Source organism: Lissotriton vulgaris, chromosome 7 (assembly GCF_964263255.1).
Source record: "Lissotriton vulgaris chromosome 7, aLisVul1.2, whole genome shotgun sequence".
In the NCBI taxonomy this organism is placed as follows: Eukaryota; Metazoa; Chordata; class Amphibia; order Caudata; family Salamandridae; genus Lissotriton; species Lissotriton vulgaris.
In genome coordinates, this window is record NC_141695.1 from 294,273,261 (window position 1) to 294,345,011 (window position 71,751).

At 46.8% G+C, this 71,751-nt stretch overlaps 1 long non-coding RNA gene across 1 annotated transcript; it reads right to left on the bottom strand.

The window, feature by feature from the left end:
* Positions 1-26,838: 26,838 nt before the first annotated feature.
* LOC147701420 (uncharacterized) lies at positions 26,839-38,725 on the bottom strand. The gene is made up of 5 exons (XR_015297467.1): positions 38,630-38,725; positions 32,319-32,379; positions 30,052-30,241; positions 28,910-28,994; positions 26,839-27,318 (listed from the first exon to the last, which is right to left on the bottom strand). It is a non-coding gene; the product is annotated as an uncharacterized LOC147701420 (long non-coding RNA).
* Positions 38,726-71,751: the final 33,026 nt, after the last annotated feature.

Consider the following 71,751-nt stretch of genomic DNA (forward strand, 5'->3'; position numbering starts at 1 on the left):
GAGAGAGTGTTGGACTTGGCCCTTCTGACAGGTTCACCCCTAATCTTTTTGCTTTAGATCTGTGATATGTGTGGATGATTTTCTGGTCTGTGCGCACTTTTTCCCTGTGTCCCAGAGTAAAGTGCGTGCATGTAGTTAGGCTGGCCTGCTCTCCCATAGGAATGCATGGGGAATGTCTGTGTCCCTGGTAGTTCCTGATGCGTGGGGAGTGCATGCTCGAATTTGGTATGTGCGAGCTCGTGAGAATGAATGCTTCGCAATGGTGCATGTGGCATGTGTGTGTCATGTGTAGAAATGCCACTTCTAGGACTTGGCATATTAATGTAAAATATGCCTGGCGTGTGATTGGCTGGAGCTGGCTGGTGAGCCTGGCTCCAGGAAGGCTGAATGGGTCTGCCTGGCGGTGAGTGTGAGATTAGCATGTTGATGGCTGGGGAGGAGTGCACCAGGTCCCTGATGGGGCTGGACTTTCCCCACACAATGCTGGCTTCACCCCCTGTAGTGCGACTGATGACCCTAGCCCTGCCAGTGAATGAAATGGGTGGTTGAGCTATCAAGGGTACTTCAAAACCAGCTGCGACTGGTTTCCCCCCACCCTGCACCTACAGACAAAGGGTTTTACAGTATAAGAAGGGGCTGTGTCCTCATACATGGGGGTTCTCTTCCAGGATCTTGCCAGAGGGGGCTGCTGCTGTTGCTGGGGCCAGGAGGACCGCCACTTGGACTGTCTCCCTACCTGGAGACCCAGTGTGCTGGCTCTGGGCCCGGCCCAGCCTTGCCCCCCTGCCTGCCTAAGAGACTTTGTGTATGGACTTTGTGCTTGAGGAGCGCTTTCCCTTGTCCCCAGCGCTGGGAGCGCTTTGTTTCTGCCCTTTAGCGCTGTGAGCGCTTTTCCCTGCCTGAATAGCGCTGAGCACGCTTCTCTTTGTCCTGAAGTGCTTGGGAGCGCTTTGCCCGGCCGAGCGAGTGCCCACCTCGCCTTATATTTAATTTGGAAGCCGCTGCCCACTCGGCATTGCCCCATTCTTGGATTTTAATTTATCACGAGGGAGCCCACTCCTCGGATACTGAGACCCCGCCTGCCTGCCCAAAACGAACTGCCGTTCTGCCCGCGGCGACCCGGAAGTGACTGGTTGCCCAGCCAATCGCTGCGCGGCCCCCTCAATGCCAACCGGAAGTCCCGCCCCACAGCCAAGCAACGAGGAGAGGAGCGACGGAGGGTGCAGGCAGGGCTCCGTGGTCAGGAGCAGAGCCCCGCCGCCCCAAGGAGAAGTGCCGATGCCTGCCTGGCTCCCCGAGTGCCAGGAGAGCCGCCCCAAGACCCGGTGAGTGCACAGTGGGGCCGGGAGAGCGAGAGAAGGGAGAAGGGCGTTGGGGCACATTGCCGGTGCCCGCCCCTCCCCTCCAGTGTGCGGGCCGGGCCTGAGAGAGGCCCAGTGGTGTTCGAGTCCCGTGAGGCTCTGAGGGCATGTTGTGGTTGTTCCTGAGTCCCCCGTGAGAGACTCCTACGAGAGGGGCATTACATTATTAGAGCCGCGAAGGCTCCATGGGAGCATTGATAATTAGGAGCTCCAAGGCCCCATTGTTGTTGCAGAGCCCCGAGAGGCTCTAAGGTGCCATTTCTGATCACGAGCCCACGAGGCTCCCAGCCCATCTTTGATTAGAGCCCCTGAGAGGCTCTTGGGGGGCCCAGTGAGTTGGTTAGAGCCCCGTGGCTCCCACGCTGTGTTTGGTGCCCTCACCCTTGTTCTTGAGCCCACGAGGCTCCAACGCTGGCATCATCTGATTCACACCTGTCCAGCACTTAGTGGACAGTTGCTACGTTTAGGCTTGTGTTCTGTGCTGCCTGCGCATCCTTCCCTGACAATTTGGACTCAGGGCATTTCAGCCCTTGCGAGGCCAGTTGGCCTGAGGGACAGTTCTAGTGTTGTGCTATGTGCACCCTGCGCATTGTGAGTTACTTGTTTATTTTGATTCCTGCGCAAATGTTCCACCTGCACCTCTGTATATGTTTTAATGCCTCATGTGCAATGTGTTGATGTTATTACCTTTGCTAAAAGTGACCTGCTTAGGTATTTTATGTTTTATCCCCTTTGCTAAGAGTGACCTGCTTAGAGGATTGTTTATATTCCATTACCTTTGCTAAAAGTGACCTGCTTAGGTATTTTATGTTTTATCCCCTTTGCTAAGAGTGACCTGCTTAGAGGATTGTTTATGTTCCCTTACCTTTGCTAAAATTGTCCTACTCAGGTATTCTATGTTTTATCCCCTTTGCTAAAAGTGACCTGCTTAGAGGATTCTATGATTTATCCCCTTTGCTAAGAGTGACCTGCTTAGGTGATTGTTTAGGTTTCCTTCCCTTTGCTAAAAGTGACCTGCTTAGGTGATGGTTTTCCTTCTATAGGTCCTGATGATAAGGTCCTAGTTCCCTGCGTGATTTTCCTACAGTGTTTAGGGTTGCGTAGGAGGTATTTACTCTTTACCAGTGATTACTGGTTGTGTGCTGCATTTTCTATTTTAGTACTACAGTCATTATATGTTTATGTGCTAAGTGTTATACCTACAAGTATTATTTCTAACAAGTGCCTACCCCTGACAGTGGTCCATGTGGCCCTGTCCTGTACATAATCCCTTGTAAATTCTGCCCGTGCCTGTTGGCACATTGTAAAGTTTGTGTGTTATCTAATGTGTTTTTACTATAATACAAAGGCTATTTTTATATAACCTTGTGTGGAGTTTCCTTTGTGGTGGGCCTTGGGTGTTGTTGCTGGGTGCGCGCGCAAACGATTTACACATCGCCTCCGAGATTAGCCTTGCTGCTCGCGTCACGTTACCTAGAGGGTGAGTAGGGGTTATTTTGGTGTGTAACTCCCTTGCCCTGACCTTGGACTTGGTGATCCCTGACTGACTTTGGCGTGAGCCTTGGCCAGCCCGGGGTCCCGGGTCTAACAGAGAGGTAGAGAGAGGTAGAGAGTGGTAGAGAGAGGTAGAGAAAGGGGTAGAGAGAGGGCGGTAGAGAGAGAAAGAGGTAGAGAGAGAGGGAGGTAGAGAGAGAGAGGTAGAGAGAGAGAGGTAGAGAGAGAAGAGGTAGAGAGAGGGGTGGAGAGAGGGGTAAAGAGAGAGGGGTAGAGCGACAGGGGTAGAGAGAGAGGCAGAGAGAGAGGGGTAGAGAGAGAGGTAGAGAGAAAGGTAGAGAGAGGGAGGTAGAAAGAGGGAGGTAGGGAGAGAGAGGTAGAGAGAGAGAGGTAGAGAGAGAGAGGTAGATAGAGAGGTACAGAGAGAGAGGTGTAGAGAGAGAGGTTTAGAGAGAGAGGTGTAGAAAGGAAGTGGTACAGAGAGATAGAGGTGGAGAGAGAGGTGGAGAGAGAGAGGGGTATAGAGAGAGGTAGAGAGAGAGGTGTAGAGAGAGAGAGGGAGAGAGAGGTAGAGAGAGAGAGGTAGAGAGGGAGAGAGAGGTAGAGAGAGAGGGGTAGAAAGAGAGAGGTAGAGAGAGAGAGGTAGAGAGAGAGGGAGGTAGAGAGAGGGAGGGGTAGAGAGAGAGGGGGTAGAGAGAAAGAGGTATGGAGAGAGAGGGAGGTAGAGAGAGAGGTAGAGAGAGGTAGAGAGAGGTAGAGAAAGAGGTAGCGAGAGAGAGGTAGAGAGAGAGAGGTAGAGAGTAGAGAGAGAGGTAGAGAGAGAGGGCGAGAGACAGAGGTAGAGAGAGAGAGAGGTAGAGAGAGAGGTAGAGAGAGGGGTAGAGAGAGAAAGAGAGGTAGAGGGAGAGAGGTAGGGAGAGAGGAGAGAGAGAGGTAGAGGGAGAGAGGTAGAGAGAGAGGGAGGTAGAGATAGAGGGAGGTAGAGATAGAGGAAGGTAGAGAGAGAGAGGTTGAGAGAGAGAGAGAGAGGTAGAGAGAGAGAGGTAGAGAGAAAGGTAGAGAGAGGTAGAGAGAGAGGGGTAAAAAGAGAGAGGTAGAGAGAGAGACAGAGAGAGAGAGTGAGGTAGAGAGAGAGGTAGAGAGAGGTATAGAGAGGTATAGAGAGAGGTAGAGAGAGAGGTAGAGAGAGAGGTATAGAGAGAGGTAGAAAGAGAGAGAGGTAGAGAGGTAGAGGTAGAGAGGGAGCGAGAGAGAGGTAGAGAGAGAGAGAGGTAGCGAGAGAGAGGTAGAGAGACAGAGGTAGTAGAGAGAGGTATAGAAAGAGGTAGAGAGAGAGGTAGAGAGAGAGAGGGGGTGTAGAGGGAAGGAGGGAGAGAGAGAGAGGTAGAGAGAGAGAGATAGAGAGAGAAGAGATAGAGTGAGGGGTAGAGAGAGAGGGGTAGGGAGGGAGGGGTAGAGAGAGAGAGGTAGAGAGAGAGAAGGTAGATAGAGAGAGGTATAGAGAGAGAGGTAGAGAGAGGGAGGTAGAGAGATGGAGGTAGAGAGAGAGGTAGAGACTGAGAGGTGGAGAGAGAGAGGTGTAGAGGGAGAGATAGAGAGAGAGGTAGGGAGAGAGGTAGTGAGAGGGGTAGAGAGACAGGTAGAGAGAGAGGTAGAGGGAGCGAGGTTGGGAGAGAGGTATAGAGAGAGGTAGAGAGAGAGAGAGATAGAGGGAGAGGTAGAAAGAGAGAGGTAGAGAGAGGGGGAGGTAGAGAGAGAGAGAGAGAGAGCGGTAGAGAGAGAGGTATAGAGAGAGGTAGAAAGATAGATGTAGAGAGAGAGAGAGAGAGAGAGGGAGGGAGGTAGAGAGAGAGGGGAAGAGAGTGGTATAGAGAGAGGTATAGAGGGAGGTATAGAGAGGTAGAGAGAGAGGTAGAGAGAGGTATAAAGAGAGCTAGAAAGATAAAGAGGTTGAGAGGGAGTGGTAGAGAGATAGCGAGAGAGAGGTAGCTAGAGAGAGGAAGCAAGAGAGAGGTAGCAGGAGAGAGGTAGAGAGAGAGTGGTAGAGGGGGAGAGGTAGAGAGAGAGGTATATAAAGAAGTAGAGAGAGAGGTAAAGAGAGAGGTAGAGAGTGGTAGAGAGAGGTAGAGAGAGAGAGAGGTAGAGAGAGAGAGGGAGGTAGAGAGAGAGAGAGAGAGAGAGAGAGGGGTAGAGAGAGAGGTAGAGAGAGAAGAGGTAGAGAGAGAGTGGTAGAGGGGGAGAGGTAGAGAGAGAGGTATATAAAGAGGTAGAGAAAGGGGTAAAGAGAGAGGGGTAGAGAGAGAGAGAGGTAGAGAGAGAGAGGTAGCGAGAGAGAGGTAGAGAGAGAGGTAGAGAGAGGGAGGTAGAGAGAGGGAGGTAGAAAGAGAGGTAGAGAGAGAGGCAGATAGAGAGAGGTGTAGAGAGAGAGGTGTAGAGAGAGGTGTAGAGAGAGAGGTGTAGAGAGAGTGTGGCTAGAGAGAGAGAGTAATATAGAGGTAGAGACAGAAGTAGAGAGAGGGTTAGAGAGAGAGGGGGAGAGAGAAGGAGGGGTAGAGAGAGAGGGGTAGAGAGGTAGAGAGAGAGGTACAGAGAGAAAGGTAAAGGGAGAGAGGTAGAGAGAGAGAGGCAGAGTGAGGGAGGTAGGGGAGAGAGAGGTAGATAGGGAGAGGTAGAGAGACAGAGGTAGAGAGAGAGATATAGAGAGAGAGGTGTAGAGAGAGAGGTTTTGAGAGAGAGAGGTAGAGAGAGAGAGGTAGAGATGGTATAGAGAGGTAGAGAGAGAGGTATAGAGAGGTATAGAGAGAGGTAGAGAAAGGTCGAGAGAGAGGTAGAGAGTGGTAGAGAGAGAGAGGTAGAGAGGTAGAGAGAGAGAGGTAGAGAGAGAGATAGCGAGAGAGAGGTAGAGAGAGAGAGGTAGAGAGAGAGGTAGTGAGAGAGGTAGAGAGAGAATGGTAGCGAGAGGTAAACAGAGAGGCGGAGAGAGAGGTGGAGAGAGGCGGAGAGAGAGGTGGAGAGAGGTGGAGAGAGAGAGGTAGAGGGAGAGAGGTAGAAAGAGAGGTAGAGAGAGAGGTAGAGAGAGAGAGGTAGAGAGAGATGTAGAGAGAGAGAGGGAGAGAGAGGTAGAGAGAGAGAGTTAGAGAGAGAGAGTTAGAGAGAGAGAGAGAGGGAGGTAGAGAGAGAGGGAGGTAGAGAGATAGAGGTAGAGAGAGAGAGGTAGAGATAGAGGTATAGCGAGAGAGGGAGGTAGAGATAGAGAAAGGTAGAGAGAGAGGTAGAGAGCAAGGTAGAGAGAGGTATTGAGGGGTAGAGATGTAGAGAGAGAGGTAGAGAGAGAGGTAGAGAGAGAGAGAGGTAGCGAAAGAGAGGTATAGAGAGAGAGGTAGAGAGAGGGAGGTAGAGAGAAAGAGGTAGAGAGAGAGGTAGAGAGAGAGGTAGAGAGAGAGAGGTACAGGGAGAAGAGGTAAAGAGAGGGGAAAAGAGAGAGGGGTAGGGAGAGAGGGGTAGAGAGAGAGGGGTAGAGAGAGAGAGAGGTATAGAGAGAGAGGTAACGAGAGGGAGGTAGAGAGAGGGAGGTGTAGAGAGAGAGAGGTAGAGAGAGAGAGGTAGAGAGAGAGAGGTAGAGAGAGGGGTAGAGAGAGAGGTAGAGAGAGAGGGAGAGGGAAAGAGGTAGGGAGAGAGGTATAGAGAGAGGTAGAGAGAGAGAGAGGTAGAGAGAGAGGGAGGTAGAGAGAGAGGGAGGTAGGGAGAGAGAAAGAGGTAGAGGGACAGAGGGGTAGAGAGAGGTATAGAGAGGTATAGAGAGGTAGAGAGAGAGGTAGAGAGAGGTATAGAGAGAGGTAGAAAGAGAGAGAGGTCGAGAGGGAGAGGTAGAAAGGTGGCGAGAGAGAGGTAGCTAGGGAGAGGAAGCGAGAGAGAGGTAGCGGGAGAGAGGTAGAGAGAGTGTTAGAGAAAAAGAGGTAGAGAGAGGGTATAGAAAGAGGTAGAGAGATAGGTAGAGAAAGCGGTAGTGAGTGGTAGAGAGAGGTAGAGAGAGATAGGGGTAGAGAGAGGGCGGTAGAGAGAGAAAGAGGTAGAGAGAGAGGGAGGTAGAGAGAGAGGCAGAGAGAGAAGAGGTAGAGAGAGGGGTGGAGAGAGGGGTAAAGAGAGAGGGGTAGATAGACAGGGGTAGATAGAGAGAGAGGCAGAGAGAGAGAAGTAGAGAGAGAGGTAGAGAGAAAGGTAGAGAGAGGGAGGTAGAGAGAGACGTAGAGAGAGAGAGGTAGAGCGAGAGGTAGATAGAGAGAGGTGTAGAGAGAGAGGTGTAGAGAGAGAGGTTTAGAGAGAGAGGTGGTAGAGAGAGGGGGGTAGAGAGAATGAGGGGTAGAGAGAGAGAGGTAGAGAGATAGAGGTAGAGAGAGAGAGGTAGAAAGAGAGGTAGAGAGAGAAAGGTAAAGGGAGAGAGGTAGAGAGAGGGAGGTAGAGTGAGGGATTTAGGAAGAGAGAGGTACATAGAGAGAGGTAGAGAGAGGTAGAGAGAGAGGTAGAGAGAGAGGTGTAGAGAGAGAGGTGTAGAGAGAGAGAGGTAGAGAGAGAGAGGTAGAGAGAGAGAGGTAGAGAGAGGGGTAGAGAGAGAGGTAGAGAGAGAGGGAGAGGGAGAGAGGTAGGGAGAGAGGTATAGAGAGAGGTAGAGAGAGAGAGAGGTAGAGAGAGAGGGAGGTAGAGAGAGAGGGAGGTAGAGAGAGAGAAAGAGGTAGAGGGAGAGAGGGGTAGAGAGAGGTATAGAGAGGTATAGAGAGGTAGAGAGAGAGGTAGAGAGAGGTATAGAGAGAGGTAGAAAGAGAGAGAGGTCGAGAGGGAGAGGTAGAAAGGTGGCGAGAGAGAGGTAGCTAGGGAGAGGAAGCGAGAGAGAGGTAGCGGGAGAGAGGTAGAGAGAGTGTTAGAGAAAAAGAGGTAGAGAGAGGGTATAGAAAGAGGTAGAGAGATAGGTAGAGAAAGCGGTAGTGAGTGGTAGAGAGAGGTAGAGAGAGATAGGGGTAGAGAGAGGGCGGTAGAGAGAGAAAGAGGTAGAGAGAGAGGGAGGTAGAGAGAGAGGTAGAGAGAGAGAGAGGCAGAGAGAGAAGAGGTAGAGAGAGGGGTGGAGAGAGGGATAAAGAGAGAGGGGTAGATAGACAGGGGTAGATAGAGAGAGAGGCAGAGAGAGAGAGGTAGAGAGAGAGGTAGAGAGAAAGGTAGAGAGAGGGAGGTAGAGAGAGACGTAGAGAGAGAGAGGTAGAGCGAGAGGTAGATAGAGAGAGGTGTAGAGAGAGAGGTGTAGAGAGAGAGGTTTAGAGAGAGAGGTGGTAGAGAGAGGGGGTAGAGAGAATGAGGGGTAGAGAGAGAGAGGTAGAGAGATAGAGGTAGAGAGAGAGAGGTAGAAAGAGAGGTAGAGAGAGAAAGGTAAAGGGAGAGAGGTAGAGAGAGGGAGGTAGAGTGAGGGATTTAGGGAGAGAGAGGTACATAGAGAGAGGTAGTGAGAGGTAGAGAGAGAGGTAGAGAGAGAGGTGTAGAGAGAGAGGTTTTGATAGAGAGAGGTAGAGAGAGAGAGGTAGAGAGAGGTAGAGAGAGGTATAGAGAGAAAGAGAGAGATGTAGAGAGAGAGGTAGAGAAAGGTCGAGAGAGAGTTAGAGAGAGAGAGGAAGAGAGAGAGGTAGAGAAAGAGAGAGGTCGAGAGGGAGAGGTAGAAAGGTGGCGAGAGAGAGGTAGCTAGGGAGAGGAAGCGAGAGAGAGGTAGCGGGAGAGAGGTAGAGAGAGTGTTAGAGAAAAAGAGGTAGAGAGAGGGTATAGAAAGAGGTAGAGAGATAGGTAGAGAAAGCGGTAGTGAGTGGTAGAGAGAGGTAGAGAGAGATAGGGGTAGAGAGAGGGCGGTAGAGAGAGAAAGAGGTAGAGAGAGAGGGATGTAGAGAGAGAGGTAGAGAGAGAGAGAGGCAGAGAGAGAAGAGGTAGAGAGAGGGGTGGAGAGAGGGGTAAAGAGAGAGGGGTAGATAGACAGGGGTAGATAGAGAGAGAGGCAGAGAGAGAGAGGTAGAGAGAGAGGTAGAGAGAAAGGTAGAGAGAGGGAGGTAGAGAGAGACGTAGAGAGAGAGAGGTAGAGCGAGAGGTAGATAGAGAGAGGTGTAGAGAGAGAGGTGTAGAGAGAGAGGTTTAGAGAGAGAGGTGGTAGAGAGAGAGGGGTAGAGAGAGAGAGAGGTAGAGACAGAAGTAGAGAGAGGGGTAGAGAGAGAGGGGTAGAGAGAATGAGGGGTAGAGAGAGAGAGGTAGAGAGATAGAGGTAGAGAGAGAGAGGTAGAAAGAGAGGTAGAGAGAGAAAGGTAAAGGGAGAGAGGTAGAGAGAGGGAGGTAGAGTGAGGGATTTAGGGAGAGAGAGGTACATAGAGAGAGGTAGAGAGAGGTAGAGAGAGAGGTAGAGAGAGAGGTGTAGAGAGAGAGGTTTTGATAGAGAGAGGTAGAGAGAGAGAGGTAGAGAGCGGTAGAGAGAGGTATAGAGAGAAAGAGAGAGATGTAGAGAGAGAGGTAGAGAAAGGTCGAGAGAGAGTTAGAGAGAGAGAGGAAGAGAGAGAGGTAGAGAAAGAGAGGTAGAGAGAGAGATAGCGAGAGAGAGGTAGAGAGAGAGAGGTAGAGAGAGAGGTAGAGAGAGATGTAGAGAGAGGTAGAGAGTGAGGTAGAGAGAGAGAGGTAGAGAGCGAGAGGGAGAGAGAGGTAGAGAGAGAGAGTTAGAGAGAGAGAGGGAGATAGAGAAAGAGGGCGGTATAGAGAGAGGGAGGTATAGAGATAGAGGTAGAGAGAGAGGGAGGCAGAGAGAGAGGTATAGAGAGAGAGGGAGGTAGAGAGAGAGAGGTAGAGAGCGAGGTAGAGAGAGGTATTGAGAGAGGTAGAGAGAGGTAGAGAGAGAGAGGATAGAGAGAGGTATTGAGAGAGAGAGGTAGAGAGAGAGAGGTAGAGAGAGAGGTAGAGATGGAGAGAGGTAGAGAGAGATAGAGAGAGAGAGGTAGCAAGAGAGTGGTAGAGAGAGAGAGGTAGAGAGAGAGGTAGGGAGAGAGAGAGAGAGAGAGAGAGAGGTAGAGAGAGTGAGAGGTAGGTAGAGAGAGAGGGAGGCAGTGAGAGAGAGGTAGAGAGAGAGGTATAGAGAGAGGTATAGAGAGGTAAAGAGAGAGGCAGAGAGAGAGGTAGAGAGGGAGGTAGAGAGAGAGAGGGAGGTAGAGAGGGAGAGGTAGAGAGGTATCGAGAGAGAGGTAGTGAGAGAGAGGTAGAGAGAGAGAGGTAGAGAGAGAGAGAGGTAGAGAGAGAGAGGTATAGAGAGAGGTAGAGAGAGGTAGAGAGAGACTGGTAGAGAGAGAGAGGTAGAGAGAGAGAGAGGGAGGTAGAGAGAGAGGGATGTAGAGAGAGAGGTTGAGAGAGAGTTAGAGAGAGAGAGAGACATAGAGAGAGAAGAGGTAGATAGAGGGGTAGAGAGATAGGGGTAGAGAGAGAGAGAGGTAGAGAGAGAGGGGTAGAGAGAGAGGTAGAGAGAGAGAGGTAGAGAGAGAGAGGTAGAAAGAGAGGTAGATAGAGGGAGTTAGAGAGAAGGAGGTAGAGAGAGAAAGATAGAGAGAGAGAAGGAGAGAGAGAAGTAGAAGGAGAGGTAGAGCGAGAGAGGTATAGAGAGAGAGGTGTGTAGAGAGAGAGGTGTAGAGAGAGAGGGCGGTAGAGAGAGAGAGGTAGAGAGAGAGAAATAGAGAGAGGTTGAGAGAGAGTAGGGTAGAGAGAGGGGTAGAGAGGGAGGGGTAGAGAGAGGTAGAGAGAGAGAGGTAGAGAGAGAGCGAGGTAGAGAGAGGGAGATAGAGAGAGGGAGGTAGAGAGAGAGGTAGAGAGAGAGGTAAAGAGAGAGGTGGAGAGAGAGAGGTGTAGAGAGAGAGAGGTAGAGAGAGAGAGATAGAGAGAGAGAGGTAGAGAGAGAGAGGTAGAGAGAGAGGGGTAGAGAGAGAGGGGTAGAGAGAGAGAGGTAGAGAGAGAGAGTTAAGGAGAGAGGTAGAGAGAGAGGTAGAGAGAGAGGTAGCGAGATAGAGGTAGAGAGAGAGAGGTATAGAGAGAGAGGTAGAGAGTGAGAGGTAGAGAGAGAGAGGTAGAGAGAGAGAGGTAGCGAGAGAGAGGTAGAGAGAGAGAGATAGAGAGAGCGAGGTAGAGAGAGAGAGGTAGAGAGAGAGAGAGGTGGAGAGAGTGAGGTAGCGAGATAGAGGTAGAGAGAGAGGTAGAGAGAGAGAGGTAGAGAGAGAGGGGTAGAGAGAGAGGTAGAGAGAGAGAGGTAGAGAGAGAGAGGTAGAAAGAGAGGTAGATAGAGGGAGTTAGAGAGAAGGAGGTAGAGAGAGAAAGATAGAGAGAGAGAAGGAGAGAGAGAAGTAGAAGGAGAGGTAGAGCGAGAGAGGTATAGAGAGAGAGGTGTGTAGAGAGAGAGGTGTAGAGAGAGAGGGCGGTAGAGAGAGAGAGGTAGAGAGAGAGAAATAGAGAGAGGTTGAGAGAGAGTAGGGTAGAGAGAGGGGTAGAGAGGGAGGGGTAGAGAGAGGTAGAGAGAGAGAGGTAGAGAGAGAGCGAGGTAGAGAGAGGGAGATAGAGAGAGGGAGGTAGAGAGAGAGGTAGAGAGAGAGGTAAAGAGAGAGGTGGAGAGAGAGAGGTGTAGAGAGAGAGAGGTAGAGAGAGAGAGATAGAGAGAGAGAGGTAGAGAGAGAGGGGTAGAGAGAGAGGGGTAGAGAGAGAGAGGTAGAGAGAGAGAGTTAAGGAGAGAGGTAGAGAGAGAGGTAGAGAGAGAGGTAGCGAGATAGAGGTAGAGAGAGAGAGGTATAGAGAGAGAGGTAGAGAGTGAGAGGTAGAGAGAGAGAGGTAGAGAGAGAGAGGTAGCGAGAGAGAGGTAGAGAGAGAGAGATAGAGAGAGCGAGGTAGAGAGAGAGAGGTAGAGAGAGAGAGAGGTGGAGAGAGTGAGGTAGCGAGATAGAGGTAGAGAGAGAGGTAGAGAGAGAGAGGTAGAGAGAGAGGAATTTAGAGACCAGCCATGTGCAGGAAGTTATAATGGTGCAAGCCAAACACAGGTAGTCACAGTGCACAAAGGCAATTCAGCCTTCCAGGAGTTAATTCATACACCTAAATGAAAAAGAATGAATGCCTCCACCGACTAATGAGGAAGGCTGCTCCCTGAAAGTGCTTCCTCCCCCGCGCCCCGGTGGGACGCTCCTGTGTCGTAGTGAACAGACAAGGCATGGAGTCAATAATGACGTAGTAGTGAGAGTACGTGTGGAGATTGCTCGCAGCAACGTCGAAGACATGGGGATTGCAACAACTGTCCAACCAACCGTAACCTGGAGACTCCAATTAATCTAAGTGAGTGTGAAGGCGGCCTGGAGACGCAGGGACCCTCTCCCCCGCTCACTCATAACTGCACACACTATCGACAGCTAATTGGTGCCAGTGGGCTGGGGCTAATTGTGCTGAAGCAGTCCTGCTGATGGGGGAATCATTTGAGAAATAGGCCGTCCGATGAAAGAAAGGGACTGTTTGGCCCAGAGTGGGGGAGAAAAGCAGCACGCAGCCCTCGTAAAAGTGAAATTGTGGGTAAGGGGGTGCGCTTTAATTTCTTTCTGTCGTGCATAATTGACCTAATGGGGGCCCACCTGGGAGCGGCAGCAGAGAGAGAGAGGCAGGGCCGCTACTGTGTCGATCTGCTACTTGCGGTTGGCTGCAGGAGCCTGCGGGGATTGGACCCCCTCGGTTGTTGTCGACGGGCTGCGCTTCTATTTAATTAATGGTGAATTTTTAATGCCCTGCTAACACTGATCAGTTTTCTCAGAGTTGCAGTGGATGGCGCTAGTTGCCTGGTTCCAGTCATTGCTTCGGAGAATTGCTGGCAGTAGTGGGTTGCAGCAGGTGTGTGACTTAGGTTGGGAGTATTGCAGCGCCTCCTCGGAGACAAGCAAGAGAAGAACGTGAGAGGTGGGGGACAAAAGAACAGCGGAAAGCAAGCTCTCGGCATTGTTGTGGCGGGAGTGGGCGGGGGAGCGGCAGCCTTTGAGTCTGATGCGAGGCACAGACAAATGGTGGTGTGCGATGTGCATGCGGGGGCGGGAGAGCGGCAGACTTTGAAGTGTCTGATGTGAGGCACAGACAAATGGTGGTGCGACGTGGCTGGCGAAGGCGTGCACATGCATCTCATATGAACTGTACGGGATCCGCAAGTTTGGTAGAGTTTTTGAACTGCCTACTATAATCTCGCCTATCTATCCCTGTGGGATATAATAGTCGAGACCTAAAAAGGTGGACAAGAAAGAATGAAATTAACAAAGAGATAAAGAAACAAAGAAAGAAAGCAGAAAACATGAATAACAGACAAAGGGAGGGAAAGATTGAAAAAAGGAAATACATTGGAAGAAAAAAGATAAAGTCAAGAAAGAAAACCTAAGAAGTAAAAAGTAGGGTTAAAAAGAAAAAGGAACAGAAAAGAGAATCGAAGGAAGAAAGATTAGAAAATGAAAATAGAGAGAAAGATATATAACAAGAAAGTGGAAAACCAAAAAGAAAATAAAAAGATGAGAAAAAAGAAAGGAAATAAACAAAAAAGGAATGAAGCAAAGAAATAAAGAGAGAGTAAGAAAGAAAGAAAGCAAAAAAGAAACAAAGAAATAAAAAATAGAAAGCAGAAAATATGAATAACAGACCAAGGAAGGGAAAACAGAAAGGATACAGAAGGATAGAAAATTCAAGGAAAGAAAAAAAAGTTATAAAATGAATGGGTATAAGGAAGCAGGCTTTTTCCAGGTTTCCTATCACTTTTTGGCTCCCATTTAGAGTACTATCTGCTGGTTGTTTTACTCTGAAAGTGCACTGAGGCTTGCTGACTAGATCTCAGTGTTAGTGTTCTTACTCATTACAAAGTGTATGTCAAATTGGCTGTCCCCAGTCGGCAGGTACTGAATTACTTGTAAGTCCCTGGCTACCAGGGGGTTGTAAAGCACAGTGTCCACTCACTCGGACACTAGCCCACAGACAGCTTTCTGCCCACTTGGGGAGTGGTGTGTACAGCTCCCAAAAATAGCAGCCCATTGCATGGAGAGGTGTAAACTCCCCCTTGTGGAAAGACACGTGGGGTGTTATCCCAAAAGGCAAGCTTCAAAATGGGAGCTGTTTTCCACTTTGGTGATATGACTCCTGAAGGGCTGCCCTTTGTTCATGCAGACAGGCTGGAGACAGGGCCAGACAGGAAAGACCAATGCAATGCCTAAACTGGTTTTCTGGTGGGTGTCTAGCCCTCAGGTAGCCACACCCCAAGGGTGGGCTACCAAGCTCCTCACAGTTGAGGGAAGGTTGAGGCATCTTCGGAGTGGGTGAAATAGTGCACTCTGAGATCGTCAGATGTCACACATTGCCGGACATTCATCACCAAGTAGAAGGAGACCTTGTAGCCCATTGGCTAGTTACCGCTTTGTCCCATTGGGCGCTTTCCCAGCATAAATATGGCACCCCTGCACCCTGAATGTTGATTCTCACTGGAATTGGAAAGAGGACCAAAGAAAGACGGCCCTGCTGCCCTTGGAACTGCACAAAGAGAGACTGCATTGCCTGTTGGACTGCACCTGCTGCACTTTGGTCTAGTGAAGTTTGGACTATACCTGTGGCTCCTAGCTCAGGGAAAAGTTGATCCTCAGCCAGAGAAGTGACTCAAAGGGACAATCTTCATGGACAAAAGAGCTGAAGAATGACAAATCGGCAGGTTGCTAGCCACCGTAGACGATTCACTGCTAGCTGATGCTGGGTGCCCCCAGAGATCGATACTTGATGGCCAAACGTTCCACCCAAGTCAGCTGGACCCGGGTGTGCCATCGTAGTCCAAATTGGTCACTCAAGAGGAACACTAGTCTGCACTAAAGGGTTTGTCTCCAAACGCTGTATCAGGAGATCAAAAGCCCAGCTTCCACTATCCTTCTACCCCCAGAAAGAAGTCTTTGTGGGACCCCGACCTCTGTGGACAAAGTCACCCCATATCACCATGGGCTGAGTAAACACCACAAAGCCACCCCTGTTGACCACATGGCAACCAGAACATCTTTGAGCATTTTTTCATCATGCATCCCCAGCAGGAGGACCAATCCAATAAAGTCTATGGCAGTCATGCTGTAAAGGCTGGAACTAGACTGAAAAATGCTCTAGTGACCAGGCAACTGTCTACATCTACACCATTGCCCCCCGCAGTACTTCATCCTGTCATATTTGATTGTCCAAGCTGAGCGAGAGTAGTCAAGGTAACTTTCACAAACTTTTGAAAAGTTTACAAACTTTTTGTTAATATATGCTTGTCTGCGGTTCAAAATAAAGTGATAAAATCATCCCTCTGGAACCGTCTGTTCGATTTTGCTAAAAAAATGCATAAAAATATACTTTCTTTTTTATAAATTGGTGTTGTGTTTCTTTTGTGTTGTGTGGTACTGTTAAATGCTTATTTGAATCTTATTATTATTTGGTACTGTTAAATGCGTTAACCTAAGTTCCCTGCTGCTCAAAAACCATAACTACCCAGGGTTCAACTAAGGTTGTTCAAAGGAGCCTGGCTGGCCTCAAGAAGGTTTTGCAAGTGTATTCCATGAGAAGGCTATCTAGCTATTTCATAAAATAAGCCCAGATCCTCACAATGGGATGTCAGGAATTTCATCTAAGGCCCACGAAAAATTGATTGCTGTCACCATAATCATGCACCCCAATCTCTCCATGTAAGAAATACTAGAGTGGATACAGGAGTACTTTATAGGTGGATATAACTGCAGAAGAGATTACACCATGAGCTGCTCATGCCACAACTTGGTGATATCAGCTTTGGATTAGGAAACCGTTTTGGGGGCCAGTGGAAAAAAACCTTTAAATTACAAGACACTCGTTTTTTTAGATTTGGCACATGCATATTATACGGTTGAGAGATTGCATCATGCATGACTGCATTGCTCTCTAAGGCAATCTATGCCACTAGGCTGCACAAATGAAAACCTGAATTTATTAGTGGAAAACTGATGGCAACTTGCTGAGGCAACCCAGATGACTATGGCAGACTTGTTGTATCCCACTATTTCACAATTCCCATTGAAGGTATATCAGAGTTTCTAGAGTGTAAAGTTCTCCAGGGCATGTGCCATACTATGCCAGATGGTACCCTTAACATAGGGCAAGGACGATTTAGCACATGGTGGGTAATGGGGCATTGAAGAAAAGGGCTGTAGACAGCAGGCCCCACCTAGTTCTCAATCATCCATACAGATTCATTAAGAGTTTCCACTACATTTGACAGTGATATCCATCCTGAAGACAACTTCTGCTAATCCACCTACAAGTGCGAATGCCCTGCCAAGTCTGCCCACATGTACATCAGCTTCAGGAGCTCACTGAGCATGCCTCGTCTGGAGAAACTACCAGTGGTATCCGGTTTTATCTCAAGAAGAGGGATCAACTATTGAGAGTGGCTTCCAGGCCTCCTTTACCTTCAGATATATGCAGCAGTGCAGCCAGAAATCATCAGTAGTAGCAAATGAGACCAAAATGCTCATACTGAGTCAACTTCAATCAGCCATTGTACCCTAATAGATCGTCTAGGAAGAGAGGATTGTACGACAAGATGCATCGGTGTCACAAATATTAGATGCAATATTCTACCACGTGAGTATGGAATTAACATCCACCATCAGGCCCAGTAGCCAGTATCACAGTCTCTAGGACCACTGCTCATCTCATTAGTTTCAAATCAGTAAGCAGGCCCTGTACCAGAAAAGAAGAAAACCAAGGAGCAGTAAAAGGTGCATAATATTGAACATGAGATCTTAAGCTCAACGTACAACCATAGTACAAGGTTGGCTGGGATGTATGTGAATCCACTGTTAGAAGCCAAGATCCAGCTATAAAACATCTTTGGTCTTGGAAACTCAGAAAAGTAAGGGTTGTGGTGTATCTTTGGGTAGAGGGTGAATATAATTTGTGTTCAGATTTTCCAAAATGCTATAAGAAGTTTTTTATGCTATGGTGTGCTTCTGGGATCCAATCATTCTTAGGTTCGAGAGCTTGTGTGGGGCTGCTTGGATCTCCATGGGAACTACGCTATTCCATTCTCTTTGGCCTCTCTCCAGGAACGTACGGGGAATAGCCACTGAAGCTGAACTGGATGCTTTGAAAGTCTACACATTACTTTAGGCTAGTTTGTTAAGCTAAAAAGTACTTTGTTTTGCAAGGCAAGCATGGGATTGGAAAAATTACCACATCAGAGAAGCGAATATCCACAGAAATGGGTAGGACACCCCCCTTCAAGACTTCCAGGAATCCTGCTGACATTTTCCAAAATCTGGGGAGACTGTCATTTCAGAGCTGTGGATTTATCTGCTTAGGACTACCACAAAATATTGAGAAGCTTGTCATTGTCTGCCAGGTATCATTGTTCTAAGGCAAACAATAGCAGCAGCTTTAAATTTAGCCTCCCAATCCACGGAAGCAGAAGGTATTGTTAGAACACCAAGAGCTCAGCCAGAGAGCTAGTCTAAAACACCTAGCAGACTGCAGCCAGAAAGAAGCACTGCAAGACTTGCGCATCTGCATCTGGTGAGCACCCACAAGAGGGGAAACTTGAAACTCAAGCCCGCCAATCACTCGATAAGCAATAAAAACCTTTGAAAATCCATTTCAGCTAAAAAATGTAATGAATGGTGACCACGAGCAACTCATGCAGCTAAACCGGGGAGACCCTGACACATCCATATACTACTGACTCCCCAGGTGATTTTCCTATCTAAGTATCATTTCAGAGATCTCTGTGGGCAACATTTAGACCCTGGTAGTTAGCCCACTGGATACAGATAGAAAAAGGCCCTTACTTTCGACCTTCTGGCAGAGGTCATCCTACCCTGTTTACACATCCCCATGTACCTGGAAATGATCACTTTAATAAAAGTGTACATACAGTGCTACAAATGATTTGATTTGATTGATTTGATTTGATTTCAGATTTGTAAAGCGCATAGCTACCCTGGGGCGTCCCAGCGCTGACAATCAACCTGCAGAATTCAGAGGGGAAAAGTTGTGGGGAGAGTATTATGGGAAGAGCCAAGTTTTTAGTCGCCTACGAAAGGCCAATAGGTTGGTTTCTCTTTGGATGGGGAGTGGGAGGGAATTCCACAGCTTTGGATTGTTATATGAGAACAGTCGCCCCCCTGAGCGGGCCTTTCTTATTCTGGGGACACTGGCCAGGGAGAGGGAGTCTGATCTAAGCTGTCTGTTGGAGTGATGTGGTTTGATGAGAGGTCTCAGAATAGGGGGGCCTCTGCCTTGAAGTATTTCATGGGAGTTGCAGAGGGTTTTAAAGGTGATCCTTTCCTGAATCGGGAGCCAGTGTAATGATCTGAGGGCCGGTTTGGCAGAGCATCTGGATTTGATCCCGGTCAGGAGTCTGGAAGCGGCGTTTTGGGCACATTGCAGTCTGTTGATGACCGATGAGGAAGCACCTAAATATAGGGCATTTCCGTAGTCCAGTCTAGAATTAACTAGCCCCTGCATTAGCAGTTTCCTGGACTGAAAGGGGGTTCATGGGAGAATTTTTCGAGCTATCTGTATGAGGCCAAAGCATGTGCCAGCGGTTTTTCTAGCCTGGACTTTAAAGTTGAGGTCCTGGTCCATCCAGATACCAAGGCTCTTAACTTCAGTCTTGGGGGTAGGGGGTGATCCCATGCAAGTTGGCCAGGTGAGGGAAGGGGGGAGTCTGCGTGGGTCCCCCAAAAGGAGGTTCTCAGATTTCTCTCCCTTAAGTTAAGAATCGCACATCCATTGAGAGATATTCTGGTGGCAAGATGACAAGTTGTCCAGACATTTGGTCGACTGGTTAATAGAGACGACCAGCTGGGTATCGTCGGCTTACATAACAGTTTTTATGCCGAATGGAGTTACGATGTCTTTGAGGGGAGACATTTATACGGTAAAAAGTGTGGGGCTCAGGGAGGAGCCCTGGGGGACCCCACACTGGAGGGGGAGAGCTCTGGAATTAACTGAGCCGTCCGTCACCTGGAAGGTTCTGCCTTCTAGGAAGGATTTGATCCAAGACAGGGCGGTACCGGAAATTCCTGCCATGCTAAGATGGTGGATAAGGATGGCGTGATCCACCGCGTCGAAGGCGGCGTCAAGTCCAGGAGGATCACTGCCACTGATCCTCCCGCATCTAGGATGGTTTTTGTCTCTTCGACCACAGCTAGGAGTGCGGTGTCCATTCCCTGTCCTGGTCTAAACCCTGTCTGGGATTGGCGGAGAAGGTTGTTAGATTCTAAGAAGAGGGAGAGTTGTTGATTGACAATTTTCTCGGCCACTTTGCTGATGGCCGGGAGGAGGGAGATAGGTCTGAAGTTAGACAAATCAGCGGGATCGAGGTGGGGCTTTTTGAAAAGTGCGCGGACTGTGGCTTCTTTCCAGTTGGTTGGACCGATGCCTTGAGCAAAAGAAGCATTGATGAGGTTGGTGAAGGGGGAGGAGACCGTGGAAGCGACCAGTTTTAATTTGCTCATGGGTGCTGGGTCTGTGGGAGCCCCACTCTTCACTGTATGAAGGGTGGTCAGAAACAGTTCTGTGTACACCTGGGAGAACGCCTCGAGACGTGGAGCCACCGGACAAGTGGGAGGAGTCGGGGTGTGGGGAGGTGCTGTGGGTGGGGAGGGTTTTTAGGATATTATTATTTTTGTTGAAATAAATTCAGCTAGCTGATTGCATCTAGTGCCAGATGGATCTGGTATGGGCAGTGGTTCCGGGGTTTTCGTCAGAAGACGAACAATACGGAAGGTTTCTTTGGCGGAGTTAGCTGCAGCTAGTATTTTTCCCTCGAAAAATGTTGCCTGGGGGTTTTTTATGCAGGTTTTGTACTCTTTCATGGCTGACCTGTATTCATTTTTACTTTCGTTAGCCCAGTCCTTTCTCCAAAGGCGCTCAAGCTTTTTACACCTTTTTCTAAGTTCACGTAGTTCTGGGGTGATCCAGGGGGATTTAAAAGTTCCCTTTTTACTGGGGAGGAGTTTGACGGGGAGGATTGCGTCAAAGGATTGTTCGATCCAGGAGCGGAGTTGGACTTCTGCTCGGGAGAGATCTGGGTCGAGCTCAGGTGTAGTGGAGGCTAGTTCGTGGGTCCAAACTGCCGTGTCCAGTTTTTGCCATGGGTCTGATCTGGTGCTTGGGGAGGTGGTCTATCCGGAGCTTCGTTTGAGAGTTGAAGCTTAAAAGGGATTAAGTGGTGGTCTGACCAAGGGATGGGAAGGGGTTTGTCCACTACTAGGCTCGGGAGGTTGGTGAATATGGGGTCCAGCAAGTGGCCCTTAGAGTGGGTGGGCTGATTGCATTTTAAGTGAATGTTAAGGGAGGCTAGGTCTTCCTTAAGGTCCTCCGCTATTTTGTTTGATGAGTCATCGAAATGGAGATTTAGGTCTCCTAAGACCGTAAAGTTGGGGGATAGACAGGCAAGAGAGGAGGTCGTTTCCACTAGGGATTTTCAAAAAAGACTTTTCTGTCCTGGAGGGCGATAGACGAGGATTCCCGAGAGGGTTTTTGACGACGAGGATAAGTGGATGGAGAAACTGCCATTTTCACAGTCCTGAATTGGGCTGATCTTGAAGTGGCAGGACAGGTTATTTCTGTAAATAATCGTGATTCCGCCCCCTATCCCGGAGAGTCTGTCCTGATGTTTAATTAGGTAACCGGGGGGAGTGTTTGAACTATGTCAGGGTCTGAAGTGGAATTGATCCATGTTTCAGTGAGAAAGAGAACCTCGAGTTCCAATTCCAGCAAAAGTAGATTGATTTCTGCTCGGTGTTTCGGGAGGGACCTGCAATTGAGTAAAGCCATCTTAATCCATCGTGTTTTCGGGGGGATTTGTGGCGTCAGCCTGTATGGGCAAATCGAGCAACAGGATTGTCCTTCCACTAAAGAGATAATGTGGCGGCAAGGAGTGGGAAAGATGTTCCCGAGTTGGAGGAGGGTTTCTTGGGTGTACCTCAATGGAGATAGTGTTAGAGTTGCAGAGGTCCCGGGCTCAGGGTGCGGTCTGGCGCGGATGGGCGCAGACGGGCTTGCCTTAGGCGCGCCTTCGGCGCGCCCGCTGCGCTCGTCCGCTGTGCTTCCTGGTGGGTGTGGCCATTTATAGTGGGGATTGGCGGGAGGGGCAAGCACTAGTCTGCCGACCCACTCCGCATCCAAGATGGCGTCCCCTCGCCGGACAGGAGCCCAAACTCGACTGCGGCAGTGAGGGAGGAGCGCAGGGCACGTACGAACCTGTGCAGCCTAAATCGCGGCAGCAGGTAAGGTGCGAGTGCGATGGTGAGATTAAAAACAGGAAATACGATTTTTAAAATACAGTTTTAAAATTTCTCAAAAAGCTTCCCCAGCTTCTGCCTCAGGGAATAGTTGCAAGTGAATGGCACGTGAGAGGGCTAACGCGGCTTTTATAGTGTGAATTGGCAGGAGGGGCGAGCACTAGTCTGCCGACCCACTCCTCATCCAAGATGGCGTCCCCTCGCCTGACAGGAGCCCAATCTCGGCTGCGGCAGTGAGGGAGGAGTGCAGGGCACGTACGAACCTGTTCAGCCTAAATCACGGCAGCAGGTAAGGTGCAAGTGCGAGTGGTAAGATTAAAAACAGGAAATCCGATTTTTAAAATACAGTTTTAAAATTTTTCAAAGAGCTTCCCCGGCTTCCGCCTCATGGAATAGTTGCAAGTGAATGGCGCGTGAGAGGGCTAATGCGGCTTTTATAGTGGGGATTGGCGGGAGGGGAGAGCACCAGTCTGCCGACCCACTCCTCGTGCAAGATGGCGTCCCCTCGCCTGACAGGAGCCCAAACTCGGCTGCGGCAGTGAGGGAGGAGCGCAGGGCACGTACAAACCTGTTCAGCCTAAATCGCGGCAGCAGGTAAGGTGCGAGAGCGAGTGGTGAGATTAAAAACAGGAAATACGATTTTTAAAATACAGTTTTAAAATTTCTCAAAGAGCTTCCCCGGCTTCCGCCTCAGGGAATAGTTGCAAGTGAATGGCGTGTGAGAGGGCTAACGCGGCTTTTATAGTGGGGATTGGCGGGAGGGGCGAGCACTAGTCTGCCGACCCAGCTGGTGGTCTCACTGGCGCAGGAGGCCAATATGCTTGCGTCAGGCGGTCTCAAAGAATGCCTAGAGAAGGTCAAGGGCTGGATGTCCTCTTCATTCCTCAAATTGAATGGGGACAAAACGGAGCTGATGCTCCTAGGTTCCCCTGATCCCTACTTCCCCAACACCCTGTGGCCCCCCTGTCTAGGCCTTCCTCCAACCCCAAAAAACAACATCAAGAGCCTTGGGGTTTGGCTGGATAGATCCTTATCATTTAGCACCCAGGCCACAAAACTCTCAGCCGCCTGTTTTGGACTCATGAGAATGTTAAATAAAATCTTTCCTCTCCTTCCCGTGGAGGCAAAACAGGTGGCTGTACAGGGTCTAATACAATCACGCCTGGATTTCAACAACGTGCTTTATCTCGGTGCCCCAGAATATACCATACGCAGACTCCAGATAGTGCAGGACTGCGCAGCACGCCTGCTGCTCAACAATCGGTGAGGGCCGGGCTGGCTAGCCTTCATTGGCTACCAGTGCGCCAGAGGATTCTGTTTAAGGCCATGTGCATTGCACATCAGGCCTTCTGGGATACGGGCCCCAGGATTACCTGGGACCTAATTACCCACTACCTCCCCAGCAGAAACCTCCGCTCCAGCCAGACTTTCTTGGCCACGATACCAGGAATAAAAAGATCCAGATCTGGCGGCAGGACGTTCGCCTACAACGCATTCATGGCATGGAACAAACTCCCCCTGCACCTGAGAGCCAATTGCAATCTGCCCACATTCCGGAAACAGTTAAAAACTTTTCTTTTTAATCTGCCCCACTAATCCCAGTTAGCCCCCTCCGTAGGTCTGAGGAAATATACATTTTTGGTCAAGTTATGTTCCCTAACGTGTACCCCACCGTCTCCATGTACGAGTTTAAAGTGCATGTAACTTCCCTCCTGTGCCAGTTATCAAGACGCAAATACATTTGCGTCCAACGTCAACATGTCCTCTCTCAGACCCGCCATGAACGGGTTCAATATTCAGTTCCTAAGTATGCCATGCCAACGTCTTTTTGCGGTGTACTTTACACGTTTTTCAGCTCTGGCAAAGTAGGCTCTGAATTCTGCCATCGAGCCTTTTTCTGCCTTCTGACTCTGAAAGCCTCAGCCCAGGCTGTCTCTGTACCCGTGACCTCTGCCTTACACCCTGCGCGGCTCACCGCGTTTAGCTCAGCCTGCTGCCTGCCAAGACTGTATTCAACCTTCGAATTATCTGTTCCGCTCCTCGAAAATGCATTCCTGCCTACTAGCTTAAGTAAACATTCCCCCAGCTGCAGAGCAAAGGGCTCGGCCTCACTGTCTCCGTGCAAGTAATTCATAGCCTCTGTTACCATGGAAGGCCCATGCCCCCACGCTCCTCATGCAGACACTTAGACGCCTATACACGCACTCACAGTCAGTATAGAATAGCTTCTGCCCCAGAGACCTTTTCCGTCCAGATAATATAGCCTGAGATTAATTTATGTCTGTGCTATTTACAAACACTGGTACTTTATTATGACAGTCCACGACATGATGACACTAAGGGGCATATTACCAAGGCGGGCGATATGTGATTATCGCCGCTTTGGCCGCTTTGGCCGCTAAGCGGCGATAATTCTATCACCCTATTAGCAAGCTGTCACTAACAGCAGTTAGCAACAGCTTTTAGGCAATAGCGAGCGGTTTGGGGCCCGCTTTGCATGTCAGCGATATTTATCGCTAATGACATGCAAAGCGGGCGTACCCAACCTGTTAGCGACTGAAAGCAGTCGCTAACGTCACTATCGCCTATTAGCAAGGCAGGCATAGCGATGGAAATATTTGCGCTAAGCGCGAATATCTCCAAAAACGAATGCCTACTTAGACCAGTTTTTAGCCATTATATCCAATGAGACTTGGATATTATAGCTAAGTCCCCATTGGCGATAATGCATGAATATCGCTTGATTACCAGCGATATTCACGCATTTCACCGCTAACGCCTGAAATTTTATCGATAAACGTTGCTAATAGCAAGTTATCTCTGCAATAAAATCAGGCGACGCATGGCGATAGAAAAAATGTTGCTAAGCCCATTTAGCGATAAATATCGCTAGTTGTTGGTAAAATGCCCCTGACTTTTTAAGATCAGAAACGTGTTTAACAGGTCAATATACTTAACAAACATAATGAACTTGTTTGTCTAGTCCATTCTTAGAACTTGAGTTTATTTTATGTTAAATGGAATTGTAGAGTACAGTCTATTACCTGGTAGGGTATCCAGGTGACTTGGAATAGTGCATATTGTCATACTTGTACAGTGTGATGTTTAATACTAAGCGTTGGAACTGCCATCAGGCAGACCTAACAGGGGCAGTGAATGGTGTGAGCCCTGGTGGATTCCTGGGAAATAATGTCGGCCCTGGCACTTACTGTTTAACAAATTAACCACTGGGAAAGGCACACGTTTTAGCGTATCAGACTTTGGCCCAGAGCAAGAGAGTGAAAAAAGAGGGGGAAGAAGGAGGGATAGAAAGATTGAAAAAACGTGAAAGAGAGAGAAAGCAGGGACCTGCAAGAGTGAGTTAAATGGGCATAAATGGTGGTGGATAAAAGAGGCATGAGGTGGAATCAAGTCTATGCAGGCCTTCTTCTGAGCAACACTTTTGGATCCGGCAATTATTCATTCACAAATTAAGCACTGACTGCAGGACCAGAGTTTGCATGCTTTGTACTGTGTTAATTAGTGCTTGCATCATTTTTGCAACTGATGCTTCTCAAAAATGTATTTTACTTATCGAAGTACAACTTTTCCTTTGTTTAATTAAAAAATTAGGGAACTTTTCAACAAATAATCCATTATTTGCAAGCTGAATTATGACTCTTTTCCCGAATTAGGACCTCAAAAGGTATTAGATAGGTGTTTAACTGATAGGGTAATAGTTCGTGATACAAATAAAAACTAAGCCACAGTGTGAGTTTTTTTATGAATTACACAGAAACAGTTGGCTTGTTTAAAAAAAACTTTCAAAAAATATTAGTTGTTCAAATTATGCAGTCGCTAATAATATACACCTCTGGATGTTTAATAAAATCTCAGATTTTCTTTGCACTACCTCGGAAGCCTTCACTGGCAATTTTTGGTGATTTCAGATAGTCTAAAATGTGACAAAACACAAATTCCTGCCTAGTTAAGTGCACTAAAAACACTTCATTGCTACTCGATTCACGTGTATTTGGCTTCTGGGGCAACAGCAGACACACAACTGAAATATTAGCGAGTAATATGTTCAATACTAAATAAAAGTTGGAGGAATGTTCTCTAAACCAGTGTTTGAGGAGTCCCAAATGTGATGGCAAATGAGTGAATTTAATATATAGCCAGAGCAGGCCAAAGCTAGAGAGCAAGTAGAGAAAAAATGAAAAGAGACAGTTAGCAGAAGGACAGAGCAACCATCTGTGTTTTTTTTTTATTTAAACAGTGATAGAAGAAATGCAGAAGAGAAGCAAGGGGTTTGCACACACTCAGGAATATGCCGCTACTCCTGCGGTCCACTGAGACAACGAAGAGAAGCTGGATCCTTGGAGTAGAATCCTGGACAGCTGCCCCAGGGCATCTTAGAAACAGAGATAGATGCAAGAGGGTACACACATCCTTAGAGTCAAACGAAGAATGTATGCAAAGAACACACAGCAGAGATGGCAGCAGTGCCAAGGCAGTGGTTACAGTCAAGAGTCATACAGAGATAAAGTATAGGAATGCAGTAAGCATAAAAAGATACAAAGCAGATTTGATACAGTGAACACAGGTGCACAGCTGATAAGATACACACAAACATAGGTAAAGGGAGTTACAAACAGATATCAATGATATGGAAATGTAGTTCAGAAATAGTACATATCTAGCGATAGATACCTACAGGATAAATATGATATCTATACAGAGAGCTATGTTAACTTGGAAGATACAGAACACAGAATGGCTGTTGTTGTAGGAGCAGCAGGCATACCAATTACATAAAGATAACAGGCAGGAATGAAAGATGAGCAATGAAATATAGAATATAAATTTGTTATACAGAACAGTAGAGTGTAGAAAGAAATTAGAATCATACAGTCAGCTGCATTACAGAAATGAGAGATACTAATAGAAATATGCGAATAGAGACATGTAGCATAGGAGAGAAATATATAACTGTGGATTTAAGAGAATACACATATAGGTTGCAGAGAAGGAGGAGACAGGATACAGATTTACGGAGTGTGTTTTCATACAGCAGAGTTGCTAATGATGCAAGATGGTCATGATAGCTATTTATGGCTGTAGAGAACAGGCTAGAAAACATGCTGAAGACAAGGTGAAGAACATTAAAGAAGGGAATTGGTTGTGCTTGTGTGTTCAGCTTTAGAGAAGAAGATAGCTGGTGCATGTGCGTAGAGATTTAGAGAAGAGGCTTGATCGCTCATAAAGATTTAGAAATAAGGCTTTGTTGTGCATAATGGAGTGTTGTTATGCATAGAGCTTTGCAGGCAAAGCATAGTTCGGTGTGTGCCTAGAGCTTTAGAGACGGGGATTGGCTGTGTATGTTGGCTAATGGAAATTGGCTCTAGGCAGTTGAAACCTAGTCACAGTACACCCAAGGCCTAAATCACAAAGGTAAAATTACACGTAGTAAAGTTGCGTGTGCGGAGCCTCCGTACTCGTGGTGGAATCTCTGCACTCTGGATGGAATCACCCCACTTGGGGCCATATTATCAAGAAAGGGCGATACATTATCGCCGTTTTTATCAGCAGGAAACTGCCGCTAAAGCGGCGATAATGGGCTTGATAATACACCCTTGTTAATTCCCATAGAAGCCCATGGGCATATTATCAAGCCCATTATCGCTGCTTTAGCTGCAGTTTCCTACCCATAAAAGCGGTGAAAATGTATCGCCCTTTCTTGATAATATGGCCCTTGGTACTGTATCTCTGCACAGCTCACTGTGCTCTCGGAGATTACTCTCCCAGAGTGATTGTTTCTGCCCCATACTTTTGCGGGTAGGAAGGCTAAGGATGTCCCTTCAAGCTGTACCTTCCTATAATTCCTAAAGTGTGTAGAGATATCTCCAACATTGCTTATAATTAAGCTCATTGATTGAACAACGCACGTAAATGGGATGTTTTTGGTTAACACAAATTATAGAAAAATGTGTTTGCATAACTTTCTCGGTAACGACCCCATGAACATGTTTTAACGAAACCTTCCCTTTGTCCATGTACTCCTCCAGTGCTCCTAGAAAAGCATTGCATTGGTTTGAGTCGCAGTTAGGGGACTCCATCCATCTCACAGAGGGGTGCAGAAACTGAAAAAGGAAGAAAGATACTTAATCATTTCTGAAGACATAAAAATCACTAACAAGCATGCAGTTAAATTAACAGAACACTATTGTACCCCATTGGCACAACTAAATTCAAGGCTGTTTTCCATTAATAAAATATACATAGGTATAACTCACAAAAAAGAAGCTGACAGATCGAGTCATAAGATTACACCAAATAGTTAACTAAAGCTATTACTTTTTTGTGATTCTTAAAAACCCCAGGGAATTTTCACCTGAATCTACAAATAATATGCATTTTTGAGTATTCCATGTGATCAATAGCGGTTCAAAAAGGCTGGTTCAGGCGATATCTCAGTCATAAAGCAGGTCTCATTAGTAAACCATGGTCATCAGACTCCAGAGTAATATTGTAATGAGCGTAATGACGCAGGGGACACCTGGTCAATGCAGGCAAGAGTGCATGATAGGTAGATAACACATTCGAAGGTACCGAGTCTAAACTTCTATTATCTTAGCTTTTTAACAAGTGCCGACTATCCTTCCAAAATGTTGTTTTTAGAAATTGATGCCTCGCCTCTGGTTAAAGAGGCATAACTTTTTCATTCTGCGATGTGGCTAGTAAACTTTCCTCAATTAAGCCTCGATGTGTTACTAATCTATGGCTACTGCTTTCAGTTGCTACACATCCCATCTGTTTTAAACAATATATACCTTTACATTTTTACTTTGTTTACAACACAAAGATTTGTTGATTTTAATATGAATCATACATTTATAAAACTAACTAGAACATTTCATAGAGAGGGAGTTGTTTGATCATAAAAACCATTAAACATCACAGCAGTAAAGCACACACATTTACAAACCCTATTTATACCCTTTGAAGTTATGTTGATTTGTATTACCCACTAATCACCCAAGAGGGAATACAGGTGCTTGGGCAAGGTGTGTAGGTGTGTGGTCTCAAGATGCGTATATGAAAAGCCTGGTGTTCAGCTTCTTTCGGAACTCCAGAAGGGAAGAGGAGGCTTTTATGCATTGAGGGAGGTGGTTTCATGTCTTGGGTGCGATGTAGAAAAATTAGCGACCTCCAGTTGCAATACTCTTGCAAGTATTTTACAGTGGGAACACCTGCCAACCCTTTAATTCATTTTATAAAAGTCATTTAGAGAGACCAGTTATTGGGGAAGGTGTTTCTTCATTGACATCCATCTTTATCACATCCCTTATTGCTCAGTATGGACATCCATACCAAAGATTAAACTGTGTTACAATCAGGAAAGATAAAGTCCATGGTATACAGAAATTACATTTCTCATTGTATGCGCAAAAAGTGTTATAATTTTAAAGATGCAACAAAAAACACAAGCTGGCTAATAACAAATAATTTCAGATGACAGAAAGTTAAGAGACCACAGAACTAGTTTTGAAATTTAGGGAAATGATTTCATGTTTGAGAGATGGGCTGAATAGGACCCTGGAAAATGATGTGAAACTTTAGCTCTTTCTAGCATGACCTCACATCCTGTGAAAATATTCAGAGTTGCACGACACACTTCTGTGGGTCATATAAAAAGTGTTAATAGTGTTCTGAAATTAATTCGTACTGTACCTTTCATCCGCTGATGTTCAGACATTTCCCTTCTAGGTGATTTCAGAGTGCTCGGTCTGTCCAAACCATTAAGGAAAAAGTCGACCTTGAAAAAAAAACAGAGCCTCCTGTTTTTAATTATTCCCCACTGCCTCCACGCAGAGTGCTGTTCACTTCGATCATAGATTGATAACAATGCATGACACTAGCGAACTCTCATGTTAAGAGTCAAGCAATATATTGTCCTATATCAGTGAATTGACTTCAGATCGTGATGGGATTTCTAATTGCAACCCGTTTTTATGGTCTGGCTGGACAGATCACCTGTTACCAGGCAATTATGCGAGAAACACTAGGAAAGGGGCTTTGGTTCCACCCACATGTTGGGAGTCAGAAGTGCATGTATTGATTGGGCAGAAGTTGCGTGCTACCACATAAAAGTGTTCTGCACACAGCTGTGATCATTTTCTTAGCTATCCAATTGCCTAAGCTTAAACATTCGTAGCACTAATACTATTAAAGCGTCTTAGATAACTAGATAATGTGTGTTGTTTTTCTCTGTGAGCAGCACAGATGGGAGGGCAGTCATTAACGTACATGGATTTTTAGTTTTATATCTGGCTTGACAATACATTTATAAGACAGACTTGTTGGCATTGCCAATGCTTGTTTGTCACTTTAGCACAATTAGATCTTTCCTCACAGTGCTAAAAGATTTGCAGGCTGGTTTGCAGGGTGTTTGCCTATCTGTACGCTGCACCTTTGCTTTAGCCATAAAGCTACCTTCACTCATGGGCAATGCAATGACACTATGATCCGGTCACAGAGCTGCCCGATGTTTGACTTGCACAGTGCTAGGGACAGGTTGGTCGCCTTGCCAGTGGGTTGCACATACCACCAAATCATGGTGTTGCCCCCTCTGCCTGGCAGTACATTAATACTATGATGAATATATGGACCTGTCGCAATGCCTGGCAGAGCACTGCACATTCCACCTACTCCGAGAGTTTAACCGAAGCCTGGTTGTCCATTGCAACTAAACTCTACCCATGGAGCTGCCGACACCACCTGACAGTAGAACGCTGACGTCAAATTTGTGTAAAGCCAGCCACACATTGCAGTCCCCAATTTCTGTTGGTTCTATACCGAATCATTCATCTTACCTTGTCCCCTCTTCAAGGTGTTACAGCCAGTGGAGGGGGCTTTCTCCCAGATCCTACAGAGATCTTCTGATCAGACATTGCTGTGATGTTTCCACTTCTCTCTCTTGTGCATCATGTAGCTGTTGGTTGGTGCAGTTCGCATACGCTGCCGTAGGCTGTCCTTGTTCTGCACGGTGGACTCCAGCGGTGACTGCAAGAAGTTACTCAAGTTATCATTCGAGCACAGGGTGATGACAAAGTGCCGACCTATTAATAGAGGTTGGCATTATACATATAATGAGAATATCTTTGCTAAATTTTGACCAGAACATGACCGGTAGGCATTTGCTGGCTCCACTGCATTACACTGAAAGAAGAATTGTTTTTTACCTAATTATAATCTGGGAGGGGGTTATATGCCACCAGCGGCCACTACAGAGCACTGAAGAAGAAAACGAATACTTCAGTTATGACAGGAAGTCTGGGATGGGTCATGTCCTGCTGCATACAAAGTATAGACCCTATACAGTCTTCATCATTCACTGCCCTAAACTAGTGGCACGTGTTCAGCCAAACACCAGTTTTCAGGCTCCTGCTGAAGCGGAGGGGATTGGGTCCTGTTCTCAGGGTGAGAATCAAAGCAGGGGCAGCCTTAGGCAGGTGCAAGCTGTGCACCTGCACAGGGCCACCAAACCCCAGGGGCCACCACACAAATATATATCCATAATATAATAATCCTCTGAGGATGGATACATATTTGCGTGGCGGCCCTTGGCAGGGATTTGGCGGCCTCCGGCTCTGTTCCACTTCCAAACACCCGGACCCTCCCCCTCTTCACTGGCCTCCCGATCCGCCCCGCCGGGACCCCCTCTTCCGGGGCCCCCTACCTACGCTCCCTGCCCAGGGCCACCATGAGCCTAGAGCCGCCCCTGATCAAAGAGATCCAGAGTTTGGCCAGCCCCCTTCGTCTTGTTGAAGGAAGGTGCTTTGTTGGTAAGGTAAAAGTTGGCTGATCATAGGTTCCTGGCCTGGGTGTACTGGGGAGCCAGGGTTTGCAGCTACCTGACTCCGTTGTTACTTTTTGGGGCTACAGAATACTGTGAAATGATCCTCCCATCCGACAGGAGCCAGTGGAGTGCCTTTAGTGGTAGTTTGCAGTAGTCTTATTTCTGCAAATTCACCTCTAATTTGCCTGCCTGGTTTTCTCTCTTTGTGGTCTGTCAGAGGTCTTTCTAGGAGGACCTGTGTAGAGAATACTGCAGTTGTCCAGAAGGACCATTCCTAACAATCTGGTCAGCTGTATTCACAAGTTGAACCGATACTCCAATAAGCAACCAGCTGTGCTGCCTTTTCTCCGTTTGCCCCCCTTTGGCATTTCTGTTTTTTCCTGTAGTTTAACAGAGCTATGCCACTTTCTCAATATATGCCATCAATGCCAAGAAGACAAAATGCGGGGCTGTCTCCATTGCGTTTAGTGTTGTTCTTTGATGTTTACCATGCAGCCAAACACAGACTTAGTACATTGTCTAAGCTTGCATATATGTGTATATCATTAAACACGTGATTAGACGAAGCAGCTTTACCTATGACATTTACATGAAACAGTAATCAGTGTTTGATATATAATTGTTAGTTGTGCCCACGCACATACGTGCAAATGAAAGTTTGATAGCGGTAATGCGAATGGAAATTTGTTTCGAAAAATGGACGCTATACTTACTTATCAGATCAATTGAGTGAGAGCTTGCTAAAAGGGATTTTTTTTATACATGTAATGATAAACTACTAAGCATAGACATTAAACAATCAAATAACTTGAATAAAATATTAATTATGTGTGGGCGTTAGATTCCATATAAGAGTTTATTAGTAGATGTAAAATGTATGTGTTATAAGAGAGAGGAAGTGCTCTGGTAATTCTATCCAAGTTGCTCCAAATGTGTTTTGGCAGCAGTTAGAGCATTAAAAATAAATCAAATCAAAACAAGATTGTTCGAGCTTCATTCTCTACCACACAAGTAACAGCCGTTTGATGAGGATTAATGTTTGCATGTGGGTGGGAGAGAAGGGCGTGTGTATGTGTGTGTGTGTGCGCACTGGCACACACCATGCATATTGTCTATTTTGTAACACGGGCTCAACTAATAAGTGTAACAACTATACATACCGTGCCTATGGATACAGAAGCCTCCCTCCACCCCACAATTCCCTAGACCGGTGCACCCACCAACCTCCCTATGCAGTAAACCACCCCTTGCCTGAATAGTGGACTCTTCTTTCGCACATACCTTGACGGTTCATCTCCTCTGACGTCAGGTCTGTAGCTGCCCTCGTCCACCACTAGGAACCCTGGGAATTAGGGAAGATGAGGAGACATGGACATCAGTGCCGTTATTCAGATACGAATCCAAAATGTCACCCTTAGGGTGACGCCTTTGAGAAATACTCCCATGAATCATATTTTCCCAAGGATCTTCATTAACAAGAACTTTTCAGGCTAGGACTCTGCCCCCAGAAGCAATTTGATTGATTGCGCCATCTTTTTAAAAATGTTTGCATCCCTTAGTATCAAATCACAGTCCCTAGTATTAAAGCACTAACCCCCAGATGCATAAAGAACTCATTTTGCTATTCCTTAATAGCGAAAAATAACGATTCGCCCTTAAGGAATAGAAAATGCAATGCATGAAGAAATCCCAAAAAAATAGCGATTTCTTAAAATTCCTTAATTGCGACTCGCAAATTGTGAGTCGCAATTAAGGAATAACTCCCCATTCATTCCTGTGGACCTAGAGGCCCATAGGAATGAATGGGAAGACATTCTCAATTTGCGAATCGCAATTAGCGAATCGCGAATTGAGAATGCGATTTCAAGGGTGCAGAGGTGTCCAAAGGACAACCTGTTGCACCCCTGAAATTGATCTGTGCACATATGTTGCGCACACACATGCCCATAGGGCAACATGAAACTTTGAAAAATGCACTTTAGTGCATTTTTCCAAGTATTTGCAACTTACCATGAAGTTCAACTTCATGGTAATTTGCGAGCCCTATTAGCCAAACCGCTATTTTTTAAACATTAATGCATTGCATTTAAGGAATCTCAATTTGAGAGACTTAAATGCAATAGCAATTTAAGTAATCGTATTTTTGCGATTTCTTAAATTGCGATTTTTGCATTTGGGATGATGCATCCCAAATGCAAAAATACCGGTCGCAAAGGGGCAGATTCTGAGAATCTGCCGTTTGCGAGCGGATTTTTGCTTGATGAATCTATGCCGTACTCTTCTGTAAGTCTGAGGTCACAGATACATTAATGATGCTGATACATGTCCTAATGCGAGCCAAATTCTGCCCTGATAACCTTTTTTTTGTTTATTTCAGCCGTGCATGGTTTCTTCATGGCCAGTGATTGGGTTGGGGATCCACACGCCCCCTTTCCCTTGCTGAATGTGGCCACGGAGGTGGGCTCCCCGGGGCCTATAATGACGGGCAGGGGGTTACATGGCCGCCCCTCCCCATATTGAATATGGCCGAGAGTGTGGGATCCCCAGGGCCTATTATTGAATGATGTGGCACGGTCTCCATTTTTTTTTTACTATCCTGATCGCAGCAAAAACTGCAGAATTTTTTTATTGTGGTCCCAGGGAGGTCCCTTTCCCCTTTATATTTTTTTCATTTACTACTGCAGGACAGGGGACTCAGTCCAGTAATGGCTACTAGCAACATTTTTCTGATGTTCCTGACAGCCAATCAGATCGTTCCTGCTGGAGTCTGACTCCTGTAGGAGCAAATTGGCCCAAGGGCAAAAAAGCTCCAGAGGCTAGCTGTATTTTTAAATTGGCGCACCTGCCAGAGTCTCTCGAACTTCTCAGGGACCCAACCATCCAGATATCTGTATTTTTAACCTTAATTTCTCAAAAACTACTGAACACATTTACATCAGATCACAAAAAGCACCATCTGCGGACCAAGATCTAGCTTCCTACCAAATTTGGTGTAATTCCGTGCAGCAGTTTTTGCTTGGGGAGTTTGTGTTTTGGGACCCTCTTTTTTTCTCGGCCCCAGCTTGATGGGTCACCCCGAAACTTTTCATGCACAAATTAGTCAAAATGTAGCACTATTTTGAAAAGTTTCGTTTAGATTCGTCAAAAGGTGTCTAAGTTATTAGCAATACAAAAAAACCTATTTTCCTAAGGAACAGCTGGCATATATACCAGTAGTTCCCTAGGAAAAGTGTTTTTTGTGTTACTGATAACTTTGACCCCTTTTGACGAACTGCAACAAAACTTTCCAAAATTTAGATGAGTATGGTCCAGTCTTTCATTCTTTTATTATTCGTAAATTGAGTAAAATTAATTTGGATAATTATATCTATGATAAATTCTACAAACAGATTTAATCAAAGCAGTCTTGTGACCACAGAGACACAGATCCACTCTCTGAATAATTAAAAATAGGGCTGCCTGTTTTCAGTTTTTACTGATTTTTACAGATAAAAACAGACAGAAAACCATTTATTTTCCTGTCTGTATTGATTTTAAAATCGTTTACATAAATAGGGAAATATACAAGTTTCAACTTCATTTTTTCACAAAACCCATAATAAATATGGATAACTACAGATAACATTCCAAACAAATAAATATGGGTAAATACAGAAGAAATATCAACAAAATAAATAACATATAACCGGGAACCCTTATTATAAAAGGGTCTGGTACTTCGAGCTGACTTGAAAAATCATCACTATATATACTTAGTGGCAATGTGTTCCTTATAGTAAATATCAACTGGAACACCTTGCACAAAGATACAGTGAAAAATAAAATATAAACATGCAAATCATCTCTTAACCCGACAGACTGAAGGAATCCCGGCCTTTTGTTCAGAGTAAGTTTGCAGATACCCTTGAATACAAGTGAGCAAATAGGAATGTTAGCCATAGAAAATGGGGAAAAAAATATATTTTCCACTTCTTACTCTATCATGCACTCAAACTATTTATTGACACAATTCACAAAAAGTCAATCATTCTGGGAACAATTTTCCAGAGAAATGTTGAATGAAAATGACTGACACTACCATGCACCCACGACAGAAAGGACAGGTGGCTTAATCTGTGACATTTCACACAGACAGGACAGCTGGCTCGGTCTACGGGATTTACTTGTAAGAAGACAGTCAGAACTGCGTCTGCGTGTGCCTAAATGTTCATTTTTGCTTTGAGAAGCTGTACTGATAGGACTATTAATGTGTCTAATGTACTTTAACACCAACTCTTAAAAGCGCCCAAAGACATTTATACTAGTAAAGTGCATGTCCAGAGTTCTACTGTTTAGCATGTGCGTGGGCTGGGTGCCCAATCTAAGGGTCTACTTTGCCTTTTCGGGCTTGTAGTTCTGATTTTATATTTGTATATTTCTCCGAATGCTAAGCAAACCTCTCATTTGGGTGAACTGCTACCAATAGATCTGGGAAACTTGCGATCTCTTCATATTTTTTTTAAATCACTGTGCAGCAGAAACCATTTGTACTACCTAAAATATAGCCTGCTAAAAAATGAATTTTAACTTCTACTCTCCAGCAGCCTCGAGGGTTAGAGCTCTGTGCGGGCTACTGGAACAGACAAAGAGCTCCGGGCTGAGAGACCAGGCGGTAGCAGTCAGCTAAATGTTTTAAAATGAAATCAAGAAAAGTGGTGCAATTCTGCAAGCCGCTAATGTTCTGAAAATTCGCCAGAAGGTTTAAAGTTTTTAAAAATAGGTCTGTTTAGAACTAACCTTCATGATAGATTTTTACTTTTCCAGCAGCTAGGGTGTTTTTCCATGCTATTCATTTTATTCAATAGGAATTTTTTTAGGTGCAATTTACACCATCAAGGCGGCCCTTGTCGGCAGGACATGCCTGTGGAAGGGAGCACAGAAGTTTTTGATGTATATTGAATTAATAAGCAACTGTTGTTGTGGTCACCTCAACATTAGCCAGACAGGGCCACCTTGTGGCAGACTGTCACAAGCACTGATGCTGACAATTACGTGCCAGTACTGAGCACCAGAAACCACCAGTTCAAATTAAGCACTGGTTACAAGTACCCTGGGCACGATGCAAAATGCAGAGAAACTTAAATTAATTATTTAGGGGAAAAAGTGACCAAGGGCAGGAGGAAAGAAGTGATACAATGGACGAAGTGGATCTCATCTATCCTGATTTATCTTATTTAAACAAACTAACAGATTCACATGTTCACAGATTCGATTAACAATTGATATTTCCCTATTCTAGTCCACCACTAATCTACCTGGGGTTCCAAAGTAGCGTGTAACTCACTGAAAAGTGCTTCAACGCTTCGTCAGGGGTCGTAAGCGCTATATAAATACAATTACGATCAAACTATCTTCAACTCAGGAAAGTCCTCTAAACTAATGTGTTTAAAGTAAAACTCTTTCTAGTACAAGACCAGTCTCCGTGATCAAAGCATGCAGGTGATGTCTACTACACCCAACTGGTGTCTGGGGACAACATGTTCATTATACATGTTGTACTGCACACGTTTATAGTTTTTCATGTCTCTCTGGAAGGCCAGCGCCCCGAATCAATCACACAATGACAAGTGGCGCTTTATGAAACGACTAAAGGAACTGTACACTGATGGCAAGAGCTGCCCCTGACTATCAGAATTGTACAAATGCATAAGGATTAAATAGTCAACATAATAGCTGTATAATCAACATCACGACTGTCTATTTATAATCTGAAATGTACACAAAACACCTAAACTCTACACCAAACATCAAACGCCATGACTGAATACCAATACATGTACAATGAGCAGCAGGAATAGATATTGTTTAGAAGTTCTGTAGACTGAGAATAAAGTCGACTTGGGGTCTGTGCAGATAATCCCAGAACCCTAGACTCATAATCGACCTCTAGACTGATAGAGTGATAGTACTTGTAGACTGAGTATATGAATTGTCCAACACATAGCAACCTCTACCACCTGCATACTAGATAGGAAGATATTCTATTCTAAGACTACACAAAGTTTAGAAGAACCTTGGTGGCCCACTGTAAACCCTGGTCTTCTGGGCTCTGGCTGTGGGGTCCAAACACTCAGTTTATCAGATATTGACTGTGAGCTCGGTGACTGCACACTCCTTGGAATATGAGATTCACCTCCGGGGACCCTAACTGGGACTTCCTGGTGCATACAGACCCATCTTCTGGGCCCCTGTCTGAGAGCTTCACGTGCAGACAAACTGACATTGCAAGCACAGCTGACCAAGTCAGAATCACAAAGACCCACATCCTGGGATCCTTACGAGGACGTCTGGCTTTGACCTCCAAGTACAAACATACCCTCAGCACTTTGAAGCCTTACTATGAGTTCAAACTGAACACCGGCTCACTTCCTGAGAGTCTGGTAGCGTGCTCCAGACTCACCTCATAAGGCCTTGGCTGTTACTTACAAGTACTAGCATACACTTACCTACTTGAAGGTTGTTTGTGAGCTCAAGCCGCAAACATCCTCATGCCGAGTGACACTGGCTGTCCACTTTAGACTCACCTTTTGGGATCCTGAGCTCTTGGCAAACACAAACTCACTGCTCATTGCCCAGGCTGTGACATCCAAGTGCAAAAATACCCTCAGCTCATTAAAGCCTGTCTGTGACAGACAGTGTCACCATGTAATGGACTGTCACTAGAGCAGGTGCTAACAATTAAGTGCCAGTGTCGAGCACCATAAACCACTGGCTCAAATTAAGCACTGCAAAATAGTCTTTATTTTGTTGGCCTTTCACCTACAGGTAACTGTGCATACATATTATGCACACGTCTTATATGATAAATAAATGCAACGTCAATGTATTTGTGGGCAATGCATTTTTCTGATAGGAAAGCTCGGTTGGTTAATGTGATCACTTCAGATGTCTGATGGTGTAACCAGACGGTCACTCACACATTTGAATCCTGGTCAGTGCACTGGAAAAAGTGAGATACATTTATAGTGCTAGGAGGGTCCAGACTGTCACAAAAAGCATTGTGAATATGTAAGCCATTCGTTGTATTGCACACAGTATATATAGGCTGTTACAAAACGTTTGTGTTTAAATGTTTACAGTGCTTTCAAAAGGTATGTTTTTAGTGATACGCTGACTGTGCCAAGTGCAAATCTTTTTTATATGTTTCTATTGAAAATTCCAGATTCTATCAAACAAATAAGTGGCTGCCAAGCTGCCTCTATATTTTCTGATTAACCTCCTTCTCCCTCCCACTTCCGCTTGTGAGCTCGTGCCGCACACAGACGTATCTCATTGGACACTTGCTGTGATCTCGAGACTCCGCTCCTGAAATCGAGGCCGCGAGGTCTAGACTCGCAGACTCACCTCGCGAGGCCTTGTCTGTGACCTTCAAAATTCAAACAAGCACTCGGCTCTTTGAATTCTGTCTGTGAGCTCCAGATACACTCCGGCATACTGACCCCCTGATTCCCACGCTCCTAGCATTCGCAGGTAGTCTGACGACAACCTGGAACCAGCATCGTTCAGAGTCAGACACACGACTTTCTGCCACTTCCCGACCAATTTCGTCTCACCTTCTTGGGCTCCGGCTGTGAGCTTCATCCCAGGGGGCGAGCACCTCCACGCGCGCCTCATCTCCCTTCGCAATAAGTGACACTGGCCCCGCTGAGGAGGGGGCTTCTGGCGTCTCCTCATCCGGATAAAACACCGACCTTGCCCCCGTGAGGAGGGGCGGTCTCCGGACAGGTGCTCATTGGTCACTGCTGAATCAGGACCCTATTTGGAGTTTCTAAATGTGTCGCCTTCTTTCTTTAGCTGCTCGTATCTTAACAAGTGCGGGTGTTAACAGCTGACACACATTCCACAAGTGACACACTGCAGCAGCGCCCCTCCGAGCTCCTGGGGCAGCGGGTGGGAGTAGACGGACATACGAGGCTCAGGAGTGACCGGGACAGAGCAGGCCAGGAGGGTACACCACGGTGGTCCCAGCAAACAAAGCACTACAGCGGGGCCTCTGGGGGGCACGAGGCAGCAGGTAGTGCGTCATAGGCCTTCGGACATCTTCCAGTAGGCAGTGAAGCCCACGAGAGGCGAGCACCTGCTGTCATGTCCCAAAACACACTTCATGTGAATCGCTGCCTGCTGGGTGACATCCGTGTGGACACTGAATACAACCACCTGCTGCATAATGTCCTTTTATTAGAGACAGGTGGCACTCACGGACTCACCTAATGGGCGCTTGAAGTAGGGATGCTGGGAGCACCCGAAAAATAAATATGCTGTAGTTCAGAAGGTGAATAAGCAATAAAGATGCCCTTAAAGTTTGTTTATATCTTGTACGATTTGTGGTGCGTTCTAAGACAGAGGTCAAAAGTCAGGCATTGTCTTTTCACACATTTCTACTTACTTTTTTAGAAGGTATATTGGAGTTGACTTTTTTTTCTCTGACTGTAAAGTTAGAGTCATTAGATTGTTGGTCGAGTGGCGTGTTATCTCAGCCTCATTACCTGTGAGAGGGAAGCACAACATTCACTAAATTAACCTGTGCTTAACCATCTGGTAGCTTGACACAAAAGTAGTCAGGCTTCACTTGGAGGCAATATGTAAAGTCTTAATGCTGCACACACACAGCAATAAAGTTAAAAGACAATACAAGAAAAAAAGCTCACACCAATTTTGAAAAACAGACATTTAAATGACAAAAATCCAATCAGTAGAACCCGAGTTATTCATTTTTAAAATTTAAGGTAAAACAAGTGCCTAATAGATTAAGGTGCCAACTGCAGACACCTAGTTGTATAAAACTGGGTCAAATTAAAAAATATGGCAGATCGAGCTGGAGAACGCAAAGAATACAAATAGAGGATTGAGCCTGGTCGGCGCTTATATGCAGACTTAGAAGACATTTCTTGAAAACTGCTCTCAGAAGGTAAAGTTCAGCCGAGCAAGGTGGCAGGTGGTGTCCGATGAGGAAAGCCATACCCTGCAATCCAGCAATACCTAACTTCCTCTAGCTTATCAATTAATACCACCAACTAGATGCATGTGTCACATACTGTCCACTAATGATCACAAAACACTTCTATTCATTTAATCACCACAAGAAACTGGAGAGAATGAGTGAATGCATGGTTGGGAACCCAAGACTAATCCCAATAGTCAACAATAACCAATATATACTGGAAAGCGGCGGCCGGCAGTGGGAGTACCTACAGGGCGGTGACGTAGGGAGGGGGAGGGGGCAGGGTGGGGGGTGGTAATGTATAGATTACGGAGCTTCCCAGATAAGTAAACATTTAAATAAATAAAACAAATTTTGTTGAGTGCACTGCATCCCCACATGCGATGCAGTGCGTGCAACAAAATTCGTTTTATTTATTTAAATGTTTACTTACCTGTAAAACTCCCTAATCCATACATTACTACCCCCCACCCTGCCCCTCCCCCTCCCCACGTCACTGCCCTGCAGGTACTCCCACCGCCGGCCGCGGCTGATACTGGACTAACCTATGGTTACAGAGCGGAAGGCTGTCAACCATAAAATGCTTCAACGTCTCATTAGAGGTAGTAAGTGCTATACAAATGCAATTTCATTTACAGTTACAATAAGCCAGGCAGACGCGAGCTCAGGGGCTCACTGGGCTGCCTTCTGAGGGGTCTCATAGATAGATTACCTAGGAGCAGGAATGCAGACTCTCTGGCTCACCCAGCAGTCGCTTTCCGACGAGCTGCCGCTTCTAGGCCTACAGAAACAAGTAGGCAGTTTTGGGTAGTGACAGATCACCTGCCAGGACAAGGCATAGTGGGCACAAGCAGGTTGGCAGGCTTTGAATTTCTGTAATCCAGGGGAGACAGGCAGGATTGACAGACTAGAGGAAGTTTGACTTCTTAAACCAACTTATTCTGCTGTTTAGTCAGGAAGCTGGCACTATGTTGTCCAGTCCTAGAATAGGCCACAGTTGAGGCCAAAGTCCTCGAGTCAGGCAAAGTGCAGTGACTTCCTGGCGAGAGATATCAATTAGGGGAATCCGTATCATACATTTGGATGTGTGAATCATACCTAGGTGCATCTCCCATTTTAACCTTCATATTCTCTTAGTTCATGAGGGAATTCAGACTTCTCAGATGAGCTGACCTACTACCCATGCCCACCAAAGAAGAGGTAAGAGACTGTGGATCATGGAATGGGACAAGCTGTGGGGCAGGTCATCTAGAAAAAGCAGTGGCAGACACCTTTACATGGGAGGCTATGAATCATAGAATGGAGTGGCATAAACACTGGAGAAGATAATTTACTGACAAATGCAGGAGGCCTGGCAGCTCAGATTTGCTATGTGGGGCAGAACAAGGGGCATTCCTCCAATGCATTAGACTCATTTGTGCTTCTTCTTTTATTATATTACTAGCTTACCCGTCGCGCGTTGCTGCGATCTCAGAAGAAAGGATATTCAAGGAAGCTTGTTATGATAACATTCAATTTACACTGTGTCATTTTTATTGAAACTTATTCATTTTAATATGGAAAACATTTGAAAGTGTGGCTTGAGCAGTGCGTACTCGATCGGCTTCCAATCTTGCTCTCCTGTTTCATTCGAGTGGGCTTGAGCAGTGCGTAATTGATCAGTTACCAATCTTGATTCTTGTTTCTCTCCTGTTTCATTCGAGCAGGCATGAGCAGTGCGTAATTGATCTGTTTCCAATCTTGATTCTCGTTGCTCGTTCGTTTGAGAAGAACGGGCTTGAGCAGTGCGTACTCGATCGGCTTCCAATCTTGATTGTCGTTGCTCGTTCGTTTGAGAAGAATGTGCTTGAGCAGTTTGTGTTCGAGCAGCTTCTAATCTTGCTTCCTGTTGCTCATCTGTTTCTGAAGCTTGTAATGCCTTTTTCTTTCGTGCTTCAGATGTAGATCGACCAATCGATTTCCGTTTGGGGAGCATAACTGTCAACGATGCTCGCAAATTCGCTGACAATTTCAGTATTCAAAAGATTATGAGGGCCATGGGGGGCTGATATCTAAAAAAAAATTATGCCAGAAACCATCGCGGGAGTGTACTCAACAACTTCCCAAAGTTTAATGGTAATCGGAGGAATGGTGTAGTAATGCATAAAGGACAAACAGACAGACAGACATACATTCGTTTTTATATATAGAGATTTTTATTTGATTTTATTGACAAACAGCATTGACGCATCTTGCAAAGGATCCCACAAAGGTTTAAAAACTATTGCCATTGTTTGCTTAAAAAAGATTCTAAATAAGGTTGAAAAAGAGCAACACTATAATGCATATGTTGGACTTGGCCCTTCTGGCAGGTTCACCCCTGAACTTTTTGCCTAGTGTTAATAAATAATTATAGTGATTTCTGGTCTTTGCTCACTTTGACACTGTGGCGCAGTGTAAAGTGCGTGCGCTCCCTGAGTGCGTGTGTGAGATTGGCCTGCCCTCCCATAGGAATGCATGGGCAATGTCTGTGTCCCTGGTAGTTCCTGATGCGTGAGGTGTGCATGGTCGAGTTTGGTATGTGCCAACTCGTGTGATTGAATGCTTCGCAACGATGTATGTGGCATGATTGTATCTTGTGCGGAAGTGCCACTTCTAGGAGTTGGCATATTAGTGTAAAATATGCCTGGCGTGTGATTGGCTGGAGCTGGCTGGGATGCCAGGCTCCAGGAGTCTGTGTGGGTCTGCCCCGGTGGTGAATGGAGAGATTAGCATGCTGATGTGAGGGAGGGGCTGCACCTGTGTCCTGAATGAGGCTGGGTTTCCCCCACACAATGCTGGCTCCGCCCCCTGTGGTGCGACTGATGACCCTAGCCTCCCTAGTGAATGAAAGGGGTGGTTGAGCCATCAAGGGTACTCCAAAACCAGCTGCGACTGGTTCTCCCCCACCCTGCACCTGAAGACAAAGGGAAAAGGTGTATAAAAGAGGGGCTGTGACCCCATGAAAATGTTCTTGCTCCCAACTTGAATCCTACCAGGGGCATGCTGCTGCTGGGGCCCGGGGGAAAGCTTGCCTCCCTGGGCCCTGCCCAGCCACGTGACTACTGCAGCCCCTTGACCCCTGAAGGACTTTGTGGAAGACTTTTTGGGCACTAACGCCTGAGGAGCGCTTTACTTGAGCTGGGCAGCGTGGATCTGCTCTCTGTCCTGCTCGTGCTCCTAGCAGGTGCTACCCTGCCTTATGCCCCATTTTCGTTATTAGTACGGCGGGTACCCACCCCGCTTATTAGGGTCCTTAGCGAGTGCCCACCTCACTTCTACGTTTATTTTAGACTTCGAGGGTGCCCACCCCTCATTTATGCCCCCAGTTCTCACCGCCGCGGCCCGAGGGCCGCAAAACAGGAAGCCAGGCACTACGGTGCCTGACGCGGGGCGGGACTTCCGGTTTTGGAGGGAAGTCCCGCCCGCCACCGTGCCACGATTGGCTGCCGGCCGCCGCTGACCGGAAGGAGAATGAGGCTGAGCAACGGCCGCCCGGGGCTCCCATGGTGTGGAGAGAGCCCCGGGGCAGCCAGCAAAGTGTAGCGCCTGTGTTGCGGGGCTCCCATGGAATGGAGGGAGCCCCGGCCCAGGAGTCTGCCCGGAGCCACGAGGGCTCCGCCTCCCGAAGTCCCGGTCCTGAGATGGGGAACCGGGTGAAGCGTGGTGCACCCCCCGCCCCGGAGAAGCAGCCGGTGAGTAGAGCTGCCTGGGAGGAGGGCGGGGGAGGAGAGAGCACCTACTTAAGGCCCCACGCGCTGGAGTCCCTGTGTTTCTAAGCAGCCCCCGCTTGACAGTGGGCTGCTCAACAATGGGGGTATTTGTTGGTTTGAGGAGCAGGATGGCTCCAGAGGCACCCCCCCTCCCGTTATGTTGAGAGCCTGAGGGCTCACACATGCCATGTTCATTCCACATTCTTGAGGGGACATATTTGCTTCCAGAGCCTGGAGGGCTCCAAAAAATGCACAAAATGCCTTGCAAGAGCCGGATGGCTGCAATCTATGGCACAGTCTTTGTACCTGAGGGGCCAGTGAGGGCCCCAGTCGCAGATTTGTTTTCCAGCTGCCCAGCAATTAGTGGGCAGCTGCACCGTTTAGGTCTTTCTTTCCTAGGGACATGTTATGGACCTAGGAGTGAGGTGCACTCCTTCATTCCTACCCTGGCCTTTCCCCAGCTGCGCAGCACTTAGTGCCAGCTGCAGCGTTTAGGCCCCCTGTTCTGTCACGCAGCTGACCAGCAAGTAGTGGGCAGCGGCTACGTTTAGGTGTTGGCGCAGTGGCGCAACCTGGACCCTGGACTTTTGACGTAAGTTCTGTGTTAATGTGATTTATGCGAAGTGTTCTTTGCTGCACCTCTGAATGTGTTGTAGATGCATCATGTGCCTTGTTCCTTACACCTCTGAATGTGTTGATTGTGCATCATGTGTTCTCTGTGCTGCACCTTTGAATGTGTTTTAGATGCATCATGTGCCTTGTTCTTACACCGCTGAATGTATGTTTTTGCATCATGTGTTTTGTCCCCAGGTCTATGCCCCTACTTGTATTGTGATACTTAGGTGGTTGTTCTTGCTAGTACAGGTGGTGCTAGTGAGGTCCTGGTTCCCTGCGTGACCTGTTCCTAAGGTGGTTAGGATTGCGTAGGTGGTACTTACCTGATTACCAGTAGTGGCCGGTTGTGTGCTATTTTGTGCTACAGTGATTTTCTATGTTATGTTCTGAGTGATATTCCAAGGGCTTGATACTGAGCTCGCCCCCTGACCAGAGTCCCAGGACCAGTGGACTCTATTGTGCCTTCCCTGACAAATTGCTGGGACTTGTCTGATCTTCCTGGGCCACTGGGGCCTCACTGAAGTGTGCCTCGCTCACTCCCCTCGGCAGCTCATGCTGGCCGCCTGTCCAAGCCTCGAGCCGCGCCGCTCTCCCCTGAGCCGCGCCGCTTCGCTGAGCCCCCCGCATCCTGCCTCCCCCTCCTCCTCTGAGACGCACACATTGGTCGCCCCAGACAGACGCTAGTAGCTAGCCGGCCGCCCGCTCAAGCCTACTAAGGAGATCACTCGCATTATCCCACGCAACCAGGACAGAAGGTACTGTCCGATAGGCTCTATGTTCTAAGTTCTAGGCCTATAGGTATTGTATTCTAAGTTCTAAAAGTGCTGATTCCTAACAGTGGTCCAGGTGGCCCTGTCTTGTACATATCCCCTGTAAATTCTGCCCGTGCCTGTTGGCACATTGTAAAGTGTGTGTTTTATCTAATGTGTTTTGGTATAATACAAAGGCTATTTTTATATATAACCTTGTGTGGAATTTCCTTTGTGGTGGGCCTTGGGTGTTGTTGCTGGGGTGCGTGCGCAAATACTTAACTCACATAGCCTCCAAGTATAGCCTTGCTGCTCGCGCTACGTTACCTAGAGGGTGAGCAGGGGTTATCTTGGCGTGTAACTCCCTTGCCCTGACTTAGGAATGGTGGTCTCTGACTTTACTTTGGCGCAAGCCCTGGCCAGCCAGGGATCCCATTTCTAACATTGGCAGCAGCGAGAGGATAAGGATTTGTGTTTGCGTTGTACCACAGTGGCAACTGGCCGGACTACAAAACTCTGCATTTTAGATGAATCACATTTTGGGGATTATTGTATGGTGCTTTTGCTAAAAATGTCATTTCCGTGGAAATGTATTTCTTGTGCGCTTTGAGTTAGCTTTCCCTAGCTCGGGAGGGTAGATCATCCCCCTAAGTGCAGTGTGTTTTCTGGATTCACCAGAAGGGTGGGATCCACTGGTGGCAGCATAAGTGTGTTCAGTGCATGTGTCCCCCGTCCCTGTCCTGGAGTAATGGTACCTGTGTCATGTGGTGGTCAGGTTGAGAAATCAGGGGCGGTAGAAACTGTCTTACCAGTCTGGGGAGGGGTGTGTGTGGATGAATCGTGTGTTGCACTGGACAAGTGGTGTGAGTTCTCTGGATGGGGAGCTTGGCTGAATGCTTGTGTACTCTTGTTTTGCTCAGATACCTAAGTTCTGTGTGTTAAACTTTTCCCAAGAACATCTGCAGACAGTGGAGCCTGCTTTTGATTTCTGTGGTCTGTTTAAAGACAGATGTTTGGAGTTGGTAATGTTCTGGGAGGAGAGAGGCATAGGGGATGGAGTGATTCCAAAAGGAGTGGCTGAGGTGTCTTCCAGCCCAGTGTGGTGGAAGAGGTGCAGTGTAGCCCAGCTAGGTCTCGGTGTAGGGGCTCACGTCCTGTCTCAAGAGGAGAAGGAGTGGGTGGGACTGCATGTCTCCAGGTGCCCGAAACCCAGTGTCAGGGCCTGGAATGTTTCTGAAGGGAACTTCAGGTCGGGGGCCTAGGCTGTACCAATAGGTCATTTGAGGAGGATCTTCCACAGCGTCTAGAGAACGTGGAGCGCCTGTAAGCAGGGCTCTAGTAGTTCTGTTATCTGGCAGTACCGCTCCAGTTGGGAGGTTGCAGAAGTCCAGATAGAGGGGTGTGAGGAGGATAGGTTCCCCAGTGGAAGAGCCAGTGGGTCAGGGGCCAGCCAGAAGGGTTGTGTCGCCAAGAAGGGACCAGGGTGATGCCACTTCTGTCCTGAGTGTCAGGCAGACTTGTACACGACACATTAGTTATGTGTCACCCTCAAGGAAGTCCTGGTGCGCCAGGCATCTGACCAAAGGGTAGCGTCCCTAGGTTGGGGAGCCAGTAGCCGGTGTGTCCGGATCTGGACGTAAGGGCAACTGTACGTAGTGTCCTGAAGTTACAAGAAGGAACTCCTGTCTGAAGAGAAGGAACCGGGTAAGCTGTTTGGGGGATTGATCTGCAGTGGTTGCCTTGCTGCTGAAGGAGGAGAGAAAGTCTTAGATTTTTGTTTTCAACTTGTAGAAGTCCTGGTGCGCCAGGCATCTAACCAAAGGGTAGCGTCCCTAGGTTAGGGAGCCAGGTTCAGGTGTTTGCCTGTCCTGGACGGCAGCGGGACTGTAGCCAGTGTCCTGGCCGGTTTGTCTTCTAGGGGTACCCCTGTGAACACAGGTGGGGCTCATCTTAAGTGAAGAGACCCTGTGTTTCCCAGAAGGGGTGGTACAGGCATAGCAGGGATCTTTAGGGTTCTTGGCTGAGTGTTGTGGTACTACCCTGAGAGCAGGTGGGGCCCACCTTAAGTGGAGGGACCCTGTTCTACAGTGGGAGGGTGCTGAACTCTGGAAGGGGGTCAGGGGGAGTCTGACCCCGGTGCATCTGGTGAATTGGAATCCCAGGTGGTAGACCAGTTAAGGGAGCGGTGACCTATCTGTCATGACCAGCCTGGTGTCCTGTAGGCACTGCACTGAGCCGCGTCTGCCTTCGGCCGCGCAGCCTATGCCGCTCGCCGTCCCCATCTCGACGCGGTCCGCGAACCGCCGCCTGCGCCGCATCTGGCAACCCGCAAAGTGCAACGCCTCACTACACCGTTCTTGTGCTGGTCTGACCGTGGTCACTGCTGCTGAGGGAGTAAAGGTCCCAAACTGGTGGGAGAGTTATGTTCTGGAGGGTGCTTCTCCTGGGAGAGTACGCAACCCCAGAAGTAGAGGTAGGGTGGGGCATTCTTGCCCGTGACCTCTGGTCAGCCTGAGGGAGCGGGCCCTAGGTTGAAGGATCAGTGGTAGTTTGGAACTACACTGAGAAAGGGAGTGGAGAGTGGCTAGTATAGGCCAGGGGTTACTACCCCCCACTCTATGGATTGGCAAGGACCAGTGGTATCTGGGTGGCCTAGGGCCTGGTCCTAGCCGTGGACAACTAAGCAGTACCAGTGGGGTAGCCTAGTTGGGCCTGTTTTTTTTTAAGTATGTGCTTGTCTTATGTATCAACATGGCGTAGAACCGGAGGGTGTCCCTGCAGTGCGGGCCCACGTCCGTGTTCTATCGCCCAAAGCAGGGAAGTCCATCACAGTGGTGATTGGCCTACCCTGCGTTTTGGCTTGAAGGGGGTTGTGTTGGACTAGGCCCTTCTGGCAGGTTCACCCCTGAACTTTTTGCCTAGTGTTAATAAATAATTATAGTGATTTCTGGTCTTTGCGCACTTTGACACTGTGGCGCAGTGTAAAGTGTGTGCGCTCCCTGAGTGTGTGTGTGAGATTGGCCTGCCCTCCCATAGGAATGTATGGGGAATGTCTGTATCCCTGGTAGTTCCTGATGCGTGAGGTGTGCATGGTCGAGTTTGCTATGTGCAAACTCGTGTGATTGAATGCTTCGCAACAATGTATGTGGCATGATTGTATCTTGTGCGGAAGTGCCACTTCTAGGAGTTGGCATATTAGTGTAAAATATGCCTGGTGTGTGATTGGCTGGAGCTGGCTGGGATGCCAGGCTCCAGGAGTCTGTGTGGGTCTGCCCCGGTGGTGAATGGAGAGATTAGCATGCTGATGTGAGGGAGGGGCTGCACCTGTGTCCTGAATGAGGCTGGGTTTCCCCCACACAATGCTGGCTCCGCCCCCTGTAGTGCGACTGATGACCCTAGCCTCCCTAGTGAATGAAAGGGGTGGTTGAGCCATCAAGGGTACTCCAAAACCAGCTGCAACTGGTTCTCCCCCCACCCTGCACCTGAAGACAAAGGGAAAAGGTGTATAAAAGAGGGGCTGTGACCCCATAAAAATGTTCTTGTTCCCAACTTGAATCCTACCAGGGGCATGCTGCTGCTGGGGCCCGGGGGAAGGCTTGCCTCCCTGGGCCCTGCCCAGCCCCTGGACTACTGCAGCCCCTGGACCCCTGAAGGACTTTGTGGAAGACTTTTGGGGCACTAACACCTGAGGAGCGCTTTACTTGAGCTGGGCAGCGTGGAGCTGCTCTCTGTCCTGCTTGTGCTCCTCGCAGGTGCTACCCTGCCTTATGCCCTATTTTCGTTATTGGTATGGCTGGTGCTCACCCCGCTTATTAGGGTCCTTAGCGAGTGCCCACCTCGCTTCTACGTTTATTTTAGACTTCGAGGGTGCCCACCCCTCATTTATGCCCCCAGTTTTCATCGCCGCGGCCCGAGCACCGCAAAACAGGAAGCCAGGCACTACGGTGCCTGACGCGGGGCGGGACTTCCGGTTTTGGAGGGAAGTCCCGCCCGCCACCGCGCCACGATTGGCTGCCGGCCGCCGCCGACCGGAAGGAGAATGAGGCTGAGCAACGGCCGCCCGGGGCTCCCATGGTGTGGAGAGAGCCCCAGGGCAGCCAGCAAAGTGTAGCGCCTGTGTTGCGGGCTCCCATGGAATGGAGGGAGCCCCGGCAGAGGAGTCTGCCCGGAGCCACGAGGGCCCCGCCTCCCGAAGTCCCAGTCCCGAGATGGGGGACCGGGTGAAGCGTGGTGCACCCCACCCCCCCGCCCCGGAGAAGCAGCCGGTGGGTAGAGCTGCCTGGGAGGAGGGCGGGGAGGAGAGAGCACCTACTTAAGGCCCCACGCGCTGGAGTCCCTGTGTTCCTAAGCAGCCCCCGCTTGACAGTGGGGCTGCTCAACGATGGGGGTATTTGTTGGTTTGAGGAGCAGGATGGCTCCAGAGGCGCCCCCCCTCCTGTTATGTTGAGAGCCCGAGGGCTCACACATGCCATGTTTATTCCACATTCTTGAGGGGACATATTTGCTTCCAGAGCCTGGAGGGCTCCAAAAAATGCACAAAATGCCTTGCAAGAGCCAGATGGCTCCAATCTATGGCGCAGTCTTTTTACCTGAGGGGCCAGTGAGGGCCCCTGTTGCAGATTTGTTTTCCAGCTGCCCAGCAATTAGTGGGCAGCTGCACCGTTTAGGTCGTTCTTTCCTAGGGACATGTTCTGGACTTAGGAGTGAGGCGCACTTCTTCAGTGGAGAAGTGTGACTCAGGGGTTATAGGGGGCAGGCCCGGAAGCTGAGATCGGCCCTGGACCAGGGTTCAATTCCCCGCCTCGGCGGGTCTTGGGCTCAAAAATTCCACGGACTCGACAATTCTCGCTCCGGTGCCTACTCGACTCACGGGTTCACACTCTGCGACTCTGGGCAATAGCTTGCTTAATCTCCACAACGGCCCCTCGTGGTGGGATGCCTGGCTTTCACCTTGTGGGTACCCTGCCGGGGTTATCTCACAGGGGAATACCAGGACAGGTTCCCTAAGCAAGCGCTTAGATACCGGGTCGGTGATTTGCGCTATATAAATACATGTACATTTACATTTACCCTGGCCTTTCCCCAGCTGCCCAGCACTTAGTGCCAGCTGCAGCGTTTAGGCCCCCTGTTCTGTCCCTCAACTGCCCAGCAAGTACTGGGCAGCGGCTACGTTTAGGTGTTGGCGCAGTGGCGCAACCTGGACCCTGGACTTTTGACGTAAGTTCTGTGTTAAATTGATTTATGCGAAGTGTTCTTTGCTGCACCTCTGAATGTGTTGTAGATGCATCATGTGCCTTGTTCCTTACACCTCTGAATGTGTTGATTATGCATCATGTGTTCTCCTATGCTCCACCTCTGAATGTGTTTCAGATGCATCATGTGCCTTGTTCTTACACCGCTGAATGTATGTTTGAATGTATGTTTATGCATCATGTGTTTTGTCCCCAGGTCTATGCCCCTACTTGTATTGTGATGCTTAGGTGGTTGTTCTTGCTAGTACAGGTGGTGCTAGTGAGGTCCTGGTTCCCTGCGTGACCTGTTCCTAAGGTGGTTAGGATTGCGTAGGTGGTACTTACCTGATTACCAGTAGTGACTGGTTGTGTGCTATTTTGTGCTACAGTGATTTTCTATGTTATGTTCTGAGTGATATTCCAAGGGCTTGATACTGAGCTCGCCCCCTAACCAGAGTCCCAGGACCAGTGGACTCTATTGTTCCTTTCCTGACAAGTTGCTGGGACTTGTCTGATCTCCCTGGGCCACTGGGGCCTCGCTGAAGTGTGCCTCGCTCACTCCCCTCGGCAGCTCATGCCGGCCGCACGTCCAAGCCTCGAGCCGCGCCGCTCTCCCCTGAGCCGTGCCGCTTCGCTGGGCCGCCCGCATCCTGCCTTCCCCTCCTCCTCTGAGCCGCACACATTGGTCGCCCCAGACAGACGCTTGTAGCTAGCCGGCCGCCTGCTCAAGCCTACTAAGGAGATCACTCGCATTATCCCACGCAACCAGGACGGAAGGTACTGTCCGATAGGCTCTATGTTCTAAGTTCTAGGCCTATAAGTATTGTATTCTAAGTTGTAAAAGTGCTGATTCCTGACAGTGGTCCAGGTGGCCCTGTCTTGTACATATCCCCTGTAAATTCTGCCCGTGCCTGTTGGCACATTATAAAGTGTGTGTTTTATCTAACGTGTTTTGGTATAATACAAAGGCTATTTTTACATATAACCTTGTGTGGAGTTTCCTTTGTGGTGGGCCTTGGGTGTTGTTGCTGGGGTGCGTGCGCAAATACTTAACTCACATAGCTTCCAAGTTTAGCCTTGCTGCTCGCTCCAGGTTACCTAGAGGGTGAGCAGGGGTTATCTTGGTGTGTAACTCCCTTGCCCTGACTTAGGAGTGGTGGTCTCTGACTGAGTTTGGCGCAAGCCCTGGCCAGCCAGGGATCCCATTTCTAACAGCATACATACTTATAAAACAAATAAAGCACAGATTTATAGTTCAAATTTAACACAGGATCGGCATACATCCCTGGGCAATGGGCATGTCTGAGGATCTCAACTGGAGGAAGACCATATAAAACAAAAAAAAAAGAAGAAATTCATGTGAACGCTCAGACAGCAGTTTATTGTATATGTTACATACCCTAACAACAGTATTTTGAAGAAAGATTTAGCTGTTTGAGTAGCTACTATGGAGCAGGCAATCCTACTCAGAGTGGTGTTTAAACATCTCAGGGAGACAAAAGCAGGCATAGTTAGGAAAGAGTTAAAAATCCCAGAGATAGGTATTTGCCACTTTTTTCTTTAGCACGTAAGTACCCCAAGCACAGGTAATGTATGTATAGAAAGGCATCCCTATTTAGAGGCTTCCAGTACCTCTGTAAGTAGAACTGATAAGTGGGTCAAGAGTGACTGGTTCCCTGTAGGTTCAAGAGCAGACTACTCTTGAATGATAATTTCAGCTAGGCTCGATTTCTTTTGCTGAGCAACCCTAACACAGTCCCGGAGAGCAGCAGAAGACTGTTGAGCTACAATGAGACAGAATAGGGACAAGCAGGAGAGAATGCCAGCCCTAGTGTTGTCAATGTATCATTAGGCATGAAGTCCAGGAAGAGGTGAGGTTGCATTGACTGGGTGACTTCAAGAAAGGCAACCAAAACAAATCAATAAAACAATAATATTAAGCTGATTAATTTCTTATGTAATGCCTGCCTTTTTGGGACATGAGAGGTCTACTACAGATTTCAAATGTGCACATAAATATTAGACAGCACTAGTCGTTGTGGCAGGAGTCTCACTAGTGCACATGTTTCCAGAAGGGAAAAAATCTATTTATTATGAACCACAAAGAAAGAGCTGGGACTGTGTTCAGGAGCTTGGAGAACAGGAAAAGAAAAAGAGCATAACATTTATGCCTTTTGTTAGACCTGGCATCCTTGGCGTGGTTTCCCCTTATCTTTTTGCCTCTACCTCCTGTATTTTTGATGCTGTGTTGGATTTCGTTTTTGCTGGTTTAGATGCTTTGGACACTCTGCCACTGCTGATCAGTGTCAGAGTGTATGTGCTCCCTGTTTAAATTGGTATTGTGATTGGATATACATGATTGGCATATTTGTATCACCAAGATGTCCCTAGTAAAGTGCACTTGGTGTGCCAGGACTGGTGATGACAAATGCTACTAGTGGGCCTGCAGCACTGATTGTGTCACCCACATGAGTAGACCTAAAATGGTGTCTCAGGCCTGCCACCACAGTGCCTGTGTGCAGTCTGTGAACTGCCATGTCCTAACTCTTCCCTTTCTGTGCACATTGGACACCTCTATGGAAGGCCCAAGGTAACCCCTTGGGCAGGGTGCAGTGTATGTGAAAGGTAGAGCATATACTTGTGCAGGTGACATGCTCTGGTAGTGAATTACAGCCATTTTTGTTTTTCACTGCTGCAAGGCTATCTTGCTCCATAGGCTATCATGGGGGATGCTGGCTACGGTGGCTAAAAGCATATCTTCCCATAAGAGCAAGATAGGAGATAAAAGTCTGGTATCCCTGAACTCAGAATTTAATAACACATCTTTTAGGAAAGGTAGTTTTTAACTCCTGTGTTTGAGAATAGCACTTTTAGAAAGTTGTTGTTCTCTTGTCTGGCCTTTCTGTGTGCCGTGGCCTGTTTGTGAATTGATTGTCTGGTCTGAGAGTGACAGGGGCTGGGGATTCCCCAGTAGGCAGGCTGAGTCAGTCCTAGGCTGAATGACTGCATTTGCAACTTGAGTGGTGGGAGTAGATAGCACCTGGGCCTGAAAAGGGCTGTGCCTGCCTTCCATAATGCTGGCTCCACCTCCTGCTGGGCGGCTGACGGCCCTGCCTCTCACTCTGAAATGAAAGGAGAAGCCAGGAAAACAAAGTGCTCCAGGAACACCCAGAACTGATTCAGACCGGGCTCAGAGCCCTCCTGCACAAAGGGAATAAAGACTTTTAGGGGTATAAGTACAGGACCCCTGACTAAAGAAAATTAGATCATCCTGGAATCAAGAAGGAACCTCTGCCAAGGAGAAAGTTGAAACTGAAGAATGAAGACTGTCCTGCTGTTGCTCCGCTGGACTGACCTGCTGTTGCTTTGCTGCCAAGGAGAGGGGAAGGACTATGCTTTGTGATGTGTCCCCTTGCTTGAAGCAATCTCCAAGGTCCTTAGAAGAGCTGGCTCCCTGTTTTTGAAGTCACAGGAACAAAAGGACTTCACCCCAGCTTCCCTGAACTCTACTGAGAGAGTTCTGTCCTTCCTGGAGTGTGTGGCCCATGTGTGGTGCCTCTGGAAGTTGTATCTGTGTTGGGGAGCTGGAAACCAAGCTTTTAAAGACTTTCTGCAAGTTTTGTCGCATCGCTCGATTACAGAGCGCATCCCCAACAGTGCGAGGAAATTGCCCCCGCTACGGAGGTCAAGATCGTCGCAGCGCCTGTTGCCGCTGCCAGAGCAGTCGCATCCTTCATTTGGGGGACGCAACAGACCAGTGCGGGAAGATTACCACCGCTGCGAGTGTCGTCGCAGAGCCTGTCGTCGCTGGGTGAGATTGCCGCACCGCTTGCTTGCGGACCGCATCACGTCGCTGCGAGTGTCATCGCAGAAGCCATCGCATCGAGGAGCTGCGAGAGAGAGATCACCGCTGGTCCGTGCATCGTCGCCTCAGAGATCATCGGAACTCCAAAGATCATTGCATTGTGCCTTTGCGAGTTGAAACTTCCTATGGAATCTACGCACTGGAATCCATACAAGTCTGCCTTCCTCCCCATACAAACTGGATTCGTTGCAACATGCCCACTGCTGCAGCGGGGTTGTCGCATCGCCTCCCCAGGGTCTTAGGAGCAACGCATCGCTTGTTTTCCACCGTACCAGCTTCTGCTTTGGAACTTTGTCGCTTTTAAAAGGTACTGTTGGCAAAACGTGACGCAACTGTGAACTTTTCACGCAACTGTGGATTATTTTATGGCAAACCTAAGAACTCTTTTGCAACCATATTCTTGAACTGTGTATGTTGGATTTTTGTTGTTTTTGTCTTGTGTAGTTTAGATTAAATACCTTCATTTTTCTAAACTGTTGTGGAGTCAGCTTGAGGTGTTTTCACTGTGTTATGGGTGAGTGTTGGTACAAATACTTTACACATTGCTTTTGGATAAGCCTGACTGTTTGTGCCAAGCTACCAAGGGGGTGAACAGAGGTTATCTAAACAGTGTCTCCTCCTTACCCTGATTAGAAGCAAGGGTCCCTATTTGGACAGTGGTACCTACCTCTGCCAACTAGAGACCCCCAGTTCTAACACCTTTACTACAGCCATTCTACCATCTCATGAAATCATTGGGATGCACCATCTAAGCATATCTTCTTTAACCCTAACAAGCAACGGAGGGATATTAATAATATAGCGGGTGACTGTACAACTCAAGGGGAATAATTACATTTGAAGGAGGGGGCAAGTCAATGAAATTTAATTTTCAACAACTTGGGGGCACTCAAATATATATAGGAGGATTAATCCAATGAAAGGAAATTCCATGTAGCCTGGCTGCACCTGTTCCTTAGCATTGCAATGGGAAGCTCCAGAAATTTGGGTAGGTTGAGCTGTCAATTGCAATCATCCCATTGTGGCCTTAAAAGCAAGCAGGAGCACTCAATACAGAAGAGTGCATTGCCAGGGAAGAGTTCTATTGGATGGGTTCCGGTACGCCTGAGCAGGACTTTGATAGACAGATTGATACACCATGTGGCTGAAAGTGGATGAAAGGCAAGCAGAGAAAGCAATGGGAGGACTTCACTGCTCTACGTAATGACTGCCGTCAACCACGGTGAGCAAATCTTGGAAAAATAACCTTTGCTTCATGGTGAACATATAAGGCTCTGACCCATGAAATAAAGACAGGCCAGAAGCAGAATGTCATCAACTAGAGTCGGGTCATCTCAATACCTTTCCAAGGGCAAAGTGAGTTAATCACGGCCCTGATGGGCCCATACAAAGCCACTCTGGTTGCCACATATTAAAATTGGCAAAATAGAATTCAGCGTACTTACCAAAATCTCAGAAAATATATTGGTTTCTTTGTTGTGGAGAGTAATTGATCTGATGAGGGCAGAGGCTGGATCTTTGCCATTTTTATGCATTTCTGAATGAAGACCCTTGACATTGTATATGGCAATGGCTTCCAAAATAGGCAGGTGCTGAAAGCCTTAGTCAGATGTGGTAATTCAGATAACTTAGAGGCTTTGCATAATGAAATGGGGAAATCATATTCCCCAGCGATATTACTAGACAACCTTGACTTGATGTCCTGTGAAGATTCAAGAGATTTAATCCAGAGAATCAATACTGAACTTTCCCGATGCGTAACTGAGGTGAGCTCAGTTTTCACTAGGTACTCCCACAAACCCTCAAAAAATCTTCTGAACCAGGAAATAAACAATTCCATAATACAAAAGTGTGCAGAATGTTATAGGAATTTTGAGGTGGTTTGCTAGTAGATGTGCACCAATTGTGTACATTTGCACTCTGTAAATATCAGTTTTCGTTCATTCTGACAGTGGTCATGTCTTCAAGAGGAGCATGCCTCTAAGGACCTGTTTCTGCAGTACCATTCCTTCTACTTTGTATTTTCATGCATGTTCCATTGCAAAAGAGGAAAAATCCACGAGACTTCCTCCTTCTCTTTAAAGATCGAGCACATATGCCTCAATATAGAGATTTAGTTTAGTGGGGAAATTGTGGGATGGTTGGACAGCAGATTATCGTCTGTGGTATAGATTTATACCATATAAATCCCTCTACCAGGGCTACTGAACCTCCGACCCATTTTGAAAGTTTGATGAGGAATGAATACGCTCTGACTCAAGGCCTGGCTTAAAGGGTGGTGCCAGACAACCTCTTGAATTTGACTTCCAAGCATTAATGAGTCTGCAGACACTATAGATATTGCTGAACCTGCTTGATGTTTCTACTATAGCCTTTGAGCCCGACGTAGCAGACTCTACAGCTCATTAAAACATTGGAATGTTGGGCGCTCCATTGCAGACAATGGAGTGCTCCCTGCTTCTACAGGCCGGTAAAGGCCCGCAGAGCAAGAATTCCACTGTTCTACAAAGGTTTCTCGAAGCTCGAGGGGATTTATAGCCCCTCGAGCTTCGAGAACCCTTTGTTTAATTTGTTAAAACATTCTGCCATCTAGTGGCAGAATGTTCTAATAGCCTTATATCCCTTCGTAGCAGGGCTATACCGGCTATTAAAGTCCTGCTGTCTCGTTAAAGTCCCTCGCCTTTGGCTCGGGCCTTTAAGGATTCAGCGGGCCTTTAATAACCGGTATAGCCCGCTACGGCGGGCTATAAGGCTAAATTAAAGGTCAGCTCCAGCATTTAAGGCTGAGCCAAATGTGAGGGCCTTTAACAAGGGAACAGCTCTTTAATGGCAAGTGGAGCGAGCCACTACATACGTCTCTAAGGCTATTAGAGCATTCCGCCCCTAAAGGGCAGCATGTTGTAATTTTTACAACAAAGGCCTCCCAGAGCATGATTGGGTTGAAACCCCCTCGGGCTCCTCGAGGCCTTTGTTACAATTGGAATGCTGATGCTCCGGACTTCTACCAGCCGTTAGAAGCCGGGAACACTCAATTGTTTTCAATAGAGCACTCTACATTCTAATGTTCTAATACAAGAAAGATGGCAGCAGGACTTTTAGAACTGACTCCCATGTCATGTCTGCCCTTTAGGAGTCCTTTCCTGCTAACCCTAGGTGATTGAGAGAGCCTAGCAAGCCTGGCAGCCAGGATATTATGGGAACACCCCTGCAGATGGAAGTCAAGCAATCAGTGATTTTGGAGATTTACCCAAAGATTTCTAAGAATTTGAAAAGATCATAGGAACTTTTCCACAAATCGATATCAACAGCTCCAAAGATTCCTGCTCAGACGGCCATCTTGAACCCCAGTGTTCACTTCAATGCAACCTCATGTACTTCCAAGAGTCGAACTGACTGGATGACCCTTCTGTACCACCCGGAAGACCCAAAGGATGATTTCAGATTCAGTTGCCTGCACCGGGCTTACCAGACATTTCTACAGCTTGAAACCAATTAGATGTAACTTGATAGCTTCTATGAGTGATCAAACATAACACTTTGCATCAGCTTTCCATATTGTGCTTCATTGGAGATTCGAATCGTCATCACCTAGATTAGGAATGGCTTCTGGAAGACAATTACTGATGTGAGCACAGGTTCAATAATGTTTCAAAGTGACTTTTACTGTATAATACAGTTTATAATGCAGTTACCATTTCTCATGTTTGTAGAATACTTGAAGTGTTCCATCCTTTATTTTCACAGGGGGAGGTTAGGACAGTTTGTAAGTCTTGATCTACTTATCTCGTTTTTTATCATTTTGTTCCGGAAGTTTCAGTAAATATTTATCTTATCTAAACTTGGTTTAGACCTTGCAGATCCTTATCTCTTTTGCATGGGCGTTTTACCTTCTCCAATTCCTCTTGGAACCTATTTTCTGCTTAAGCAATGCTAACCAAGACAAGTCACAGATACCTGGTGTGATTTTAGTTTGCATTTGAAGGGCTGGACTATTGTTGAAGACACAGCTGCCATCCGCAGCCATCCCCATTTACTCTTCACCGAGTGGACCTAGGATTTCACTACAATAAAACCTTGGATTTCACTTAGAGATTGCTGCTGGGCTACAAACAAGAGGCATCATGTATGCAATATGAATGAAATGTTCTAAATAATAAACACATAGCAACCACCAATAAAACTTAGTCAAACTGGAGAGAGTGATGGCAGGAGGATCTCAACAATCAAATTAAATGCTACCATTCCAACCCTAATGTGTGAAGGTAGCATAGGTGGAACCTCCCTGAATTTATAAATGCCAGGACTATTGTTGGGGGAAGGGCGTTTGGTAGGGTGATGGAATTCAAGATTGTTGGGGGGGGTCGTTTGGGAGAATGGTGGAGACTCGCTGGGATGGACAAAGAGCAGTGGTTGGATTTGGGTGTTGGCTCATAAACCACAAATTGGGTTATCTTGGGATCCCACAGGAGTAATGTTTCTTTTCTTTTAAACTGTCTATAGAAAGTTCTCTGGGTGGTGCAGTGGGCAGTCATAAAGTTCCTACTTGTACATCCACACCCCACTGACCACCTAATCTCTGCAGTAGGGTGACCAACCATCTGTAAATTTCATGGACAGTCTGTAATTTGGACCACATGTCCGCTGTCCGTGAGGATAATTTTTACGGACACCTTTTGTCCGCAATTTTGGGCATTGCTGGGCCCTGTTCCCTGCATGAAGCCTCAGCTCCCTGATGGGGCCGCCTTGCACTCTTCCTCGGAGCACAAGAGCAGCCCCACCCCGCCCATTATCATTCTGTATGCTGGGTGATTGCCACATACAGAATTGCAATGGACCAGTCTGGAGTGTTACTGCATGCAGTGGGCCTCCTACTGCCTTGGTCTAGGGCAGTGAATTTTGCTAGATTGAAGGAATGTGCAAACACGCGGAGGCTGCTACAGAATCCAGTTCATTAAAAAAGCAGGTGAAACAAGTTGAAAAGAAGGGGCCGCGAACTAGAGTTCTTTCAGTCTCATCATTTTAGAAAAGTGCAGTTTCAATAATATATTCAACAAAGCCATGGTTGCTGCATTTTTATTGTATGCATCTAACAACCATTGACAAAGCCAATAGTTCAGGCTTGTTTTAAGTGTAACATTTTTTGTTGTTATTTATCTGAATACAATTATAGAAGAGGCAAAATACCAGTCCGGTGGCACACTATGCTAAGCACAGATTTTTAGCTTAGGTGTTTTAAGCCCGCCCTTAATTACATCGAACACCCCCTTTTGAGAGACCCCCCCTTTTTTCCATCCCACTTAAAGCCCTGGAAACAACGCCATGTCACAGTCGCCTCATGTCCTATCACTGTGCATCACACATGACTCATGACTTTCACTTTTTCAGATTGCATATGTGTAGGGGCATAGTGAGCCCTCCACCACCCCACCCCTTGCTTTAGGAACTACAGGGAGGGTGACATTCTTGATGAGCCTCTTCTGTCTGCAACTCTGCAGACAAAGGCTCAGATCATAAGTAATATGAAAAGGTGGACGAGTGAGTAAGTGAAGGGAAAGGTGGATGGCTGAATGGATTAGTGAAAGGGTGAATGGATTAATGAAAGGGTGAATAGATGGATAATGGGCAAAAGGATGGATGGATGAGTGAAAGGGTGGATGATTGGTGAGTGAATGGGTGGATGGATGAGTGAAAGGATGGATGAGTGATAGGGTCAATGGATGGATTCATGAGTGGATGAGTAGAAGGATGGGTGGATGGATGAATGGAAAGAAGGATGGCTAAGTTAAAGGGTCAATGGAGAGAGAAATGGAGGATGAGTGGATGACAGAAAAGGTGAATGGGTGGAAGGATGACTGACTGGATGGAAGAGTGGATGGATTAGTGTACGGGTGAAAAGGTGGATGGATGGATGAGTGAAATGATGGCTGGAAGGTTACACGATCGATAGGTTTGCAAATGGATGATTATGTTTGGATATAAATGGGATTACTTATGTACTATTGCGTGACCTCCTTTGATGTGGCTGTAAAACGTACCTTTTGTCCCAAAGTTTTGTCCTGAATTGACCCCCTGTCCTGTATTTATGTCCTGAATTTTGACCCTTTCTCCTGAATTTTTACACTCACCGTCCTGAATTTGCATCCATGCCAGTTGGTCACCCTACTCTGCAGGGACATACTTGTCTTCAAGGCTCCAGCACCATCACACAATGTTGACATCAGGACCGAAAAGCAGCCCTGCCAAGTGCGACGCATCAGGCATTATATTAAAGCATTTCAGTGTGCTGGTCCACATCTGAGCACTGAAATGCGAAGTCACGCATATTAGCGCCTTAGCCTTACTGCCAAGGCGTTGCGCCGTATTGCTGCTGACATTATAATACCTAGGCTCAGTGGCAAGCAGCCAGCGGTGCGCGCTGCTCAGGCAAACATCTTGAGGCGGCGGTGCTATGCTTAGCTCGCCTTGCTACAATGAAACATAATAAACACTGGATTGATTCCCATTCATGATTCAACCACCATGGGTGCGCAGCATATTCCACTGAGGTCAAGTCAGCGCCTGCCAATGGGTACCCCGGAGACATTAGAGTGAGGTAAGGTGTCAGAGTCACAGTTATGGTTCATTTGTAGGCTGTCACTCTCCTGTGGCGCATGTGGTTGGCAGTTCAGAATGGGCAGGGTACTAGTGATGATCAGAATCCTCCTACAGTGCCGCCCGCATCGCAATCGACACAGACAAGACCCAGCAGGGCCAGGCCTTACCTGAGAGAGGTTTTTTTCACTGTGTGACTTGCTTTTCTCCAGTAAGTTCCATGAAAGCACACGCAACGTCGACAAATGCACTCACAGCCACACAGACATCACTTGATTTAGGAAGCCGCTACTGCCGATTTTTGCGCCTGGAGGCGCTTAAAAATCAACACCAGCCCCGGCGTCGCGGGACGAGCGCGGGCAAGCTGGGCTAAGCCCGGGCAAAGGGCGGGCCATCTTAGGCCGGAGGAGGCCGGGCTGGGCCCATTCCCTTGGCTGTCTCTTCAGATAAGGTACTGTTTGGGTGCTTAACCGCTGCACACGTCTTACCCAATTCTCTTTGTTGGCAGCCTGGTGGCTTATTGTTGCGAACTGTAGCCTACTTTATTTTTGTTCTCTTTGTGGCCATGTCCTTGTTAACTATGAGTAAAAGAACTGGTACTGCGGGCACTTTGGACAACTTCATTACAAGAGCTGAGCTCGTAGTGGCAAGCAAAATTTACCTTGTCCAAAGAAGACTGTCACTGAACCCTTCTAAAATGCCAACGTACTTGGTAAATAGGGATCTGCTTCCTTTGGAAAATTCGTTGTTGGTAGAGGATTCAGTTGGGCTAACTACGAATGATGGGGGCTCCTTATTTGATCCCAATCCTAATATTTCTCAAGAAGCAGCCATCCCAACGGCAAGCCCTGGAATCTCGAGTAGATTACGGGCTCCAAAGGTTATGGGGCTTATGGAACAATCCAACGGGGGAGAAGTGATAACCCAATAAAGGGGAAGAAAACTTGTCAGAAAAAAGGGAAAATGGGCTTCAGGGGGGAGTTGTATCCCCAACGCAAAAGTACAAGGAACTGCAGATCTTATTTCGAGATCTATGTGGACTCAAACTGAAGGCATCAATTGTAATGAATCTGTAAGGGATAGAGGAATAATAGATGGCCTTGTACAGACAGTGGCAGACATCATAAAAACCTCCCTAATTTCCATTTATAAACAAATAAATGAGTCAATGGATAGCAAATTTAGGGAGCTAAATACTGAGATCTCCCAATTGAATGCTGCAGTCTCTTATCTAGGGAAGAGCATAGGAGAGGGAAAGGGAATAGTGGCAGAAGGGGTAGATTTAATAACTGAATTAAAAACCTCTCTAGGAAAGAACAGGGAGTTCATCGGGACACAAGCAGTAGTCGGAAATGTTGTGGATATAGGAGGAAGGAGTCCAGATTGACCTTCCCCTAGAGATAATAATGAGAAAGTTAGCCCCTCTCCTAAAAACAAAAGGGCTCCCTCATCAGCAGTCATAGGTAAGGCTAAAACGAAATCCGCGCATAACCCTCGTACTGATGTACAATATAGTCCTAAGGGGACTGATTTGGTCCTAACGTGGAAGTTCTGGATCTCCCGCCTGCCTCAAGTCCATACGTTCTGGTGTTAGAAGGTGCCCCGATATTAAAAAGAAACCAGACGGAATCATGGGATAATTTAAAGAATAAAGTCTTGGATTGGCTATCAAAGTATAAAAATTTTAGCAAGAGGAATTCCAATGAAATTTTGATGGTACGTAGGGTAGGATGGGTGGGAAACTCTACGAAAAATATACATGGAGATTGTATAATTGTTAATTTTAGATATCCACACCTGGTCCGGTCTTTGTTGAGAGCCCACGAAGAAAGTGCCACAAGTTACACAAACATTCATGCCCTCCCATTGGGCCACTTCTACAAAATTCAACATAATAACTTGGTAACAATACCTTATACCATATGCCCCACTGTAATTTCTAATAGATACCAAGAGTTATCCCAGTTGGAATCCGTGGATTGACTGCATTCACTAAATACGCAGAAAGAACCCTCTAGGATAGAATTGAATGTGGGAGCAGCGTATAATGAAAATGTAGGAGCAATTGGAAGGACAAGCGAAAAGGGTACCGAGATAGGTGATGAGGTAGTGTCCTCAATTGACATGGTTTTAAGGCCTAGTGTTAATTATTTAACATGTGTTAATCAAAATGCTAATACTTCCCTAAAAATAATTTCATGGAATATCGCTGGTTTCAAAAAGAATACAAGAGACCCGGGGTGGAATGAATTTATTGAGAAATGTGACATATGTTTATTACAGGAAACACGGGCAACCAAGAATGTATATCGAGTGGGCTATAAAAGATTTTTTATTGCAGCTATCCCGTCAAATAGAGGTAGGCCGTCTGGAGGTCTAGTTATCTGGACGAAAATCACCATTGATGGAACTATAAAGCAGATAGAGACCCCTGATATATCCCCTGATATTCTTGGTATCAAAATTGTGACCAATGATAAGAGGGACCTGCATGCATATAATGTTTATAACCGACCTTGCCCGGCAACAAAGGAATCACTAGTATTTGCTCAACTGGACCAGGTTTAAAGTAGAATTAAAACAGGTACAGGTATAATTATAGGAGGAGATTTTAACCGTGAATATGAGCCTATAAAAGGACTAGACTCCATTCAGGAGGATGAAGATTTGGCAAACGAAATTCCTGAATTATTTAGTACAAAAACGGTCCCCTGTACATCATTAGTACTCCAAATAATGAGCCTGATGATGACCCATGGACTAAGATCATGCAGTGGGCGTCTTCCTTCTGATAAACCGATAGTCCCAACCTTTCATAGGAACAACTATTATAGTAAAATAGATTATATAGTACTATCCCTTTACCTATGGCAATATGCAATTGTTTCTAAGGTGGTGTTAAGAGTGGAAAGTGAGCACCGGCCGCTTGAATTAATTCTAAAAGGTGGTATAATACCCTGTGCATCTGACAATAACCGCCCTCTTCCACCAAGCGCTGACAATGTAATTGTGTCTAATAATCGTCGCACAGCTAAATGGGCTCGAACACTTGATAATGGTACAAATCTGGCAAATATTTTTCAAATATTTGCTTCCACCTTTTCTATTTATACAAATACTGAAGCTGTAATTGATGGGGGCTTATTCTTAGAGTCACACAAAGGGTTAATTAGTGAAATAATCCCCCTATCAACAAAGACAGTTAAGGTAGATAGAGCGGCAGGAACCCTAAAGCCATCGGGAAACCCTGGTATGATAAAGCATGCCGGAGTGCTAAAACTGAATTAATAAATTTAATTAAAAATAAGGAAAATATTCTCAAGCTCAGGGAAGCCCGAAAAAAACTACAGGAAGGTACTTGTGGATGCTAAAACCATTTGGGACAAAGCGATTTGGTCAGATATGTTGATTGCTGCAAGGAGCAAAGACTCCTTTGCATTTTGGAAAATAGTGGCTAATAGAAATAGGAAAGAGAAAGGCTCTAGAGAAGTCTATTTGGATGAAAAGACATGGAGTGACCATTTCACAAATCTTTATGCAGCACCGGAAATTGAGGCTGAAGGAGATCATTCGATAGTGTCCAATCAGAATGAGGGTAACTTAGAATTTAGCCTACATGAAACAATTACTGCCATAAATTTGGTGAAAAAAGGTAAAGCCTAGGATTAGACTCTATTCCAGGAGACTTGTTCAAGCATGAAACAAGTATTTGAGGGCCGTATCTTAATTATCTGTGCAATTTCATAGCTGCGGGAGCAGTTATACCGGCCATGTGGAGGGGGGCAGAAATTATCTGTATTTTGAAAAAGGGTGATAGGGGCGATCCCGTGAACTATCGCCCTATTAGTTTAATTGATGTATTACAAAAAATGTATGCTAGGGACCTTTTAAATCGAATTAATTTATGGATTGAAGACGGAGACATACTCACTAAATTTCAAGCAGGTTTTAGAACTAAAATCAGCACCATAGACCAAGTGTTTAGGCTGTGTTGCATGTGCTGGAAATACGTAAATTTAAGGAAGGGCCATCTGTATGTGGCATTCGTCGATCTAAGAGCCGCATTCCATCTCATCCCCAGGCACTTGCTGTGGAAGGCACTTGACAGACAGGGATTACCGACCAACATTTTAGACCAGTTAAAAAGACTACACCAAAACAACTTTGCAAAGGTGAGGTGGGGTCCATGTGGCGAACTGACTAGTCCTATCCCTATAAAAAGGGGTGTTCGTTGCGTACTTGCACCAACTCTTTTTTCCTTGTTTGTCAATGATATCCCTACCTTCCTAAGCAAATGTAAAAATGATTTTCCCAAACTGGGGGGTGAGGTAGTGTCGGCCCTATTGTTTGCGGACGACACTATTTTAATTTCCTAAACTGCTAAAGGCTTGCAATGCTTGCTTAATACTTTTCACTCTTATTGCAGGGAAAAAGGCCTAGAGATAAACACTAGCAAGACAAAATACATGTCCATAAATCCCCACAGTTCATTTAGGGGAAACCTGGTCTTAGGAAATCAAAGGCTGGAACATGTACAACATTTTAGTTACCTGGGCATTTCCCTTGATTCTAAAATGCAATGGAAATCGCAAATTGAAAAAAGTAAGCTACTGCTAACACAGAATAGTCGCCCAATCTTAAAAAGGCATGGGGACAGCCAGAATAAAGCAGTGCTACCAGCACTAGAGGTGTTCCGAGCCAAAGCCCAAGCGGCAGCCTTATATGGGGCAGAATTGTGGGGCCCGACCTGCAAAAAGACTTTCGAGGTGAAAGAGAATATATTTTATAGAACTCTTTTAAAAGTACCTGTGCGCACTCCTACAATGTCTGACCTTAACATGAGGCGCACAGATCATTATGCAATACTTAGGCCTTTAATGTTTTGGGTCAGCCAAACCCGAGCTCCTTCACTACAGAGCAGCACTAGTGGAGATAAAAGACCTGGATGTTTCCAACTGTATCACATGGTTTAAACATATCAGAGTGTGGTTAGAGAGGGTCGGGTTATTACATTTTTAGAAGAATCCTACTGAATTGATTTCTAGTTCGAAAAAGATTTTAAAAGTTACCTTTTGGGCCTACATGAATGAACATAGAATGAATGATATAGCAAATGGCTCCCTTACCAAAGAATTTCTTGCTTTTAAATCAGACCCCTACTTCGAACCTTTTTTGAATGAAGTAAACCCCCCCTTAGCTAAAACATTGTACTTAAAATTTAGATATGGTACATTGATGTTAAAAAATTGTTTAGAAAGGTGGAACAAAAGTTCTGATGATAAATGTACTATGTGTAGCGGGAAAGCGAGGGAGGACATGTGTTGTTTTTTTTGTTAAGCTTACGTGGCTCCAAGGAGAAAATGGATCAACCCCCTCTGTATAATTTTTGGTGTGCGGAAGTATAGAGTAGCTGAAAGAATTTTCATATCTGATACGCGCCAGGTTTTAGTATTTGGTATCATTAGGTTCCTCCTTGCTGCATACTTTTTAAGAAGAAAAGCGGGAGAAAAATTCTGATCAATTACAAATTTAGTGAAGGTTTGTGAAAATGACTGTGTTTTAAGGAATTATCTTTTATTGTGCATTTTTAAATAATGTAATAATGTTTTAAATATGAATATCTCTCCTCTCCGAGATACACTATCGTCTGTATGGATGTATGACGTTATGACGCATACTTTAACAACGCATACCATTACAATGCAATTTTTACAACGCAGGATCCTTTACAACGAATGCCTTTACAACGCATGACATTACATCGCAGATGCTATTACAACGCAGGCCATTACAACGTAAGTATAGGTAAGTATATAATTTTAAATAAAAATGTAATTAATAAATATTTAATTAATTTAATTTATTTAATTTAATTGTTTTTTAATTGTATTTGTAAATATATATATATGGGGGTGTAATAGTAGGGTAAGTGCTGGATAGTGTAGGGGTAAAAATTACTATTTTAACTCCAGGGGGGTGTAATAGTAGAGTAAGTGCTGGATAGTGTAGGGGTAAAAATTACTATTCTAACTCCAGGGGGGTGTAATAGTAGGGTAAGTGCTGGATAGTGTAGGGGTAAAAATTACTATTCTAACTCCAGGGGGGTGTAATAGTAGGGTAAGTGCTGGATAGTGTAGGGGTAAAAATTACTTATATTTTTTTATTTTTAGAACTTTTTTAAATTAATATTAAAATTACTTAAATTAATTAATTTAATTTATTTAAAGTACTTTTTTTTATTAATAATTATTTGTTTTTTTAATATTTATTAAATTATTAATATTTAATTAATTAAATATATGTTTTTTAATTAAATAAATGTTTTAATAACATTATATACTTACTTATACTTACATTGTAATGGCATGCATTGTAATAGCATCTGCGATGTAATGTCATGCATTGTAAAGGCATTTGTTGTAAAGGATCCTGCGTTGTAGTACTTGCGTTGTAAAAGTAGTCAGTTGTAATAGTCGCATTGTAACGGTTGTTCCCCGTCTGTATTTATGGCTACCCACTGTTTTGCAAGATGTATTAGTTTTCCAAATATTTTTTAAATACCTGTCTTGTTATTGTAACTTTTATGATAATTTGTATCGAAATAAAGATTAATGAATTTAAATACTTGAAACGCACAGTCAGTGTGCTGCTGCTGCTAACAGACAGCACAGGCCTGTCCGGTGCAGGCTGATGTGCATGATAATCATCTGAAAATGTTTTGGTCGTAGCCTGTCACTGCCTAGTATTTAGTGCTACGCAAGAAAGATGAAAGGAGAAGTAGTCGGAGGTAGCCGAGCGGTGACCTCACTTTTCTAGTCAATTCGAATGATTAAAACCAATTAATTCAGGCATACTATCTGTCTGCAAAGTCAGCACCACAAGTTGCACAGGGTGCAGTTTTTATTATTTTACACGAAAAACGCAACTGCACAAGTAGATTTTATGACTATGAACACACACACTTTAATTTTAATTAAATGTGTTTAGAAGAACAACTACGTGTGCTAGGCTCAGCCTCACTCCTAAGGCTTGCACAATGCACTATGGCCGAGATACCCGCCACCCCCTCTCAACACAATCCCCAAGAATTGGGAAACCAGAAACAGTTCTTGAACTTTTGGAAGGCGGGAAGGGAGTCACCCTTCCCGGCCGTATTTATTAAAATATGAAACAAAAAGAAAACATTAAAATAACAGTTTCATATAATGTACAATTTCATTTCTACATTACGATGTTTGGCTAACCTTAACAGATCTCTAATACAAAGGTTCTCCTAGCCGAACTAACATCCTTCAAAACATTTGACTTGAAATTGTACATCCTAACGTTTAAGGGCCAACGGCAAGGTCGTAACCGGTGTCAGATCCCTAAACCAGAAATACCCCCCTCACTTGTGAGAGGAGCGACCGCACAGAGGCGTACCTCAAGTGCATCTACCAATTTCCCTTTGTACTTGACGGGGGCCCCAATAAACTCGACGCCATTTAACGGTCGTTCGAGGACTCGTGTGAGGTGTCTAAAAAGGTAGCGTAAACCCCCTCCCGCACCCCACACAACTTACCCATCTACCGTCGCAGATGTCCTGGCCCCGGGAAATTCCCCAGGAGGGGCCGTAGCCCCTCCTATCCAGGAAGGGGCCTTGACCACCTTTCCTTTCCTTCCGGCGGCCTCTCCTTAGACAGGACCGCCTCCCCGTTGAGGGGCCAATTGGCCACCTCCCCCGCGCGCTCCCATCCGTAATGGGTGACGCCCCCTCATAGGGATCTTCGAATTACTGCTCACCGATCATGACCTTACCGCCCGACCAAAATAAATACGACAGTTCTACCTAAGTTACTAAGATTTACAAACTAAAACACATTTATTATCAAGCGTAAATACTGATCAATCCTTGTTCGCAATTACTTTATTTGGAAAACATACTGAAAATAACCAATCTTTATTGCATCTTTAAGAAATTTCACGACAATCAACACAACCTGTAAGAAAACAGAGAAAACAAACAGATACTATATCAACTGTATTCACAACGAATTGCTGTCCTCAGGGGCTGGTGGGTGGGTCAAAATTGCTCTTCGTTCCGTCTCGAGCTCACGTGCAGCGGGGAGGTGCAGCTTCAGAGCACAGGAACAAGAGGATGCTTTCTTGGCTTCCGCTCCTTTTATCCGTCTTCAGGGTGGGCGTGAACCCGCCCCCGCCTGCCTCCGAGGGCGTGGCCGGCCGCGTTGGTGTCTAGGCCAGCCCACTCTAGGGCGGGAAAAAGGCGCGCCCCGGCTACGCCGCTTCGGGCATACCAGCCAAGACTCGCCTCCCGCCCAAGATGGCTTCCCGGGGGGATCGTGGTACTCCACCATACGTTCGGGGGGACCGATTGGTCGCCCCTTTCCATATGGCCGAGATACCCGCCACCCCCTCTCAACACAATCCCCAAGAATTGGGAAACCGGAAACAGTTCTTGAACTTTTGGAAGGCGGGAAGGGAGTCACCCTTCCCGGCCGTATTTATTAAAATATGAAACAAAAAGAAAACATTAAAATAACAGTTTCATATAATGTACAATTTCATTTCCACATTACGATGTTTGGCTAACCTTAACAGATCTCTAATACAAAGGTTCTCCTAGCCGAACTAACATCCTACAAAACATTTGACTTGAAATTGTACATCCTAACGTTTAAGGGCCAACGGCAAGGTCGTAACCGGTGTCAGATCCCTAAACCAGAAATACCCCCCTCACTTGTGAGAGGAGCGACCGCACAGAGGCGTACCTCAAGTGCATCTACCAATTTCCCTTTGTACTTGACGGGGGCCCCAATAAACTCGACGCCATTTAACGTCGTTCGAGGACTCGTGTGAGGTGTCTAAAAAGGTAGCGTAAACCCCCTCCCGCACCCCACACAACTTACCCATCTGCCGTCGCAGATGTCCTGGCCCCGGGAAATTCCCCAGGAGGGGCCGTAGCCCCTCCTATCCAGGAAGGGGCCTTGACCACCTTTCCTTTCCTTCCGGCGGCCTCTCCTTAGACAGGACCGCCTCCCCGTTGAGGGGCCAATTGGCCACCTCCCCCGCGCGCTCCCATCCGTAATGGGTGACGCCCCCTCATAGGGATCTTCGAATTACTGCTCACCGATCATGACCTTACCGCCACAGGCCGGATAGTTGACCGGCTATCCGGACCCCCCACAACACTCCTGCCTAAAGGTCATTTCATAAAGTCTTTAGCCAGGCTATCAGGTCTCCTATTAGTAATTCGTTCCCCATCCGGGACAAATGAACACCATCCCCCGAATACATACTGTCACCTTTAATACAACCATGCGAAATAGAATGCAGTGTACTTGAACGGAACAGTCTACTCACTTTATTATTAATTTTCCTTACTGAATGATTCAGAGCAGAAACAGAAATAGCCCCCCGCCACACTTTCCGTGGGATCATATGGGACCATGCAATTGTGCACCCTGGAACTCTTCTCGCCAACCAACTTACCGTGGAAAGCATCGCCTCAAGAAGAAGTCGTCTACCAGTGGTCACCAAATCATTGCCCCCAAGATGTACTATGACTACAGACGGCGGTGACCTTGTCCGCCCTAACAAACCCTCGAAAAATGATCGAAACTGGTCAATACAGAGCCCGCCCTTTCCGTAGAAGGACACACTGTACCCGTATTCCCCAGCCACGTGAATCATGTCACCTGCTTTGAATACGTCCGCGGCACGCCTCACGTATGAGTGGCCCACGACCCACACCTCCTTTTTCACAGCCGGTAATGTCTGACCGCTGGCCCCCCGGTGTCGGGTCGACTGGACAGTCCGCCCCGCCTCGTAGGCTTGCGCAACTGAAAACCAAACAAAAAACAAGAAGCGTGAGTACATCGTTACAGCTTCACAACATGTGCAACCACACATACCTCTTATAACAGTTCGAGGACCAACGCCCCACACGTTTTACTTGTTCAACACTCAGACCCCTGGCTGTAGCTTCCGTAGCAGCCCCTATCCGAAAGGAATGGGTCCCAAAGTCGCCGGGGTTCAAGCCCGCGGCAGAAATCGACATCGCAAGCACCCGCTGAAACTGAAACCTCGTCAGTGGGGTGGCGTCAGCGTGTCTTAACAAGGTCCCCCCCCATGCTGCCACACTCTGCGCTAAATATGCCTCTACGCACCTAACAGGGCACATGGCAGACCCGGGGATCCTCTGGATGATTACGCCGTCCCCGATTGCATCCTGATCGGATTTGGACTTGACAAACGAGACCGTCATCGTCTCCTCCCTGACCTGAATGTGTTCCCGGCACAGTCCCCCCATCGTATCCTGCTTGTTCCTTGCCACTAATTCGCTTACCCGCATAGCCCCATGGAATGCTAATGCAAATGCGGCTCGGAACAACACTGCTTCGTACTGGGATGAACATGTTACCGGTAGCACGGATAATAACAGGGCCAACCTATCCAGACCTATCGGGTGCCTATCGTCTACTCTGCGACCCTCAAGGCGTTGCCACCCACGTAGCGCTTTCTGCACAACGAAAGACGCTGTCGGGTCCTGGATCCCATGAGCCCTTGCCATGAAGGAAATGGCGGCCCGATGCCTCTGGGCCGTAGCTACTGACTTGCCTGCGTGACGTAAAGAGAGCAGGAATCTCACTACACACTCTTCCAGACCCCAAAGCTCCCTCCCGGCAGTACCCAAAAAGGCCCAATAGGCACGGAACGCCCCTTCATATGCCTTCCTCGTCCTGGGTGCTAAACTCTCTCCCACGAGGTCTTGTAGTTCGGGGCACCGAGAGACCAGAGAGCTTCGGGAAAGGGTGCCGCCACCGGGTCCGCTGTGGGCAGAAAACCCCAGAAGGCCTGCATACGGAAACGAGAGAGCGCATCAGCCGCTTGGTTCATCACCCCCGGCACGTGTCGCGCCCTAAACAGTACATTTAGTTGTATGCACAACAGCA